The 72089-nt window shown below is 38.7% G+C and overlaps 1 long non-coding RNA gene across 2 annotated transcripts; it reads right to left on the bottom strand.

Annotated features, from left to right (window-relative positions):
* Positions 1-8337: 8337 nt before the first annotated feature.
* Positions 8338-56319, bottom strand: LOC135315301 (uncharacterized). Of its 2 annotated transcripts, XR_010374735.1 has the most exons (5): positions 56209-56319; positions 52476-52529; positions 22899-22924; positions 8726-8807; positions 8338-8422 (listed from the first exon to the last, which is right to left on the bottom strand). It is a non-coding gene; the product is annotated as an uncharacterized LOC135315301 (long non-coding RNA). The 2 variants fall into 2 exon arrangements; XR_010374734.1 differs by lacking the exons at positions 8338-8422; positions 8726-8807; positions 22899-22924 and adding an exon at positions 36486-37627.
* Positions 56320-72089: the final 15770 nt, after the last annotated feature.

Raw genomic sequence — 72089 nt, forward strand, 5'->3', positions numbered from 1 at the left:
ACATTCTGCACTACGGAAAGGACAATTATTTTTTCTCTGTCTGTTGAAAGCACAGAACAGAGGCCCCAGAAACTGTACTGAAAGCAAGAGAGTTTGACATCTAAAGTTCCAGCCTAAAGATACATCGTAGACACTGTATTTGTATGGTCCTTGTTGTATGATCAAAGCCTAAGTCTTCAGTTCAATACAAGGATATCTAGCACTAAGCAGCATGCCAGCTCTTATACTTCTGAGAGATCAGGTTCAAAGTCTGGTGGCAAGCTATCTGAAAGTTAGCTATCTAGCAGATCTATCTGAAATAAGGTAGAGGAATGCTGGCAAAATGGAAAAGAGGAGTCATCTACTTCTTTAAGCTTGTCCCTGGAAGTGCCTGCAGTGGCAAGAGGCTGGCGGAAGAAAAGGATAGACAGAAAAACACATGAGGGAAAGGCAGTCACAGGGCAAAAGATAAAGAAGCAGGAACATAACAGTGCAAAGTCTAGAAAGCAGAAATCAGGAATATGGTTTAAGGAGGAATGAAGAATTCCTGATAAATGGTTTAATCCAAAAGTCATTGAAGACAATGGGAAGACTTCCAAAATGGTTTGATACGAGGCTTGTTATCTTAAATGACTGCATTTAGAATCAATGCTTGACCAGCATATAAAGAAAACCTGAGCACTTCTTAAAAACTGACTTCATAAAGCCTCTTCTGAGATGAAGATGCCACTGCTTCTTTGAAGATACAGTCATCAAAGGATGAAGCATGTGAACAGTCAGTATGAGTCCTCTGAAGTTTAACTATAATCTCCTTATTATTTCTTACTGAGTTTCTGAAATCTTCTCTGGTGAAAACAAGAAGCAAAACTGAGGCAAAGAGCTTAATCTGGAAGTTACCTGTAGACTAACTTTATTCTCAGCTTTTTTTTCTGTGTGTGGGCATGTTCACGTGTATATGGCTGATTCTAACAGCATTTAAGCTTTTTACTGTTGCATTTACCTGAACAAACACCAAAATGCAGTGTAATTTCCTACCTTACATTAGCTGTTTGTTACAGCTGCTTGTCACCCTCTGCTAGACATACATTTACTTTTGAAATTTCACTGTTCAATTAAGGACAGTTAGGAGATGTTCCTGTAAGGGATGAATTTCTCTGTCACAGGCTAATTTCTTGTTAAAAAAAATCTTTATTGAAGCAAAGTGATGCCTTTGTGATTCAGAAAAGAAACCAATGATACTAACATAAAACAAGTTCAGTCTTTGTGAATCCTGAAGCAAACACAAATATGTACATAAGTACATTCAAATACAGTCATATACACAATGTCTTGAAGTAGATTTTAGACACTGAATAAGGCATTCTTGCCCCAATGCATAAAATTCATCCTTATTTGTATGGTAGTGTTCTGAACAGAAGCAGGGCTATAAAGTTGTATTTACAACTGACATTCAATTGTAGAAAGCTCTGCTCTCTTTATGTAAAAGGCTAAATAATATAGGCTGTGTGGTCTTAAGTATAACCAATTGATACCTGATTCCGACTTCAAAAAGAACATACGGTCCCCTCTAGTTGGAGTAACGTAGCTAAGTTTGAAATACTTGGAAAACTTTGTGAATAAGATAGCAGAATTTGTTATATGTGATTAGATAGAAGGGAGTTTGGAGGCACGATATCCTTGAGTACAATAAATAAGGAAGATGTGCTAGAATAAGCTAGTTTAGTGTCAGTAAGAATTGTGTAACCAAGCCAAAAATGAACTAAGCATGCCCATAGATTGAGTTCAACCAGCGGACACAGTGAGGAAGACTACTGATGATCAACAAAGGACCTCGGAAGACCACCAATGAACTTGAATGTGCATGCATTAAGGACATTTGCATATAGAAATGAGTTCCAAGAATATTATGAATATGATAATAATTTCCTAGAAGTCTAATGAATATATATATTTTGATTGCATATAACCCCTGTAGTAGAGCAACTCGATGTACAGACTAGGTGGAGCGATACCCTGTGCACCTGGTGCCACAATAAATTCATGGGGTTCCCCAGGGCTCAGTGTTGGGGCCAGTCTCATTTAGTACCTTTATCAACAGCCTGGAGGAGGGGATCGAGCGCACCCTCAGTAAGTTTGCAGATGACACCAAGTCAGGTGGGAATGTTGATCTGCTCAGGGGCAGGAAGGCTCTAAAGAGGGACCTGGACAGGCTGGATCAATGAGCCGAGGCCAATTGTATGAGGTGTAACAAGGCCAAGTGCCGGGTCCTGCACTTGGGTCACAACAACCCCAGGCAACGCTACAGGCCTGGGGCAGAGTGGCTGGAGAGCTGCCTGGAGGAGAAGGCCCTGGGGGCGCTGGCTGACAGCCGGCTGAGCATGAGGCAGCAGCGTGCCCAGGTGGCCAAGGAGGCCAACAGCACCCGGGCTTGTGTCAGGAATGGTGTGGCCAGCAGGAGCAGGGCAGTGATCGTGCCCCTGTGCTCTGCACTGGTGAGGCCCCACCTCAAATACGGTGTTCAGTTTTGGGCCCCTCAGTACAAGAAGGACATTGAGGTGCTGGAGGGTGTCCAGAGAAGGGCAATGAAGCTGGTGAAGGGTGTGGAGAGAAGGTCTTATGAGAAGCAGCTGAGGGAGCTGGGGTTGTTTAGCCTGGAGAAGAGGAGGCTGAGGGGAGACCTTATCACTTTCTACAACTACCTGAAAGGAGGTTGTAGTGAGGTGGGTGTTGGCCTTTTCTCCCAAGTCACTAGTGATAGGACAAGAGGAAATGTTTTCAAGCTGCACCAGGGGAGGTTTCAGTTGGATATTAGGAAAAATGTCTACTGAGAGAGTGGTCAGGCATTGGAAGAGGCTGCCCAGAGAGGTGGTAGAGTCACCATCCCGGGAGGTGTTCAAAATACGCGTAGATGTGGCACTTTGGGAGATGTTTTAGGAGACATGGTGGTGCTGCATTGATGGTTGGACCTGATGATCCTAGAGATCTTTTCCAACCTCAATGATTCTATGAATAAAGAATGCCCACTTTCTAAAACTACAGACTGAGTTTTAGAGGGTTCTTATATTAACCAAGTTACAATATCACAATATTTTGTAGGTTTTTGGGGTTTTTTTTGTCTTAATTTTGAATAATTGTGTAAAACAAGACATTGCTATATTAAAGAAAAGGCAAATAAAATATACAGTAAGAATATGAAGTACCAGTAGGAAAAGGATATTTATAGAACAGTTATCCAATTTGTATATATGGAAGACGAGCAAATATGGTACAGGTTTCAGAGGAGTTTTGCCTGACTACAGACTGAACAGTCAATACCAAATTCATTTCCAAGGAGACATATTTTATACTGTCTCATAGTGCTTTACCCTGCAAATGAGTACAATCAAATCACTGAGCAGTTCCAGGAGTGGTGCCAACCTTTTATGAAGAAGTGTATCAGTCAAACATTCAGTCTCACAGAACAGGCATTCAGTTTACGTATTTCACAGCCTAATAGGAGCCAGATTGTTCACATATTTACTAGTCAGAAAATAAGTCAATATATGGGAGTAAAAGAAAGAAAACGCCCCAAAGAGATTTCAGTGAAAAATTAATAAGGAGGGCAGGAAACTCCAAGCAGGGCCAAGTTAAAATTAAGTTTTAAGTTTTCAAATATTTGTTTGCAAAAATAACTGTGGTGTGTATTTTTTTTCTGTTGTGGTGTGTGTGGGTTGTTTTAGGTTTTGTTTCGGTTTTTTTAATGGTTTTTTTTTTTAACTGCAGATGCTTTTATCATAGAATATTGTTTGTGCTTTCTTTATATATAACAAGCTGCAAAAATCTACATTCTTTCTCCTAATGCCTCAGAGATTTCTCTGCTTTGAGATCACTTCCAACATTATGCCTTGGTAGTTAAAGAGGAATTGCCTGTGAAAGTACTAAACACACTCCTAAAACCAGTGAAATGTTCTGGTAACAGACTTGATGGAATAGCAGCCCTGATCATGTGGATCATAGCTTATGAACCTCAAAGGCAGCAAAACTCCATGTATATTTGTGAAACATCAAGACATAAACAGAGTTATCAGCACAAAATCTAATGGGAAGAAGCTGAATTAACACTACTCAAACTCAAGTTTTGGAAGAGATGTAGGAAAATACCTACAAGCCTTGCTCACAGTCTCATGTGGGAAAATGTTGAGTACATTAAAAAAATGAAGCCAAAACAAGTCATGCATCAGCACAGATTCAGCTGAAAATCAACAGGTATCCAATCAGTACTTCATTATTCTGCATTTAAGACACTTGTGATTCTCCCCTGATGGCCAAATGTTACAAGTCACCTATAGCACAGGCTGTTGTTCAACTTTCTGTCAGAAATCATTACTGAAATGAAGAAACAGGGACACCTAGGGTCGTGTTTAATGAAGGACAACAAACAGAAAGGGTTGTTCTGGCTGAACACTGAAACTGATGGGAAGCAAAACCATAAAACTAATGAAAGAATCGACTATAGCATATTCATGTGTATTGTCTGGGTATTAATTACTACCTCTCTCATCTAATAATAAAAGTAAAATGATTAATACTTGTTCTGATATATGGTCATAGAGAAGCCAAAGTAAACAGAGGAGAGAAGAGGTTTTTGTGCAAAACCAACAATCATCCTCCTACAAATGAAACAAAATATTCTAAATCTGAGAACAAACTTTAACACCTTGTACTCTTACATGTCAGGTAGCTGCATCTCTTGTTTCAGTAAACCCATTATGCAAATAAACAAAGCACTACTAAGGTAACAGAATTGAAGAATATAATCTTCCAAAAGTGAAAACTCCACAGAGGGAAACTATATATTCGTAACATCACTCGTGTTCTGAGGAGTGCAATCTACATTGATGTGCAACAATAATGTACTCTGAGTACAATGTCTCAGCATATAAACAGTTACTTGTCCAGATGATGGGTACAGTGGTTTCTTCTGAACCACTGATTTCAGGCACATGCAAGCAGGTAATAAAATAATGTTTGCCAAATTCTATATGGCAAGAGGGAAAAATACATTGATGCTTTTGAACTCATATTTTACTAGTCCAAACTATACATTGCTACATGGACCAAATAATGTCACCAAACAAACAAAAAAAAGCCACCAAAAACAAAAACCCAAACCAAACCAAAAAATCCACCCCAAACCCCACTCCCACAAAAAACCCCAAAACCAACCAAACCCCAACACCCCCCCCAAACCTGAACATGTAAATAGGTTAAAAATCTATCTGCTGTGACATTTATTTTGTGCATGAACTGCAACATCAGATTTGAAGGGTAGGTCCACAGGCAGAAAATTTAAAAGAAATAAAAACCAGCTTTAGAAGTTAATTTCAAATTCCTTAATTTTATCAGGAAAAGAGACACTTAAAATTAATATTTATTGTCTTCCAAACTACTAACAAGAATGTGAGAATTACCATATATCCATATTTTCCTTAAATTATCATCTTATTAGCAGAGAACTGTCATTATTTACATTGCAGGAGCAATAGCTTCCAGAAGTCCTTATTTGGGTCTGTGCTAGAATAATCCATCACTGGAGAATTCATACCCTGAAGAGAAATAAAAGGGGGACAGACCCCCATTTCTGAATTCCTAATCTTTTAAAAGACATCGATAGAGTCTAATTGCAACAGCCCTATTGAAAAAGAATAATTTTACACTTATGCATAAAATTAACCATTTCCCTAAATCTTTTCAGGACTGAGGAAAGCCACGTTCCTGTATTCACAATTTAATGGCTCACATTAAGGCATAAGGAGGGGGAGCATGGAACGCAACTTGAAAGTCTAATAACAGGCAGATCCAAACTTAGAGCAAACACAAAAGCTTAAATATTTAATCATCTTATTAGGACAAGGTAATATTGGCATAATTTACTGTAAGTCATCCCAGGAGACAAATGTTCCCTAGAGTCTCTATCAAAGCAAACTTCTAATGTCAGCTAATTATATGATTTAGGATACTGCAGAAGTTCTATATGTTCCTTTGTTATCCTTAGTTATATTTGGCAAGAAAATAAACTCCTGCAAATTCTGATTCCTTACTTAATATGTAGGGTTTGTTCCAGTCTCCCTTTAAATATTGACAAAAACACCATCACTTTCAAGGTTATGGCTCCTAAAATCAGGAGGGCCTGAAATTTTCCTTCTTTCAGGTCTGAGGTAAAATAAGTTGTTATCTGGAAAAGAAAACGTGATGTACATTGAGATTTCTTAATAGTTTTTCTGTGCATTTTTTCTCTTAAATTCTGCTGGCAGTCTGTTATCTTTCAAATTTGGGGGTTTTGATGTCTTCTGAAAATGTAGAAGAACTACCAGAAGATATGGTATGGTTATTTATGGCAGTGACATTCACAGGGATTTGATTGCTGAAGCTGTGGTATTAATATTTTGAAAGCACAGTACAGAACAAAATAGTTTTTTCTAAAATATTTTGCTGGAAACTGAAATTTCTCTCAATTTTTTTTAGCACAAAGGACAACATGACCTGGGGGAAAAGGCAACTTATGGAAACTTGAGAAAGTACAGGTAAAAATTATGACTAAGCCCTGTATTATCATCATGTAATGATAAAATATACAAAACTTTTCAAGAAAGCAGTCCTATTTATCATCTGTTAAGTTAATCAAGGTGAGTCTTAATACATTGTAATGATTTTGAACATTTATGTTCCACAAAAAGGCAATTGTGAGCCATAAGAGAGTCCCGTATTGAAAAGTTTGAATTGATTAGTAAATGGTTAGTAAAGTCATTTCATTCAACTTTCAAAACATGCCTCTGGAACTTTTAAAAATACTATTGTATTAATCTCTTATTTCTCCCATAAATTCATTCTAGATTGTCTAGGTTGCAAGAGATTAGACTACAAATCCCTTCATTCCATCAATATTCATATGAATAACTTGACCTTCATGGTATAATTGATCAAACTACCAATTACTACACATGGTCAAGTTCACACTCTCGTCCAGTTACTAATTCTCACCCAAATAACTTCACAAAAGATGCTCTTACCATCACAAGATGTTTTCCACAAGACATCTGATATTTCACACTAACTTTTCGCATCATAATGACAACTGACTGATTATGAAATACTAGCAAGAATGTCTGTTGTAATCCATTCACTTTTTAATGGTTAACTACTGTATTACTAATCAATGGAAAGAGAAAATACAACTTTTATAATATTGCCATTGAAGAATTAATTCTAACAGTCACAACTATTTAAATTCTAGATTCTTCATGCAGTTAGAATCAGAATCAGAATGGTTTAGGTTGAAAGTGACCGTTAGAGGTCATCTAGTCCAACCCCAGTTGCTCCATTCATGTGGATAAATCCTTAAAATCAATACCAGGAACAATTCATTACAAAGGTAAATTGCCTATTCTAAAAACAAAAACCATTATTCCCCACCTTCACCAAAAAGCACCTGTTGTGCCTCTAAATGAAATAGTCAGAGCTCTGTCTTCTGTAAGCATAAGTAAAAAATAGTTAAACTAGCTATGAAAAGTATTTCTATCAACACATGTCCCTTTAAGAGTGTTTAAGGTGCAGTAACAACATATTTTCCATTCTGAAAGCTGGACAGAATTCAGCTCTGCAGTGGAAATCATATAAATTAAGATAACACCTTATAGTGCCATCTACTGATAAAGCTATTAATTATTCTAATTTATATGCAATCAGCAATATTTTAGTACAAAAAGCCTTGGGAAATATAATTCAGAAGTGAAGAAATAGATGGTAAGCATGGCTAATTATGTGATGGAGCACAAATTATTGACAAATCAATAGCTACATGGATTAGGTGAAATTAATGCTAGAAGGTAATTATCAAACTTGAACAAAGTATGAACAGTTTAAACTTTTCTCTCTTCCCTCCACTGCCCCCCCCCCCCCCCCCCCCCCCCCCCCTTTCTCTTCCTGGAATTTAATTCTGAGGAATCACACATCTTATTGAGTGTATGTGCACACTAATCAAAGCCAACCCTTGGAGACTAGCCTCTTTGCAATAACAGTACTTGGGTGAAAGTGTTGTAGTAGACCTGGCAGAATATTTCACCATTCCAAAAAGAGATACTTATGCTCTAGGTTAAACAATATATTTCCTCTTCTGGGTCTCCGGTCTTATAAAGAGTTTTGCAAATATATAGGTGAACTTTCATAATGCACCACAAGTCTTGGGGCAATTATTAGGTTTGTAGTATGAAGTCCAGCATCTAGGAAACAAGAAAAATGAGTTTGTGTAACCCTCGCCAGAACCATGTTAGTCCCAAATGTAGCCACACATTTAAAATTTATTTTATTAATCTCAAAACACAGCACCAAGACCAGCATCCAGAAACCATGAAAAATAATGCACCTCCCAAGGGTAGAGCTGAACATTCTGTAGATGACACCACTCCTAAATCAACACAGAACCAGTCAAAGATGAGAGTTGCAAGGGACATTGAAACAACAAAGAAGCCATTTTCCAAAGCTGTTATAAAATTTCCATCTTTTGATACTCATGCTTTTTTTAAGGCTATCATCTGCTAATTCTAATGCCTTGTTTAGCACAAGCTATAACACAAGTGAAGGCATGTCTCTAGCACTGTTAATAGACTTCGTGCCAACAGAAAACCTCCACATCAAAATTTTTATCATGTCTGTGTAACATTTAGGTACATCATTTTAATTTGACCATTTAGAAAGAAACACAACTTACAGATGCAGTTCTGGACTCTCCTGCAGGCAATGTTGCATGTAACATCTTCTTAGTATCTTCATTCATATTGCTGTAAAAAGTTCTGAAATAAACAAGGTTGTCTGTAACAATACAGTAGGGAATCTGCAAATTCTTAATGTTCTGGGTATTCATCAAGAAAATATATGCAACAACAACAACAAAGTGTCATATACATCATTCAAGTAAAGTGGAAAACTGAAGTGAAGAAGAGCCTCAACTTTTTGAGGGTTTCAATGTCAAGATGTACTTCTCAAATTGAAGGAACCTTAAGATTTGTGTCACACATGTATACCCTATATTCACTGGAATTCAAGGTTTGACAAAAATTCAGCTACAAAACCTGAACTAATCTGTATTCAAAGTATATTAATTTTCATACTTATTCAATTGCCAGGCACTTGATCTGAGACTCATCATTCTCCCCATAAGTACATTTTATTACTTCATTTAAAGGTTACAAAGATAATTTCCAAAATATATTGATTTGCTATTCATCTGGTCTTCCTCAGCTACAAGAACTATTTCTCCCCTGGAGCTGACAATCAGAACTTCAAACACCTGATAACACCAGCATCATTTTTTCTGGCATGTTTTAGCGTTGCCATTCCTGACTATTTGTGAATTTCATAACTGCCAAAGTGTAAATTATTAAATGAATGATTACTGTGTCAGATTGCAACCCTTGGCACATTTATATATTTAATTTACACGTATCTTTTTATAGTTTTATAATTATATTTATTAATATCTGCAACAGTGTGGCAGAAAATATAAGACAAATTAAAAGAAAGAGGGGCTACGATTGCTACTTTGATAAAAAGGGAGATAATTTCACAGCTTTGCTATGGTTACAGAATGACAATTAATCCATCACTGGGCAGTCTTAGTAGGTTTGGTTTTGGTGGAGTTTTAAATGTGTTTAATGCTCTGATGATTCATGCACCAGATTGACAGTATTGTCAGCACTAACGATTGTTTTAGGCACAATAATCACTTATGCTAAATATAATCTTCTCTCTCATCAAAAGGAAATGTTCATAACACTTATCTTCAGAAAAAGGATATTGCAGAGCTGGATTGTGACTTTGCAGTTTTTCAGCTGCCCCCTTAGGATGAAATAACACTGAGTTTCATGTTCTTTGACACAATTCTCAAGTATATCATACTTAACAGAACAATCCCAGTGAAGATTTTGTGCATCTCCCTGAATAAATTCAATAAGCACTCGCATCTTCCCCGTTTCAACTATTCATCATGCATCAGTTTGGTGTCTTCCCAGGAAGCCTTATAAAACTTCATTGCTTTCAAGCGAAAAAAAAAGTTGGATTTTTTTTTAATGTAATGTTAGTAACTGGAAAGCACTAACGTGCCAGAAGTTAATTGCTTCTTATGAACAGAATATCTTTGTTAACATCTCCACTGAGAAACATTTCTGATCTTTACAGGTGGTCATCAAAAGTAGAGAGGCAGTAGCCCTCCAATAATCACTAAACTATTGATCAAAGGGCTCACCTAAAGACTAGAAAGGCCACTTTCAAAGCCCAGCCCTGCTTAGCCTTGCATTTGCCAGGCAGCTTTCACTCCATAAGCCATTGGCTGCTTCGGGAATAGTCCCTTTCAATCTCTTCTACTGGACTGATTTGACTTTATATGAATAAATATTAATTGCAGCAGAGACAAACAGAGGTTTTTCCATAGCCCACTTGAATACTATAACCACTGAGCTGTAAAACCAGCGATTCTCTGCTGCTCTTTAGCACAACAGATATTTAACTATTTAAAGAGTGAATGAAAGAAATTAAGACACAAAAGAGGAACAGTATTAGTATCCCAGTAATTAGGTCTCTAAAATCTGGAAGGCAATAGTTTCTTTCTGCCAACGAAAATTCTCCATTCTGATACAGAACCGTACAATATTTAAGTCCCAAACATTCTGTTAAAGATCCTTATTACCAAAGTGAATAAACAGGAACTTATACGTTCACGACAATTTAAGAGACAAGGAACATAGACTTCTGTACTTGACACTGCATACAGATAATATTACTCATTTTTGCATTGCTCCCAACATACATTAATCCTCCACCTGGTAAATAATTTATGGTTGTTTATTTTACTGTGGCCTCTAGAAAAGGGCTCTGGTGTCATCATCACGTTTCACAGGATATAACAGAGCAATCAACACCTAATGATGATGGAGATCTGCAGTTTGCTTGCTAAGAACAGTAGAACAAATCTTCCAAAATAACAGCTAAACTCTGGTCACATACATCATTTCATGAGTATCCAAACTGCAGGATACTCAATACCAAAGAAGGCGCCATTCTTCCTCTCCCTGATGACCTGTATTCAAACTCGGCCTTCAGCTCTTCCAACAAATACACTACAGAGGAACTATGACAATAATCTACTCTCAAACACGGCTTCTACAATTTAATTTCCCTGCAATGAATTTCATATATATGCAATTGGAAAATGGCTTTCAGAATGAACTATTGCCTTTCTCATCGATGAACTGATGTGCAATATATTTATATCTGTGGTGCTGGAATTTCCTTTTCTTTCAATCTGATAAAAATTTCATCACAGAATTAAAAAGGTCCAAGCTTTAAGCTTAGAATTACATAGTACTTAGTTGCAAAGTAATGCACAGAGAACGACACACTCATTTATGCTTCCATTTTTTTCTTATGGCAGAGGATTCTTCATTTAGATATGAAGATTAATTTCATTCATACTGCATGAAAAATAGGTCTTCTGCTCCTGGTAAAATTAAATGTTACTGATGCATGCATTTTTCCTGAAGTCTATTTTTGATAGACATCTATTACATCAAACCATTCTGGTTTTCATCAATCTTTGCACAACTAAATATTGACAACAGAAGGAACATTTTAGATAAACATTTTTAGCAGACTAGACTGTGGAGACAGAAATCACTCAGTTATTAAAATAATCCAGTTAACCTTGTACAGCTGCTTTAATTCTTTAAAAATACATCCTGCCTGATCTATTATACTAATCATAAGTGAATAAACCTATGTAACAAATTTTTACTGGTTTACTACTTCATGGTGACTGTCACATGCCAATACTCACAGACTGCACAGAATTCACATGAAAACGAAATCCACATTTAACCTTCATGAAGTTCACTGACCTAATCCTGCAGACAGCCACTGAGCTGGGGCAGGCTGCTCTTCCTGCTTTTAAATAGCTGGTCAAGCCTGATGTAAATTAAAGAGGAATTTGCATGGCACAAGAATTCTTTATTTACAATAAGGAATGTGAATGCTATACCAATGCTTTCACGTAAATAGCAACATCAATCCAGAAGAGCCAACTACAGATTGAAATAAGTGTATTTAATAGAAACAATGTTATTTCTCTGAAACACATGTATCTTGAATTAACCAGCACCTGTCTCTACATATAAATCACCACTAATTGTCTACACATGAACCAAAATCTGGAACTAAATATATAGTTACACATATTTACTAATACAATGGAAGAAGGTATTAGTCAAATAAGAGTAAAAACACTGTCTACTGCAGCTGCCAAAAGTGCAGTCAACTCATGTTGTTTAAGCAATTTAGCTTCTGTACAAAAAACTGAACAAGAAAACAATATATCTAGTAGCTGCCCCTTACTTCCCAGCCTGAATGTACAAGCTTTCAATTACAAGAAGGCTCAGCTTTCAGCAGAAAACTTGAATGGTGCAAAACGCAAAATTCTGTGGCCGTTAAAATGCTTTAAAAGCATTTATATGATACTAAAATATGTATTCACTATATAAATGTATGCAAAGATGGCAGATTATTTAATAAAAAGGGGATCAGCCAAAAAATTTTAAAGAGATGGGAATGGGGGAATAGACGTCTTTACAGAAGGGTTACAAAGCAAACCATTTCCAAAAAGCTCATATATTTACTCCAACAAATTAAGAGAATTCTCATGACTGCAGGGTAATATACTTTCAGAGATATGCCAAAATCAGACCCCACCCAACCTGCATATTTTACATGGTCTTATGAAATAAGATCTTGAGAACTGAGACAAACCCAGAAAATTTGCAAGTTTTTTCTGCCCCCTGAACCATAAAATTCCTCAGTCTTTTGTTATCACAGAACGCGTACATTGTTCCACTCCAATGAGACACTGACTAAGTGGAATCCAGACCATCACTACCAAAAAAAGTGATAGGCCACAAAACCACTCCAGTATTTAGAATTTCATTTGTGTCATTACTATTCACACATTCAATGAAGCAGTTAAAAAATGAAATTAAAACGTTAAGTGCCAGAGAACAGTAGCCCAAACAGCTTCAGCTTTCTGTGACTGGCAATTACAACGCAGACAATCCATGCAGGCACTGCCTTTGGCAGTGTTACAGAGAAACTCTTTAAAAGCATTAAACGGCTTAAGAGACAGGAGACAGCAAAGAGGCAGGAGGCACTAGAAAGCAAGAGTGTGTTCCTCATAACAATAGTGTCAGTTCCATCTGAAAAACAATATTGCATGAGCTCACCCACATGACAATTTGCACCTCAGCAAAAGACAGCTTGCATAAATAGAAATAACTATAGCTTATTTAGGCACCGATGCAATGCATATTTAACTATCAGCATTTAAAAATAATTTCATTTTTATTTTGTTCAGATCAACACTTAGCATGTCAAGAACCTTGTTTAAAGCTGTATTTCCAGGATGAAAAAGTATGGGCTCTTTCTTTGCTGCCTTCCACCTGAGAAGAGCTGTGCCCCATTCATGGCTCTACCCTTCACTATGTAGAGTATAGGGAGACATGATTTATCAGAAGGTAAATCCAGAACAAGTGCTCACATAAAAATAGAAAAGTAGTTGTAGAAAAACTACTTGAAACTAGACTCTCTGTTCCTATACAAGATTTTTTTTGGTGTGGGGTGGTAGGGTTTAGTAGGTGTAAGATTCACTCTAACCCAGGAAACCACTTCCCCCCCTCCCAGTTTCATTGCTATACAAACATGTTATTTTCTCTTTTTTATTACTGCTTTTTTTTTCATTGGATTTATCATATGAATTAATCATAAAGAATATTTATTTTCAGAAGAAAATATAAAAACTTACAAATTCTCTAAATTTTAAATTATTTTTAACCATCTTTATTTTACCCCTGCAAAGTTACTGAACAAGAAAGAAGTGATTATGCATTTTATTTTGAAAACAAAGACATGATAGAATTTTTTTTAAAAGTCAAAAAATAGTAGATTACTATTTTAACAATAAACATTGAATTTAACTGAATGAGTTTGTAGCTGCTGCAGCCTTAATCACCTACCACACCACAATGATTTATGGGCAAGAGGAAAGGGACAGTGTGGAAAGCCAGCAGTCAACTTGCTTTTTGAAGTGATAAGTTGATGTGCTGTGGAGGACAACCAAAACCATTGATAGGAAGAAAGTGTATAACTAAAAGGAAATCAGACAGGACTGGTAGTCTGCTGTTTAAATTTTTAGGAATATGAAAACAGCCTAAGCTGACATGTTTGTCCTCTTTGTTGCACACCAGTCATGCATCTCCCCCAGATTACAACCACTTCCCAGTGGGGCCATTATCACTGATTGATGGAAGTATGCTGTGGTTATGGAAGGCAAATTGTAGATACATGAAGGAGCAGTAACTATTCAGGGTAAGAGAAAGCTGAGGATGTGATTTACATCTTTGTAATAAGAAATCCTAGGAAACCTCTTGTGGAATTGATTGCAAGGCAAAGTTACTTGCCAAGCATTGTCTCTGACCCTGCATGAAGCATATGGTCATTCTTTATTTTATAGATTAGATAAATCACTCCCTGCAGTTATCTCTTATCATTGTTTTGTAATTTTGCAGTGTAGACATCAGCTTGCACTGTAAACATGTTTATTGGGAAAGCCTATAAAAACACTAAGAAGGAGAAGAGGTTGAACATTTCAGAGAGATAAGTCCATCAATATGAGGCCCTGATAAAAGTAAATTCTAAGATATCTGCAGTCTTGTAACAGACTGTCATTAACTCCATGGCATCTAACAGCCTACACGCAGTTTTTGAAATTATAAAAAAGATTTTTTTTTTTTTTTGTAGATGGAAGTAAGTGGCTTGCTTTAATTGTGCTGGGTGTGGGAGCAGTGAGATGTATAATTCTTCTGGCTGGTAGTTGATATAAAATTGTTAAACAGTAACTAAGAAAGATCTGATTTGAGACAGGTATTAAGTATTTACTTTTGGCAACGGCAGACATATGAAAGTAAAAATACACTGGTCAAAAGTAATACTAAAAATACCAGAAGTCAGAAATAAGTGTTCCAGTAATACATACCCTCAGATAATCAGCGATATGGGAAGCCGCTGAAAGAGGTGAAGGAGGCTGAGAGTGTAAGGTTTGAACAGAAGCAGTGGAAGATCTGTAATTTTGTTTGTTTGTTTGTTTGCCTTGATAATTTTTAAAATTGTTTTTAATTTTTAGCATAATCCTCAGCTTACACATCTTTGTTGTTAGCCAGTCTACCCCATAAGGAAATTCTGTACTGTGCCTTCCCCTCCCCATCTCCTGCAAGTCAGGTAATTTCCATGTCTCAAGGAATGAGCTGCTCAGCTAGTTGGCGTGTATGCCACTGCTTGTCACTGTATGCAGCTAGTTGAAAACTGTCAATTGAAATTACTTTTCAGGGGAAAACTAGATTCTTCAAAAAACAAATTTTGCATGTAATTCACAGAATCCCAGGTTGGAAGGGACCTCAGGGACCATCTAGTCCAACCTCTCTAGGCAGAGCACAGTCTAGACAAGATGGCCTAGCACCCTGTCCAGACGACTCTTGAAAGTGTCCAACGTGGCCGAATCAACCCCTGCCCTGGGGAGATTATTCCAATGGTGACTGTCCTCACTGTGAAAAATTTCCCTCTCGTGTCCAATTGGAATCTCCCCAGGAGGAACTTGTGTCCATTCCCCCTTGTCCTCTCCATGGGACTCCTTGTAAAAAGGGAGTCTCCATCTTCTTTGTAGCTGCCCCTCAAGTACTGGTACCTGGTGATGAGATCCCCTCTGAGCCTCCTTTTCTCAAGGCTGAACAAACTCAGCTCTCCCAGCCTGTCCTCGTATGGCAGCTTCCCAGTCCTGTGATCATCTTGGTGGCCCTTCTCTGGACCCCTTCCAGCCTGTCCACATCCTTTTTTTATAGTGGGGACATTTTTTCCCCAATCAGCTTTAACTTTAACACCACCACCTTGAGCTGCCCACTATACTCAATAAGAAGCCAGGGCAAAATTACAACTTGCAGTTTTATAATTCCACCAACCTATGTTGTATCAGGATATCTAACTTTGTAACCACTATGTTTTTTCCCCACACATTATGATGTCTTTCCTGAATATAATGAATGGCAGTAACCAAGTGTGAGGGCAGTTAGTACCTGGATTACAATACACAGGTATGCCTCTGAAAGAAAAGGTAAAACTTTGGTCAAATGCTATTACAAGAGTATTTTGTGTGGCCATAGCTATTTAGACAAACAAAGATTGTGAAGGTTCAAAGCATCCTAGACCAGAAATATGCTTGGTTCTATTCATACCCTTAGTCACCTCCTTGAAATCCTTCTACCCATAAAAATGGAAAGGGCTCAGCCTCTGAGGACTGACACACTCCTGAGATTTTGCCAAGTCTGTAAAGAGGACAAAAGAAAGGGGTGTTCTCTGCACTTCAGCCTGTACTTCCTCACCAGCACCCCAGCAGTCTTGCAGAGCTTTTGAACAACAGAACCTTCGTCTTCATGGTTTGAAACCCACACTATGTGACTGAGTCAAAAGACGGACTGTTTTTACCTCTGCAGCACATTTACTCTGAGATAGAATTCACAATCTCTAAACAGTTTTGGGTATTTTATTTGTATAGGGGAAAGCTCAGACTGGCATATACTGCTGACTGGAAAATTGTGAACAGGTTGTGAGAGATCAAAACACATCCTGTACTGGCTTACAAGAGATGGACGTATCATGACTCTTTTTATTTTTTTTGCCAAGGACAGCAACATGTTAAGTAACAGCAAATAGGAGACAAACAGGCATCTTGATTCCTCTAGATCCTCAGTATTTCAATTCAGAATAGAAATGGCCTCTTGCATCCTCCCTCATGGTGGTGAAAAACGTTAAACTGGAATTTAACACCTGGTAAAAAGCATGGTCTCCACTGGCTGTTTCATGTGTGCTTAAGCACCAGAACAACTTTCACCCCCCAGCTACCTTAAACCTATTATTTGGAGTGAACCCAAAAGCTTAAATGATCCAAAGAGCCTCCAAAGAGATTTTACTGAGGAAGGAAACAATCATAAATCAAACACAGACATACTTTGTACAAAAAACTACAGAGGTTCTGAGATCAAACCTATTATCTAAAGCCTATTGTTCCTGACCAATGCTTCCTCCATGACAACTCAAGAATACTATTTTGGAAGTATCCCTATATCAGGAATTTTTAAAAAATACTGTGTTGCTAATCATTCCAGTATCTTTCTTTTCCTTTGGTTCAAAAATATGAAGAATCAACATGTTTAAATATATGTTTCAAAAGTCAAGTTCAGCTGGCTTTATTTGAAAGCATGAGGAAGGCTAATACTGGAAAAGTTAAGTGAAATGGCTATCACTTTTTCAGAAGAGAATGATTCAGGTTTTGGTACGGTAAAGTATAAAATGCTCCATGTCTGAAAAAAAAGGAACAATTACTGTACTGCTCATTTTGCAGCCTCAGAGCTACATCTTTAAAAAGGAAAATGGGTCTTGAAGCTAAATTTTGCTCCATGCTTTTATAAACATACCAAATCCTAGGCAGAATTAATACTTTGAAATTCACCAAGATGAAGCTTGTGTAACCTTCTTCTAAAATGCCAGGAATCAAGAGGCATCATTTATCCTGTCCATATGAAAACTTAGTTGTGATTTCTATTAGCTTGATATCATTATTCATTAAAGTTCATAACACTATCCCAATATATTCTAAAGTCAGAATTAAGAAGTGCCTCACACTTTCTCGTAGGCAGTTAAGTTAAGAAAAAAAAATTATTTAAAATGTGAACTTGATGCCTGAAGGAGTTACTTATCTTTCCCTGAATAATTGTTTAGTTACATGGATAGAAATAGTCCCAAATAAATCAAGCTCCAGACTTTGATAAACAAAGGAAATATTACTTATTTCAGATTCTTCCAAACCCACACAGAACTGAGTTGTTTGGTCACATTTCTGTTGCACTCAACGCAACCATCAGGGGGGCAGGGGTATGGGGGGGGCAGGGGTATGGGGGGGGCGGGCCCCGATAGAATAGCCTTGGATCTTTAAGTATTCTTGTCTCAAACTGGTTTTGTCTAATATGAGCTTGATTAATGTCCACTCCCCAAAATATAAATAGATATATTTATAATTCTGACAGATACCTATATAAATCTGGCTTTTAAAAGGCACTATCCAATTGTACCTCCATCTCACTTCCACAAAAGAAAAGGCTTCCTCTTTTCTTACATGGTTCAATATGTCCCGGTAAGGGTTGTGGTGGGGAGGGCAGGGAAGTTCAGCAGGATGCTTGTTAACTAAGTAAAATACACCAGTAAATGAAATTGAAGCAATGAATGTTTAATACATTGTGAAATACATGATTAGCCAGAGTGCTTGTATGAAATAATTTGAGCTATTTCATTCTTCCGATACTTTGTTATCACAAAACTGTCATTAAGGGAATGACAGATCCAACCTATAAGATCTTGAAGACTACAGCCAGCACTATGGGTGCTGATGCAAAGCAACTAGACCTTTGTAGGTAATTTTCATCCATTTAACACTCTGGTATCAGGGCTTAACTGGCAAACTAGTCAATGAAAGGAACTGAGCCCCTACTGAATCCAAAATAACCAAAAATGGGGCCAGGACTCCTCCCCCTTGGTTATTACATGCTGGCAAGGTACCATGGAGGGGCTTGCAGGCTAGCATCGTGTTGTGTTTGTTCTGTGGATAAGACTTATTTTCAAAGACGTGACCTGAACCCTTAATTCGTTATAAGAATTCATAGAAGAGAGGAAAGAAAATAGAAAGAAAAAGAAAGCCTATTAGATTTCTTCCAGTCTTTGAACTAAGCATCAACAGGGACTCAATTATCCCATTATTGTAAGATAAGGACACAATTAATTCTGCATCCACAAGAAGACAGGAAGGTGCTAATACACAGAAGCAACTGAATCCCAAACATCTTTGATCAGTTATGCCTGTTTCAGTAAACGTTTGCAGATGGGGAAACAGGAAAAATGCTAGAGCAAAAAACAAAAAGAGAATAATGTACGAGTGACTTGAGATGTGCGTGACAAAAAAATGCAATAAGGTTGCCACCTTTTCTAAAATATTTTAAAGAAGGGCACTGGATGAGCAGAGGTATTTTTAAAAATATCCCTTCTGGCTGCTCACCCCACACTGCATACAGAGAATCCTCCCTTGCAAGCTATTTTGTAAACTATTCAGAAAGCGGAAAACAAAAGCCCTAAAATAAGGAATTAGGTCTCTTTAAAATGCGTTAACACCCAGTCACTGTTGTGGTTTGTATTTCAGACACATCTATTTCATTAAGCTACAGTCCCATGCTGAAGGACACGCAGGCCATCAGAAGCTGTGGGCAGCTGGCTATTCAGCGACACCGGTACTTCATACCTCCAGAGATCCACAGTACTGATTACACACCTATAGAAGCCTACACTTTATGTTGGTATCGGTTTCTTTTTACTTCAGTAAATGATGCAACGATATATAGGACATAAATTCACAGGCTGACTGCAATGCTACTTGAGGACATAAGTAATTATTATGAGCCTGTGCAAAATATGAAACCATTGTTTACCCAAGTCTCAAAGCACTGTTCTTGGTATTGACTGATAACTATTACAGAAGTAGCAAACTGCTATCCAAGAGGGAAGCAAACACTAGAGAATCACATGACGTACTTCTACATCACAGAATTAAAATAATTTACACATCCAAAATGCAGACACATACTACATGGCATGGCTTTACCCTTCTAGAATAAAAGGAGAAATACTGTCACAGCAATGTTTTGTGTTAGGCCTCCAGAGATTCTCTGAGCCAATATGCACCTTAAATATGGTTCCTGGTTTAAAATCATACATACATAACACTTATTTTTTTTATTGGCAGGATAGCAATAGATAAAATTTGTAATCATAAACTACACAGGGACCAAATGTTCAGTCTATCAGAAAACACCCTTATTAAATTGTCATTTTAAACTAAATTATATACTGCGTTATATTCACTACACTTGAGAAGAATATGTTAGTAACCTTAATCACAGTTAAACTCAGCTCTGTTTAGGAATAAAATTACACTTACAGTAGTACATTAGGATCAAAGCTATGTTATGGTAGTCAGACTTAAGATGAAATACCTCTTGACATTCCATTCGCAAAATAATGCTTCATTCTTCTCAAAAGTTACTAAAAGGAATCAGTGTTGAAAGTAAGAAAACCCTGTAAAATGTATTGATTCACAAAAAAACTAAATAAGTTTAGAAATACAGATATTTCCCCCAAAACCTGCATGCAAGCCCTTATTCCTTGAAATAAAAAGTATGTTTTTGGAAAAAAAAAAACACATAGAAAATAATTAGAATTAGTTCTCAGCTAAAATACAGTTAACCCCCTTCAGCATAGTTTCATGGAAGGTAATTCTTGCTGAACAAACCCATTTTCTTTCCTGGACATGTTTACAGGTATAATCGATATTATTCACATTTACATTAAACTAGTTGCATCAAGTGGAATAAATCCAAGTAAAAAACCAGGCTGACTAGCACATCAGACTTGTTACTGAAGAATCATGAATGAGAAGGTTTATTTCTATTTGAAGCTCTCGCTCTGAATACTTTAACGATATCTGACTGCAAAAACCAAATGTAAATTCAACCTACAACCTTTAGAAAATGCTATTTTCTAACAAGAGTATTCTACAAACATTTTAAATTAAGCAGTAATTTTTAGAGAAAATCTCTTCCCAATTAGAATGAAAATTTTGCAATCCCAAAAGTAAAACCAGGATCAAGTTTAAAACCTGAGTGTATAATTTAAGTTTGGATCAGCCTCTCTCAGGCAAATGACGGTTCATAAGACAGATATTTGCTGGACTGGCATCCTGCCAGAGGACATTACCAAAGAGCAAGCAGACTAAACCAAAGCCACAATTTTGAAGAGCTGGAATATTTTGATATAATGGAAGGTTTTTCCTAGTTTGTGCATTTATAATCCGTAAGCTTCAATTAGGTCTAAGGTATTTTTTACACACTGAAAATTTTATTATATTTCTTCAGAAATGCCTAGCACAAATTTGTGAAACTATAATATACCCCAGGCGTTAGTAACATCTACAGGAGGCAAAGTGAAACAGCAGGACTTCTAGCAACACACAGTTAAGCTACTTGTTTCTTATGCTGCCAACTATCCCCTCTCTGCTTCCTCTGTGAGGATTAGCAGATATGAGTAATAAAATGGAGAAGTGTCCAGCACATAAAATCCTATGGGTCTTATTACACAGAGATAAAATGTGAGAGTTTTAACTTAAATGGTTGTAAAGCAGAACCCACAGTCTATACCCAGACTATAAGCCAGTTTTTCCAAGTGAGCTAAAAGTCAGGTCCTTTCACATTCAGACTCCAGGATTCCTTTAAGAATTTGGCACTTCACACCCCTGTGCTTCTGTACTAAGGTACCATACACCATAAAATGAGTATCACAGATTACTAGTATTAGAAAGCCTATTTGATGGACATGGGAACGTTAGAAAGGCCAAATAATTCTGTTGAAAAGAGATGAAAAATTAGCAATTGCACTCTACACCACCATATCTATATTGCATAAACATGATGCTAGAAAGAGGTGTTTAAAATCTTCATAATAAAACAGCATATGAGTTCACATTAATAAAGTGTCAATGCTGTATAACAGGTCTGAAATGAGCAGTTACTTATGCATAATACACCAACTGTTCTGGATATAATAGTAACAAAAGCCAAAATCCAAACTTGAGAAAGGTTTAATGCTGTAACTTTTGGTCCACTCAATTTCATTTTAGAGAGAGTTGAAAAAATAGCCTAGAGCGACCCATCACCCTTACTTGGCTTGGCACATAAGAGCAGGTACAAGTCAGATTTCAGATTTTACTTATACATTAGTCAAATGAGATTGGTTTCCTCCACTATTTTTTTTGCCTTTTAAATGAGAAAGGGATTACACTTAGAGAATAAACAGCATAATAACAACAACTTAAACACTGAAATGTCACAAAGACTCATACAATTTCAGATGGTAACTGTAGAGAGTTGCTTAGTTCAAGGACATTTCACCAGAAATAATAATTCTGACAACCATTATATCTCTTAATACTACTGGCAACTGAAATCATGATTTAGCAGCAAGTTAGAGGTATGCAAAGTCTATTACTTGAAACTGCCTTTTAAAAATAAATTTGAAGTGGAAAGTATTTTTCATGTTTTGATTTACATTTAATAATTACACTTACCACCATTATCCATTTCAAATAACATTTTATGGTCAAAATGCATGTTTTATTCACTGCTGCATCCATTTTCACTGCTTTTGAATTATTTTATTTTGCAGAGTTGTTAAAGTTTACTCTTCTGAAACATGGCAAATACAGTGGAACTTCAATAAATTATTTACATTTTTGAAGACCAAAAGCTTATTAACATTTGCCTGGAAGAGCACATTTGTGTTTTGCTCTGAAGCTGAAAATATAAATTAACGTCTTCTGGCCTGATTCTTTTTTCACACTGTCAGTGTTATTGTCAGTTAAGATAGTGTAAATGAGATAAGTCAAGCCCAGGACATATAAAGAGCTCCAAGGATAATCCCCTTAACACCTTCAGAACTCTCCACTGAACTTTAATTTTTAGTTGCTGCAAAAGAAAAACACTACAGACACTTGCAACGATATCAATATTGAGAAAAAGATCTCAACAACAGAAGTTCCTACTTCAGGATTTCAAAGTGTAGAGCTAGCATGTACACAGACGACATCTTCAGCTTTATTGGTAACAGAGAGGGGCACGTGAGGCAGATGGAAGATAAAGGTGTACCTGTTGATCCTGATACTCTTCCGACCCTGAAGAAAGCAAAGAAAAAAAAATAGAAAATAAAATAAGACAGATAACTGAGTACTCCTGTATAAATACACAAACAATTTTGGAGAGAAAAAAGGTAGGTCAGAAGATCTTTAATGCTTAGTAGCAGAGATTTGTAGTAATGCCAGAAGCAGAAAGAAAAGGTCGGGGGTGGGGAAGCGGGTGTGAGGGTGGGGAGTGGGAAGGGGAATGTAGCAGGATGCTAGTGAGGGAATCAAGGCAAAAGACATGAAGAAGAGCTTACCTACATGGAAACAGCCTCTAGATTTAACACATAAATTGTAAAATTGTGGAAAAAACAAGAAGTGTAATGCAGAAGAAACAACTGAAATGAACGTACAGACTGAAAAAAGGGAAAAAATGGTAAGAATAAAATCTGCAAGAAAAACAAATCAGAGCTGACCTGACTGATCTGACTTCTTGGTTAGGATTCTGATAAGACACAGAGACATCTTTAAACAGTGAGAGTTATACTGAGGTCAGATATCAGGATGAACACATTAAAGCCATGTCCTTTCTTGCCCCGTACACCCCTACCCTCCCTTTAAAATATTTCTGTGCAGACAACTGCAGTCTAGAATCAGCATAACTGATGTGGTCTAGTGCAATGCAGATCAATGTGCTAGAAGGATACAGTGTATTCAAGGTAGAACTGCCTTTAAGTGCTTTGGACTGACAGAAGAGAAAGTTCCAATTCTGTATTTCCCTTCAAATACGTATTGGGCTGTACCTGCTGCCCCATTCAGACTACTGAAATCATAGAAAAAAAATTTAACACACAAGTGTTCCTACCACTGTTAATAACTGACCAGATATGTAAAATCTGAGTGTCAGTAGGTCTGACCAACACAAAGTGTAAGGTGATAATAAGAGACTGGAGCGTCCGACATTCAAGCAGAGACTGAGAGAACAGGGACCTTTCAGTCTGAAGAGGTCACTCAGAGGGATCCTAACTGTGTGAGAAAGTATCTGATTGGGGAAGTATGGCGAGGTCACTGTCTCTGAGCACTGCAATAAAAACACCAATACACACCCCTCCAAAAACAAAAAATGAAAACAAAACACCAAAACCACAGCCCAACAGAGGATTTTCTGCTTCAGAGACCAGGTAGGCAGAATTTAGCCTGAAGACTGTTCAGCTTTTAGTAGCATAAGATTGCCTTTTATCTGTTTAAATTACTCATAATTAAAGCTAACTGAAGAACAATTTGTTACACAAGTTCAATAAGACTACAACAGCATTCATGAGGCAGCTCTTCCAAAGGAAGCTTGTCATTCTTAGGCAAATCCAGTTCACAAGAATTTACTAAAATGGCACAAACTTACTGGGCACAAGTCATACTTGATATCCACCTCTTTAAATTTGTGAAGCTATACAGCAAATAAAAAAGTCCCTACATTTTTAGGAAGACTTTAGAAATGCAGTTCTAAAGGGAATGGGGAAAAGAACAAAGTATCTAGACTATCTAGGAAACAGCATTGTGCATACAAGTTAAAACTCATTGCAAGAATCCATCAGGTCCACTTGAGTCACATTACTATTCATGATGATTTTTCACATTAGTAATATCTCACTGGAAAACTGGACCAGAAGTTGAGTATTTCTGGGTCCCTTCCCATGGGTATTACAAACTACAGTTTTAGTAAGGGTATTTAACCAATGGGAAAACTACTTCTATCAGCTTAGAATCTGATATCTGTTATCTGCTCACTTAACCCGTCCATTAGCTGGGTAAAGAAAGCAATAAATTGTCTAATTATCATGTATTGTTATTGTTGTTGTTGTTATTATTATCATCTGATATCATTGCATAAGAAATGATGCATAAGAATAGGGGTAGAATGACTTCCAAATTATCCAGACCAGATACCTAGCACCACCCAAGCAGAACATGTCTGACCTTCCTTTTATACACCACAAGTCTCTGAAGATATTCAAGTCAAACTCCTTCAACGTCTGTAAAGATTATACTCATAACAAGTAAGCTCAACATAAGAGAAAGTCAAAGATATGAAGATAATCAACAAAAGACTGAAGCTGGAAGCTGACATCTGAATATTTTTTGGATGATATGGGCAGCTACTGATCTAATTCATGAGGCTTGAAACTAAAGGCAAGTCCCGTATGCTTAGTACAACAAAAAAACCCCATACTGTGGAACAGCAGAGTAAACGGCAACACAGTGAAAATCCATCACAGAACAGACTGTGTCACACGCATACAAGAAGAACATCAAGCCTAGAAACAAGGATGTTGCATGAAAGGAAAAAGCAAGAACCTGTGAGAATTTTAGCTGGACAGAACTATGATTTGTAAGCAGCTTGGAAGTTTGCAGTTTAATTTGGGTTGGCAGAAGAGACTACCTTGAGAGTATCTGTAGAGGATGAGCAAAGGAATTGAAGACAAAGCTTATAGACGAAATCCCAAATCCTAGAAAGAAAACTTTTGTTTAGTTCCATCCTAGAAAGTGACAAGTGCCGGAAAAGCACAGCAAAATAAAAGTTTCAAGATGCATGGAATATTTACTGCAGCTTCCTGACAGGTCAAAGTTGGTGAAAACAGGATGTGTTGCAACTTCAACTACAACACAACTGAAACTCATTTAAGAACAACACTTGGAGATATCTAGGACAGAATTTAAAAAATAAAATTAAATAATGTATGTAAGCACAGATTTTTTTTTGTTTTGTTCCAAGATTAAAGAAGTAGTAAAGCAGATTTGCAGTTGTGAATGAAGACAGCCAAGGAAAAGGAGGCTGAGGGAAAGGTAAAGGAAGAAACAGAGGGAAAAAAGGCAAGTAGAGGAAAAAGATAAAATTATGGAAGCTATTGTAAGCAGCGAGTCATGCTGAATTCTGCCAACTTTCTCATAAAAGACAAGCAAGATTCTGTATGGAGAGTATGTATGAGACAGTGGTTTAGGCAGGTGAAGAGGGGTAGAGTAGGAAAGACCAAAAAAGGGAAGAAATACAAGAATACAAATAACAGTGTGAAAAACCAGAATCGTTTATATGGTTTACAGCTCCGTAACCATTCAGTGTGTACATTTCATCACCCCATAGTTGAAAAGCTGTTACTGGAAGGATATGGAATAGGACTAAGCTGGGACTACTGCTGCAGAACTTGTAATGATAACCTGAGATGAAAAAAAAACAGACAAAAACCAACACCAAATAATCACACAGCAATACTGTGAAGCTGATTTATTTTCTTTGCATCAAATACTATTATGCTGCACAAAGTTCAATGAGCTATAGAACATCCCAGATGAACACAGTATTACATGAATATGACAAAGTAATCTCATCTTCTCTCTACACAAAAGAAGGAATAATTTCCTGTTGACAGCAAAATATTTTACTAAACCAGAGGCAGCAGACAGTGGCCTTTCATGCAGAATAGGACTGCAGAAAAGAGTTTAATAATCAGCAGTTTATATGTCCTGACATGTGCTGTGTATAGTGAGCACTGAAGATAATTTATAGTCAAGAGTTACAAAGAGAATGAAGGCTGGAAATGACAGTGAAAACCAGCAGAGCTGCTGGTCATTGTCATCATGACAAAGTGGAGTTTTTTATTACAGCAGAGAGATGGTGATTTTTACGTAAAAGCACTTGCTACCCTGTCATACTGTTCAGCCTGACCAAGATTCCTCAAAAGAGGGCGTACAATGCAGATCAAATCAGCTCAGCAAAGGAAAACTGTTAGTTTGCATGACCTGTCTGGAGCAGGGAGCTGAAGTCATTCTTTTTACTGCAGCACTGTTAGCAAAAAGCTGACAGAAGAATACATAGCTTTCTCTTCCAAAGTATCATTACCTATGTTTCTGCATAAATAGCAGAGAGCCAGCCTAGGATAAATCAGTCTGTTAATATATAACAGGTGCAAAAGAGGCAGTTCAGCATTGGTAGACAAAAATAGAGATACGTTATCTCATGTTTTTTCTGAGGAGGGGATCTTTGAGAAGATAGTCTTTGCAACGCCAAACTGCATGATCAGATTGTTCTCTCTGCTTCAGGGAGTGACTCATCAGTGTGTCACCTGTTCATTCATCAGTCTTCAAAGGCTCAGGGGTAGCAGCATCCTTACTTTCTAGAGACAAAGTAAGATATGAGCACAAAGTGGCAGAGTGACTTTATTTTTAATTAATGATCACCTCAAGAAAACAGCTAGTCTAGCAAATGAACCTGAATCTTCCCTAGTTGAGCTTCACTACCAGTAGGTTTCCCTGCTCTCCAGAGATTAGGCAACATACACTTGGATTGCCTGTACTTCCTCCCTCTTCCCCTGATATCCTGAAGAAAATGGAATTTTTGGAATTTTCGACTAAGCTGTAATAATGAACCATGTGAGCTGTTTCCCTGGAAAAAAATCCCTTGTTTTGTATTTCTAATTCCTAATGTAGGGAGAAAATCCCTCATTTCACATGAGGAATTTTGGAATTTATTGTGTATGAAACATTCATTTGGTTTTCAGTACCAAAATTGGTTCCACTGCTTCCGGGGACACTCCTCCTTGTTCCCCCTTAGGGTGCATCCTAAAGAATTGGAGTAAATTCGGAGGGGACCCTGTGACTAAGGATAAATTAAAATGATATTACAATCAATTGTGGCCACAATATAAATTAGAAGAGGGTGAGAAATGGCCTGAAAATGGGCCTTTGAAATACAATACTATGCTGCAGTTAATGTTGTTTTGTCAGAAAAATGAGAAGTAGGATGAAAAGCTATACATTGATTTGTTCTTTATGTTAAGAAGTGACTGGAATAATAGATAGAAATGTGGTTTGGTGGATTCAAAATACCAGAATGGAATATATTTTTCAACTGAGAAAAAGGGAAAAAAGGAAAAAGAGTGTTTGTGCTGTACTAACTGTAAGAAAACAAGCAAGTCAAAGGATACAGAGGAAGATGCTCAGCTATTGGTAGCCCCCCTGAAACAAGTAGGATCAAGCTCCTTCAGTGAGGAGGGAGATGAGATTACTAGTGCAATAGCCGGTAGGACAAGGGGACAGAGACCTGTGATCCAGGATCCTCTTGGGCAGGCTGTGGGACGTGAAGGAGGACCGGTGTGTGTACATATACTATTTACTTCTTCCGACTTATTAAATTGCAAACAGGAGGGCCACTGGAAGGAAAAATGCCCACATCTTTTTATTTATCAGGAGAGAGAAGCAGAGGAAGCTGTTGGGGTAATGGCAGAAACTGGGTTAGACTGAAGGGGACCAGAGGAGTCTATTAAAGCTTCCCCAGCCGATCCTCTGGTTCCAATTAAGCTGGGGAATGAAACAATTGATTTTTTGACTGATAGTGGGGCCACCTATTCTGTGACAACTAGTTGCAAGGGAGTTTTAAGTAAGATTAAAGTAAGTGTTGTTGGTGCTACAGGAAAAAAAACCACTTTAGGCTGTTTTTACTGCCTATGGAGCTCACTACTGGTGATACTAAATTAACACATGAATTCCTCTATATGACAACATGTCCCTTACCATCACCTGGATAGGATTTACTCTGTAAATTAAATGCACGCTTAACCTTCTCCCAAGGTTCTGGGGGAATATGTAACTGGACAGAAAATTCATGGAGAGCCCAGATATACCTGCTGACTGAGAAGGACCCTGCAGAAGGAAATATTCCAGATGAGGTATTAGATGTAATCATACCCACGGTGTGGTCATCAGGAATGTCGGGATGAGCCAAGAATGTGACTCTGACAAACATTGAACTAAAACCGGGAGCCCAGCCAGTAAGAAAGAAACAGTACCCTATTAAATTGGAAGCCCAGAGGGATTAGAATGGGTGATAAATTCTTTTTAGAGCATGGACAATTAAAGGAATGTCAGTCAGAATATAAGAGAAAATTAATGGAAGCTCTTGCCTTGGGACTCCCAAATTTGAGAAAACCCTTTCAATTACATGTACAAGAAAGACAACAAGTGGTGTTGGGAGTGCTGACACAAAAACTGGGGAGCTGGAAGAGACCAGTGGGATACTCTTCCAAACAATTGATTGAGGTTAGTAAAGGCTGGCCCGCCTGCCTGAGGGCAGTAGCAGTGACTGTAGCCTTGAGGAACCTTGGAAACTGACACTGGGTCAACCGATTACTGTGTTTGTACCTCATACTGTATCGTCTCTCCTTGAAAACAAGGGACACCACTAGATTTCCCTAAATAGGTTAGCGAGATATCAAGCCGTATTAGTAGAACAAGATGATGTCATGCTTTCCCTAATCTCCACCTTATATCTTGCCACTTTACTCCCAATTTCTGAGTCCGATGAATTACAACATGATTGTCTAACCACCCTTGAACACATGTATTCCAGCAGACCAGATATATGGGATAAGCCTCTGCCTGATGTGGAAGTGAAGCTCTTCACCGATGGTAGGAGCTACCTCTTGGAAGGAAAATGCAGAGCTGGATACACGGTGGTAACAAATACCTAAACACTGGAAACCAGAGCACTGCCTGGTAATATATCTGCGCAAAAGATGGAGTTGATAGCACTGACTCGAGCCTTAGAACTTAGTCAGGGGAAAGGAGTTAATATATATACTCATTCCAAATATGCATTTGGAGTGGTACCTGCACACGGGGCAATTTGGAAAGAAAGATGATTATTAAACTCACAAGGGGCTCCAATAATATATGGAACAGAAATTATGAGACTTCTGCAAGCAGTTCTCCAACCGAAGGAGGTTGCAATAATACATTGTAAAGCTCACCAAAAGGGAAATAGCAAAATTACAAAAGGCAATCAAAAAGCAGATTGGTTAGCTAAAGAGGTATCCCTGAAGGAGCCAAAATCTGAAGGAGCCTGAATTCCAGGATCTCATTTAGAACTATTGCCACCAAAATGTGTTGAGAAAGAAAACCAGTTAGCAGAACAATTGGATTGCTCCAGAAATGATCAAGATTGGTGGGTGATGACACTGGAACAATTACTGGTTCCTGAGAAAATTATATTACTTATGAGGCTGCGCGAAGAAACGCACACAGGAGCAGATGTGCTGGTATTAACTGCTAAGAGAAGCGTTTCTGGGCCCAAGATGCAAACTATAGCGGGTATTGTGATGAAAGAAAGATGCGCTGTCTGTTGTGCTAATAATCCTAAAACTGGGAAGATTATGGAAGGACTTATAAACCAAGGAATAACTCCTGGGTAATACTGGCAGCTAGACTTTTCAGAGTTACCTAAATTTAATCAGTATAATTATTTATTGGTACTTTATAGACACTTCCTCTGGTTGGCCAGAGGCTTTCTCTTGTTGCACCAACAAAACTAGAGAAGTGATTAGGATTTTATTGAAAGAAATTATTCCTAGATTTGGTATTCCAGAGGAAATCTCCTCTCAAAATGGGCCTCATTTTATTGCAGAAGTAGTACAGGGAATTTCCAAGTTTTTACAGAGTAAATGGGAATTACACACCCCCTGGAGGCCTCAATCTAGTGGAAAAGTAGAAAGGCTGAATCAGACCCTCAAGAGGCAAGTTTCTAAACTTTGCCAGGAAGCACACCTTAAATGGAGAGAAGCCTTACCTTTAGCTCTTTTGTGAATCCAAATAACCACTAGGACTAAGGAAGGAGTAAGCTGCTTTGAGATCGTGTATCTCACAAACCTCTTAAACGTCAAGGGAGACCAAATGCGTATAAAAGGACAGGCTGCCATCAAGAAATATTTGATTTCTCTCTTGCAGACTTTGTCTTCACTATACAGGTACCTAAATCAAAGGGCTTCTCTTCCCTTGAACGCACCAGTCCACCCATTCCAGCCAGGAGAAGCTGTCTATGTACAAACTTGGAGAGACAAATTGCTGAAGGAAAAGTGGAAAGGACCCTCTACTATATTATTGAAGACTTATACTGCAGTTAAGGTAGAAGGAATTGATTCCTGGATTCATTATACATGGGTAAAAAGGGCACCAAGGCCCAGTCAAGATAAGCGGACCTCCATGCCAATGGAGAACTTAAGACACTGATTGACCAGAGGCCCCTGACAAACTGTGCTTGCGAAACAGGACTTGTCTACGCAGAGATTAAGTGCCTATTATCCCAGAAGGATAGTTGTAGAACCCTCTCAGAAAATGTTGTTAATCTAATTATGCCAAGATGGTAGTTATATATTTAGTAGTTGTCTGTAAAGGAAATTTAATCTTAAAATTTATGCAGTCATTCAGGAGAGTCCACAATAGCAGCAGTTTAACTGTATGACCGCATGTTTTCTACTACTCAAATTAACTACAAACCCCAGATTGGGGAATCTTAGTTCTAGGTTTAAAACTAACCTTTGAAAATGTAATAGCTAATAATACAATAACAGTGGGTAAAGTAATTTCATTTGAATGTTACTACATGGTCATGGGGTTTATGCGTATACAAATTTAAGTGATAAGGATCATTGTGTTCACATCCCAAATGTTACTGGAAATTTAGATTATTAATTGGACTGAATAAAACAAGTGGCAAGTCAAGCCAGAACCTGAGGAATTCAAGGAAAATAGGGTAGTTAAACAAAATATTACATAAACATGTTTTCTGCATTACTGGATGGTTGCAAAGCTTGTTAAATTTATGATTGTGTGTTAGTTGGAAGTATTACGAGTATGATAGTAAGGTATTATATACTGCTTATGAAAAGGAGCAAGACTTATGAGACTCATGAAAAAAAGGTCTCAAAGGAGGGAAAACTGATATCCTGAAGAAAATGGCATTTTTGGATTTTTCCACTAAGCCGTAATAATGAACCATGTGGTCTTGGCAAACCAGAATCTGACGACCAGAGAAGGGAACTGAGAGATAGGGAAGCACTTCTTTTACTGCTAAATCCTTGAGGAGCGACTGATCAAAGGAAATATCACACCTCAGAAAATGCTGACAACCGGGTGATAAGTGTATAGTCAAGGAGAACAACTAATTGGGATGTTGATAAGAACTAAAACAATGTGTCCTTTAGGTGAACTGTCCTCATTATAATACTAAAAATCGCACCCATAAGCCAGGAATGCCCCCTGCCCTGCCAAGCCCCTTACTCTCTGAGCATGCATGGTAAATTAAAAGTGAGCTGTACCTTTAAGTTGAAGCGAGAAAGAAGTTAACACATTATTACCTGAGGTGTGTGAATATTAGCTGTGACTGACATATTTAACTGTATAAATGCCTTGTAGTTTCTTGGTGTGGTGTGCTAGCTTTGTGGGTTACCACCTAGCACCAATCTTTGTGCAAAAATGAATTAAATAAGATACCTCCGCTCTGTGCGTAGTTTGGCGTTTTGCACACCCACCGAAGGAACCTGCTTTTTGGGCTAACACCCTCACCCCCCGCAATCTTTCAGCAGTGAAATACAAAAAGCCTTTAAATCTCTCATCACTCATCAGCTAAATATCTGAACACGAGCACATTGATATTATATCTCAGCTCTTTGCCCTAGGGCCACCTTCAGCTCACTGTTCAAGCAGGGACTGCTGGGAACATATTTCAAATTCTACTGTTCAGAAACTAATATGTCATAGTAGAGTATACACAAATGCAGTGATGCCATACATTACGCTCTAAAAAATATACAATATTGAAATATACATCATGCACATGGTACACTATATACTAAGGAGATTATTTGGTGATGCAAACTGTAACAATACACCAGCAGAGGAATTTTGCAAATGTTCAGAACAGTACTCCTAGACTGAACACGTTACACCTAAGGTAATCTATAAGCAGTACCTTCAAAAACAGAGTAGGGCCTCAGCTCAGAGTACTTAAGCAGAAAGCTACTTTCTTCAGTTCAGTCTTGAAATAATTGAGCAGTGAAACAAGTGCTTTAATCTCAAGTGCTAAAAGTAAGTGGGACTTCAGCTTCCTGAGTCGGAAGTGTCTCTATAGCATGCCACATAGTGATCTCTGAACTAACGCTAGAAAAGCGGACTCCAGGGCAGAAACAGTATTTGCTTCATTAGCTCTGTTCTGTGCTGTGCTGAGTACAACTGCATCATCTTGAACGTGACTGTCTCTCAAAAATACAGTATCCTGGTTCACACGAATTTACGGACATTAGCAGGTTTTGGGATTAGGATCTAAATGTAGAACGGTGCCCGGCAACAATAAAAAGATGGAATTTTTTGACCATTTGGGTGAAAGCCAGTCCCAGAACGGCATACGGTAGTTTTACAAATAACAACAGAATGGTTTATTTCTTGCGTGTGCACATTCCGTTATATGATTACTAAGATTTAATATTTTATCACCTAAAATATTAGTAACAATATTACTTAAAGGAACAAAATTAAACCCAAAATTCCCTGAAGAACTCTGACTGTTATTTTGCATTACCCAGTGTGTTACGTTATGCCTTCAGTTTCAGGAACAGAGAAAGATTAGAAAGGTCTTGTCACATTTTATTTCATTACTAATAGTAGTTTATTTACCTCATTACTATACCTCAGCTACAACATGGCAGGCCATTCTTCTACACAGAATTTTCACATCAGGTCTTAGCATGTACAAAGGTAGCTTCTCCCTTTAGCACAGTCCTAAAGCCAGTCACATCCCCAGTCCCAGTTCACCGTTTAGTTTGGAGAAGCCTTGTGACCGAGCAGTCTTAAGGATTTGACAACCAGTACCAAGATGTAGTAGAGTGGCTGGACTCCCTTGTAGAAACAAGTTCAAGGCTGTGTTTAAGAATAAACTCACCAACCTTGCATATTACTTTCCTGCTAGAAAAACTTTGAGACCACCACTGTGATAGCATAGCACCTCCTTCCTGATGAGTGCGCACGGACTTTCCTTGTATGCCCTCTGTCCTCACAGCACTGCCACACAACTAATGATATTTAGCCAAATCATCCTGAGATCCTTTCTACAAGAGGACCCATCCACAAGTACAGATGGAATTTGCAGTAGCCCAAATTCAAACTAAATTCAAGGTTACCTCAAGGATAAGGCAGATAGCTTAAGCTAAATCTAAAGATCCCTCACATTTTAGGCCTATACCAGCATATCTTTACCAAATTCTGATTTTAGGTCTCCCCAAAATCAATGGAGCTGATAGTCAGCCCAACAGTACCACTATCATAAACACAGATGTACTTATACCATTGCCTCCCAGCCTCTGCCAAATCTTACCATATAACAAGAGCCTGCATAACACTAAGACGTCCCCACACAGTCACACTTCACACACATGCCGTGCTCTCCTGAGTTGTAGTCACCAGGTAATGGTCTTTTCCACATTAAAAAACATTGCTATGCAGTACAGAAGTCAGATGCAGTCAGTGTCTGGTTATCTCTGCCATAACTCCTTGGCTTTAGAGTGATACTTATTCCCAAGAGCTTAGCTTGAAGGGATAGACTGCACACATTTGTCTGTCGTTCCCAGAAGCACAAGCAAATCCCTGAAAGGCAACATCCCAGCAATTTCCACATTGAATCTGACTCTGCCTCTCCCTTGCCATTTTTTCTAGCTGTAAGCCTCCCCTTTCCCACCAATATCCACTATGAACAATTGTCAACAATCACAAAAAGCAACATTCTTTTGAAAAAAATAAACCAAATTATTCCCCATTTAATTGTGTAGGAGTCACTGGACTTACACCATGAATAAGATCCCAAAATGTGTTTCTAGGCTAGTCTACACAATTCTACAATATCACAGAGGAGAAAATAATTATAATTCCAGGGAATCATCACATTTAGATACTTGATCTTACTCTTACCTTAAGCTACCTAATGTTTTGTTTTTTCTTCTCAGTTTACAACAGTAGCTTTTCCTTTTTTCTTTTATTTCTCAAAGGCTGACCTATTGCCTCCATCTCAATAAAAGGAGAAAGATGTCTTTGGCAGGTAGATTAAGCAAAGTCTATAGACAGCAATTCAGGGAAGAAGAATAGAGCAGAACCAGGTGATCTGAGGACTGCAAGGGAAACAACCTTAGCTGAGGAAATATAATTCTGGTAAGGGAAAAGGAAAGCATTTTAAGAAGTCGATGGATAACATACAAAAAGGTGTTGGCAGGTATATGAAGAAAACTATGGATATCAACAGTACTCTAAAGAACAAGAGAGAAATCTTGTATATCTTGTAATTTTTCTTTGGAATGGGCCTTTGTCACTGGTGTATCTACTAAGACATTTGGAGCAATATTCAAAGCAATACTGCTTTTATTTTTACAGTGATAACTTATTCAGGAAAACCAACTGTTAAATTTTACCTAAGTTGAAGGCTGACCTTTGCTCCAAATGGAGTGTTTGCACAGCGTCTGGTCTCAATCAAGAGCCAAAGCTAAGCAACACAAGATAGAATTTTTTAGGTGCCTGTATCACGACATTTTTTAGTGAAGAAACTAGTACAAAGCATGACATTCAGCGAAATATGATACCCTCACAAATTCATCTTAGCTGCCAAAAGACAGATTTAAGTACAAGACAAGATATCTTTGTAATACAGTAATATTTATTTATGTAACCTTAGTGTAAGTAGTGAAGATAGGCGGGATTTATTAGTATTTTTACTTTCTATTTTTTAGTTAGAAAAATATGTAGGCAGTCTGTTTTGAATATTAACAATAAAAGCTTGTATTTTATCTCTATTTTAAATCAAAATATTTTTTCCTGAGTAAAAAAAAAGAAATCTTGCTTAAAGGCATTTCAATACTAGAAGCATATTCCATAGCCATTAAAAAATTGTTGAGTTACAAAAAAGGGTAATGAGAGTAACAGCAAAACACTCTCTAAAGAGTGATCTAAGTCATTATATCCCCAAGTCTGCAATAAGCTCACAAAGCTGAGTCAAATCATTCAATGCTTCTCTACAACCATTCAGCAAAAGGTGTGTTACAGAAAATAAGAAATGGTAATGGTATAAAGAACAAACTATTGAAGGATGATTTTTCAAGCTTTCTTTGGATTAAGGGTTCATTTATAAATGGCTAGTAGATGATTAACAGATGTTCTAAGTCTTCTTGTTATTATCATAAATAGTATGCTGCATATACATTTAAAAGAATGGCTGTAGGAGTTAGTGATTTATGAGAATAAGCTATAGCCATGACTTATCTAACTAATGACCTGTGCACCCTATTGGGAAATATTTTTTATTATTAATACCACCTAATCACAAATTAACCACTTAAAATATCACCTTATTATAAAGTATGACAGATATATGCCTGTTTAAAAGTCTAATGGTGGAGCTGTAATATCATCAAACACTCTATCTATTGAGATTTGTCAACCCACAGTTTAACAGCAGAACAGCTATAAACAATACACTCAAACGTACCTAGTGCTTTACATGATCATGTGTGTGCAGCCACCTGGCATGGAGTAACAGGACAATACCTTCAAGGAGGCTTGCACTTCATGGAAGTGTGTGGTGGACATACCATCAGCTGGTTTGAGATAAGAGCCTACACTATTGTTCAAAAAGCAGATTAGTCACCTGGTGTGCAATGAGTCAATAATCACACACTCAGGGGAGACATTGGTAATTTACTTCAGGGTTGCGCAAGCCTGGGTGTTCAGTAGTTTTCCACAAATCAAGCACACAGAAGCCAGCTTCTTCATTATATTTATACAATAAATTAGTATATATTCTGCCTATCTAATACATATTCATTCTAATCTACATAGGTTGTGTAATGTCATTAGGTCACTCTTGGCTCCACTTCAGATTCTTCTGCGCATGTCTTCCTCTCTTCGGGGAACCTTGGTGGTCTTTACAGATGAAGTACCCTAATTCTTTTTATTAATATACGGTCATGTGTCAGCTAAGGACCATTCAAGGCTATTGCTCGTGCCAGCTTTCCTTTATTTTTTTCCAAAAGGAACATCTGTCTTTGATTAAATGGATGACGCTGATGGCCAAGATATCCAAGCTTAGGTAAAATATAAAAATATCAAACAATGGTTGATTTTTTAAAAAAAAGTCTAGATTCACGTTAATTAAACATAGACAATACTTATTCTTTCCAAGGGGAGGTTGTTCTTTTATGGCATATTGTTTTACACTATGACACATAAAGTTTTGCAGGAAAACATGCATGTCAAAATCCCTCAGACACATGGTGTGAATTTGGGGTTGTCCTATGCAGGGACAGGAGATGGACTCAATGATCCTTGTGGGATCCTGCTGACGCAGAAGTCACGGACAGTGCACATGACCAATATGACCAAGCAAATGCCAGTTTATTACAGACACAGCGCAGTTAATATAGCTCTGCAACCACCTTATCACACACAAGCCTCTACTGTTTATTATATACAAGCCTATTATTAGTTGGTCAGCACGGCCTTGGGCTTTATCCCAAGGATAGCTACTAGCAGCATCGGCAACTCCCGCCTGGTTTTGCTAGGCTGTAACGAGACACTCCCGCCGGTGGTACGGGATGCGGCCCCTGTTGACAGAGTAGCACCTGTGGCCAATCTTGGAATGCAACTTATCAGGAAGGCGTAATGCCATCCCACACGTTCCCACAGTAAGTTCGTACCGTGCCGCTTTGTAAGCCTTGGGAACTACAAAATCACAGCTGTTATTAATAGCTACATACATCGGTGTTAACTCGCAACATCCTTGAGGCCCTCTTGTTCCCAGGCAGATTAAGTCCGCGCAGTCCGAGCCTGGATTGTTCACTACGTGTCCTTTGCTTTCCAGATATTCCACAGGATCCTTCCAACTCAGGACATTCTATGATTCTATGAAAATAGACAACTGAGTTAGAATTAGGTGGCGTTGTCTAGGATTATGTACTAGCAATAAAACCACGATGGGTAAGTGCTTATTTTCTTTAAAACAAGTACTAATTTAGCAAATGAGTCAAAAACATCTACAAATAGAAAAAAGTCTGAATATGTCCAAAAGTAGTGCTGCTATAGCTGTGATCATCTAATAAAATATTAATTCTAGTCTATAATCTTGTTTCTGCCTTATCTGCTTAGACTAACTGGTTTATTTGGAAAAAATATAACTGAGTCTCACCTGGCTACTCCTTCAGATAAAAATATAAACTTGAAAGTTAAATTAAGCTCAGAATGTGTGTGCTGAGTTTAATCACATTGTAACCCATTAAACTATCTCTTTTTCACAGTAACGTTTTCATGTTCCACAAGCAATAAATTACCTTTCCTTCAATTTCTCATCAGAGAAGGAAGGTGCCTTGAAATATCTTTCCACACCAAGGTGGCCCTTCTGCTCCTTGGGTAGCAATAGTTTCTCCTCTCGGGTGGTTTAACTAGATATATTAACCAGTAAGACCAAAACCAGTTTTCTCATTTTTCATTTAGCTTTGAAGTTTGCAGCTTTTATTTCAAAGCAGAAGAGTGCTTAAGGAACCACAACACTCAACTATGTCCTGTCAACCGCTTTGATTGGTCTAACAAATGGTATTACTGCTACTGTACATATACATGCTTAATAAATAGTCTTGACACTCTGAAGGCCTAAACCAAAAACTTGGTGTAAGTCTAACTGATCAATTTTCACATGTCTTTACTACAGCGTTGTGTCTGAATGCTGCATGAATCCAGTTAGCATGGAGTGGCTCTGAAGAATTCAGGCCAAGTCTCCCTAACCATCAAATCTTTTGCTATTGCAATCTGTAAATAATGTGCATTGAGTACATAAAAGATGGCTTTAAAGAAAAAATAAATAATCTTTATTTCTTGCCCATTATAGAAAAGAAGAGAAGCAAGAGACTTTAGATTTCAGCAAGAAAGTTTTATGTAAGTAGGAAAAAACTTTCTTATGGTAAAAATAGCAAAGCAATGGAATCAATTTCCTTCAAGCAGTGTGACACCTCCATTGCTAGCATATTTAGGAACAAGTTAGGCAATCATATCACATTAATACAGGCTTTTCCTGTATTGCACAGGTGAGTGGACTAATCAACCCTGTCAGATGCCTCAGAGTTCCTGTTTGTTTCTATAATAACACTTATTACAACTTCAGATCTACTTGCTCTGACTCTCTCTGGCCTGGTGTGTTTAATTTGGGGCAGAAGCCAGATACAGCCCAAAAAATTATTCAGACTGTCCACAAGCTAAATAAAAAAAATCCAAACAGAACTACTCAACAGTGGGAGGGGAGGGGAAAAACCCAAATCACAAGATGGCAAGCATTAATATTTTCAGAAAAGAACGGAAATAAATACAAAGGACCATGTTAAAACCATAAAAATTCTGAAAAAAAAAAAAAAAAGGTTTAAAAATAATCTGCCAATCACTTAATAGGGAAAAAGGGTGTGGGATTTTTTTTAAAGTAATTGTTCCCCCAAACTGCTTTTACATCATGCAGAATATGCCATCTGTCACACCCAAGCAATCCTTCACATGAATGAATATTACGCTAAGTAAACATTTAGAATTTAAAAACTCCAAGCAAAAGTTGGCTACACGAGGAGTGAGGCCTGGAAACACTAAAATGTGGCAGTAATAACAAGCTTCACCACAGCTGTTTAACTACATTTTGTATGAATATAATTAAACTGATCTCCTTGGGATATTTTAGACAGTATGCAGTAGATCCAAGGCCTTACCCGTATTAATGAAAACCACTATGACAGTATAGAAGGTAGAGTTAAATCATAGCAGGGTTGTCATAAAAGTGCTTAAAGTGGGAACCAAATGGAAAGAAAGATATCATTAACTCAGGAAACAATTCACCCTTCTGAAACAAGGGTCAGGTGTGGATCAGGGTGCTGTGCCAGATCATATTCTTTTTTCAGTTTAGAGATTATTACATTGGTAGAAATTCATCAGGGCTTGGGTGAAGCAAGATACCATCAGTTATCTTTGCCATGTCTCTAAGGCAGAGGCAGGCTCCAGACTTCCACTTAGTCTAGAACGTGGCAGGAACCAGCACATGGCTGCTGCTGTTTCTCACAGCTCACAAAACAAGAATGCACAGGGGTATGACATGATTTGCACTCACAGTACAGATAAGGGAGAAATGTGTATGGTGATCTATATTCCTCTTAAAATACAAATCCATATATTTTTGCCATATGTGCTGGATGCTGATGATCCTAGCCTTATACTATCTTCCTACATATCACAAGTAAAACTAAAATGTTTTAAAAAGCCTTGTAACTCAAGGGGGAGCTGACACCTTCAAACTGAGAACATCTTCCAAATGCATCCCTCAAACCCAGCTTTTCCCAAGTTAACAAGATGAGATCCGACAAAGAAATTCCACAGTATAGAGCTCTCCCCCTAAAAACAAATATGTCAGATGGCAGACATGCATCCTAGTTTTTTTAACCATTTTTACTATGTGGCTCGTAATGGGCGATACCTACTTCCAAATGTTCAGTGTGGCATCTGGCACACAAATAACCAATTTCAATTAATTCCATTTAACTGCAATATGAATTTGGTTTCTGCTTGTATCATTTAACATTAATTTGGACACAAACACAGTGCTGTCTATTCTGCACTGCCCTTCAAATGTCCTCCAAGTGGTAGATCCTAAAGGTATCATTCTGTAAAAACTGAGTGGCTGTCCCATCTTAGTAAGTGTGGAAGGTTAGGCAGAAAATTAAAATTATAACATTATCCAATATTTTAAACTACTATGTTTAACTTGAAGATTAATACGAGGGGGGGAAAATTACATTATCATTTGGTGAATATCCTGCAACAGGTAGGTTGATTTGTTTCTGTCTGAGAGCATCATGTTACACATGTCTGTAAAATTAATCTCTGAATCCATTCTTTTTCTAGTCAAAACTGCAAATGCTCTACTATAATCGGTCTGAAGCAGTATGCACTAGAGCGTTTGATTGTATGCAATATAATTCCTGGATCTTCACACAACATGAACACAAAAGTGTTTACTAACTACCTAAAAATAATATTTTAAGGAAGAGAGTTTTAATCTGTTCCACTAGAACATGACTGTAGAATGACTAAAAGATTCTAGGCCATAGAGATTTTAGTGGGAGCATTTTATCAAAATACTGCTATTAAGGCCTTTGATGAGGCTGCCCAGGCCATTGTTTTAAACAGAAACATGAACACTCCAGCCTTTACTTGTGTTCTAGCTCCTCTGTCTTTTAAGGTGTTGGACCTTATTCAAACATTCTTATGCACAAGATTTATTCAGTGGAAGTATGATATGTTATATTTAATGCTTTAAATTAAGGCTTCAGAAATTAAACAAATTCTGTTATCAAGACCAGGACTCAAGTCTCATGTGGGTATAAGTGATATGTCATTAGTCAACCTAATAAAAGCTTTAAATCAAAATCCTGAAAGAAATGGAACAATAATCCAAAGCAAACCTTTCCACACAGCATTTAAAGCTAGAGAACAGCTTGAAGTTACACCCTTAAACAAAATCTGCTCTAAAATACATGGGTGCTTGAAGAAAACTATGTATTAGCTAGCCACTATATGCAATTTCCCCATGTCATTACAGGGCCAATTTATAAAACCAGTAAGAGTAATAGCACAGCACTAACAATTAGCAAGTCAAAATAGAAAGGTGTGTTTGGGGCATTATTTTAATTATTTTAATTATTTTAATTTAGATATATCTAAATAAATTAAGACTATCATAACTATTCATTATATTAGAGATTAAGTAATGATGAATGAGAGCCCATCTCATGAAAAAAGAGAAACACAGTACTATTTCAAATTCCAAATTTATAACAGGCTTGTCTCCTCCTAAATTCTGTAGTATTAAGCAGATAAGAACCACAGGTCAAAAAGGTCACTATTACTGATTTCTCTAATACTCCAGAGTGTTCACCAGAGAACAAGATAGTGCAGACACATTACAGGCTGTATAAAATGTCATTTTTGAAGTCAAAATGGGCTAAAAATCTTTTCTCAGGTCAGCTTCTCATTAATAAATGAGAGCACACCACAATCTAACGTCTGGATCAATGTAATTGCACCGAGCGAGATGAAAGAAAACTGCATGCATTAAGAATCTCACTATAAATTACATGCGTCCCCTTATCTTACTCCCACTGAAGTCAACAGCAAATATTCATCAGCTTCAACAAGCTTGCTGATGGGCACTAAATTATCCTTGGGTGTACATCATAGGGCCTGTAATTTCTGCCTTTCACTGTTTGATGCAAGGTAACCTCACAGACATGTCATTGGAGCTAGCATACCCTTATTTAAATATAGACTCTAGAATGAAGACATTTCCCTTTATTGCCAACCTTTTCTGAAGAAAATTAACAGCACCTCAGAGTTATTGTTAGACAACTGCTCAGCTTCGTTGAAGCTTGATATATGATGGGATAGATATTGAGTGAATTTTGACAGTTGATGGAGATATTTAATAGCACACACTTAAGCAAACCAAATAATTTTGAGAGGGGTAGGGGTAGTGTGGAAGTAGACTGCTGCTCCTGGGCAACACATTTTAATAGCAGAATAAGCATGGAGTCCCATTAACAGAAAAACTTACACCTTCACTATAGTCTTTTCCATTTTCAATTGCTAGATGTAACTAACCATAGAATTTGTCAAATATTTCTGGCACACGAAACCATGATCAGGTGAGATCATCATGTAATTAATGCACATTCTATGCAGATGCAGCATCTATGAACATGAAAGACAGGCTTCAAGTAAGTGAGACTTAAGGTCAGCCCATGAGACTGGGCAAATCCTGCTCTTCCTTTAAAATACTTCTTCCCCTGCAGAGACTATATGTACTAAGCAAAACATTATTAGACAAATTGCTCTGATACACATATATATGTATACATTCCCTATGAAATACTGCGGGAAACAAAATTCACTACCGCTATTCCATTGTAAATGGCTTGTTTGATATATACATGCATAATTTACTTATACAAAGTAGATACACAAATATGCTAGGAGAATGTTTTTCAGGACCACAGTGTGGCAAAAATCACAATGACTGAGAAATATACTCTATCTTTTCTCACTCTCTGGTTTTTTCAGCTAATCGCCTCCAGGATCATCAGCTTTTTAACTGCTTTTGTAATTTATGCTACTTCACCATTTCCAAGAAAAATTCTGCTGAGGCAATTCTTCTAGATTGAGATATCCTATGTTTATGCTGACACCTGCACAGTGTCTACTAAGTTATACTGAATTAAGGATCCCCACATTCAACAAGCACAAAAAGGTGGATATTGGGTGATTAAGGAAGTCTTATTATATTAGACTGCCCAGGAGGATTGGATTCAGCATTCCCAGTAATGCTTGAACCACATCACTTAAATAACATCTCGTCTTTAAGCCCAACACCCAACAGGAAAATCCATGTATTAGTTCAAAATCCCCTAAGAAATATAATTCCTGCCTAATTCACAGCCTTCCTATCACAGCCATTTGAAATCTGTATCATATTTGTGCTACAAAGGGACTATAGGATATTTTGTAGAGCAAGGAAAGAATCTGTGATAAAAACATGTTTTACACTTTGAGACAATTAGTACTAAATGTCAGCCTTCTACTTGTGCAGTGTTAGCCTGTTGACAGCTACAGAAGTCATCCACATGAATGAAGAGTTTTAAAACACAAGGATGAGCAAACAGAAAATTCTTGCTTGTCTAGTTCAGACAGACCCTTTTGCTAATGTCTAAATGCTGGTACCTTTACACATCCAGCACACAAAGATTTATAAACAAACTTAATTTATTTTCTTCAGAAATTCCCTATTCTGTCAGCTCATCTCTTCCAAAAGCTTCATCAAGCTCCATCATTAGAAATGCATAGTCACTTTTTAAAGAATAATAGAATTTGTAGAAGTGTTAGAAGAAGCCTCCTAATTTCTAGTCCTCCTACAAAAAGTAGTTGTGAACATCTATCTGAACTCGTTCTCAAATCATCCTTCATATTAACTAGTTTATGTTGTCACAGAACCACAGAATGGTAGGGGTTGGAAGGTACCTCTGGAGATCATCCCGTCCAACCCCCTGCTTGAGCAGGCACACCCAGAGCAGGGGCACAGGAACGCGTCCAGTCGGGGTGTGAATGTCTCCAGGGAAGGGACCCCACAGCCTCTCTGGGCAGCCTGTGCCCCTGCTCTGGCACCCGCACGGGAAAGGAGTTTTTTCTCATATTGAGGTGGAACTTTCTGTGTTCCAACCTGTGCTTGTTGCCCCTTGGGCTGTCATTGGGCACCACTAAAAAGAGTCCAGTCCCATCATCCTCATACCCACCCTTTAGATATTTATAAGTACTGATGAGATGAATGTCATTAAGGTTTGTGCCCTCTTCCCCCCCTGAATATTCATGGGCAGTTACCAATACTGTTTCCTTTAAAGAGTCGTGCTCACAGATCACAAATTCATGCTAACTTTTCCACCATTACACTATATTGGTGGCTTAGCTACCCCACCAGCCATATCCATTACCCTGTGTCATCTGAGGATTGCACTGGACACTTCAACAAGTGAAGGTCAGTCCCCTTGAGTTTCATTTATTGATTTTTGGTTTTAAGGCAAATCCTTTCAGATAAGACACCTAGGAAGGATCAGAACATATTTCTAATAAAGATCAACTCAGCTAGAGAAACATTAATCTGTGCACAGCTTGCACTCCATCATTTTGGTACATCAGTATAAAAGGGGAGGAAAAAACCAGTTAGAAGCAACCCATTCCCTTATGTATTTTCCACTATATTTTTTTGTACACAGACAATGAATAATCCATTATACCCATTATCCACCCATCAACAATAGAAGAGTACAACAGCAACTTAGATTTACACTATGCTTTAAATCCGAACTGCTTGGAGCAGAATCTAACAGGATGATATAGCAAGAGATAGCAGAAATTTCACATTTAAAAAATCACCCTGCAGGTGAGACTAACAGTAAGTAGGGGAGGGAAGGAAAAAAGAAAAAAGTTTCAATGTTTTCAGTCTTCTACTCTTGGGCAGGGTGGGAGAGAAAGAAGGGAAGAATAGCATAAATAGTGAAAAAGCATCTTTTGAAGCCTTCCAGCAGCAATCATTTAAGCTCCTATTGAAAGAGTTAGTAAACATAGAATGTACATATTCTTTAATTTCTCAGTTCCCTTTCAAGGAAGCATTTAGTGGAGACATGAATACGGAACCAATCTGTAATACTGAATACCTGTTTATGCAATAACCTTTAAATGCCTAAACATTACATAATCTTTATCACTCTTTGCCAGTGCCACTTTTTATCGCTCTGCATTGCAAAGACGACATTGCAACAAGTTCAGAGTGAAGCTTACACAAGTGAGGATTCAGGGAGGGGGGATGGGGAGGAAGATATTAATTTATACTTGGGGATTTTTTTGAAAGGATACAAAAGCTCCCAATAAGATAAAGCTATGATCTGGTGAAAACAGAAAGGTGGATTAAATGAGACTTGGAAAAAGCTACATTCGGGGGGGGGGGGGGAGAGTTACTACTGCCATGAAGTGTGCCTTGCACATTAGAAGCTCAAGAGTACCTTTAAAATCCTAAATTGAGTCAGTTTGACTATAGATTTTCTGTGTGCTGAGAATAAACTTCCACAGGCCTTGCTGCATTCATGTTTGCACTGGTCCTGTACTGTAAAGTCCACAAGCTCCAACAGGCAATGTCCTTGAACCACTGCTTTTCTACCTAAAGCAATACTGTGAGTGGCTGAGGGTTACAAACAGATGGGAAACCTCAGTACTTCTCCAAAAGTATTATCTCCAGAGATCAGTTACAGAATATTTGTTATCTGTACCTATCTATATTTATCTGCACCCAGAGAATGAAAACAGCTGAAATGTCTTTTCCCAGAACACAAGGGCAGCATGAGATGAGCTGTTTAGCTGGGGTGGTAGGCAGCCAGGTACATCTGCACAGTGAAATTTTAGCTTGTGCAGATTACCAAAAAACTTCTTTTGGGGTGTGGTGGTGGAAACAACACCCCTAACACTGTTTTGGAACTACTGAAAATATTTTTTTATTCGAATAAGAATAAAATAATATTTTTCACTCCTAAGATACAGAAAGGCAAAATTAGGGTTAGTTTTCTTTTGGGTGTTTTTTTTGCCCATTCTGGGGAAAATACACTAAAATACCATATAGACCAAATGCCTCTAAGACTACATCCTCAATGGATTTTTATGCAATATTAACAATTCTCTCACATAAGTGTACAAAACCTGCTCAAAATAGATTTTTCCCTTTATCCACTTGCATGTTTAGATAGCTGATTGATAGAGTACAAAGGAGAAAAGTTGTAATTTCATTGGCTGCTTTTTGTGAACAGATGGTTCTTCAGATTCTTCTGATTTACCTTTAAAATGAATATAAATTTAACCTGCAAACAGCATCATTTTAAAGTATAATTACAATGCAAAAGCCCATTTTCAAAAAATATACATACATGGAACAATAGATTCTATCTACAGAAGTGTTGAGTCTGGCTGTCTGAATAACTAATACAAAGCAGGAAGAAAACACAAGGGAACATTAGATTCATAGCACAGTCATCACCGAAGCGTTGTTACAGTATTTCCCTTTTAATAAAGCTGGCAGCTGTGTGGGGTAAGCTGCCTTTCCTCTTTCCTTCCATAGCTGCCGTGTAGAGGCTAGGAAGTCTGATTAACAGTAGCTGGTTTGCAGCTCATTGACAGTGAGCTAGAGAGAAAGGACTAGTTCAAAGCAGCCTGGAAAGGAAACGTGTTCGTTCAGTGGAGAACAGGACCACTTTTTGTTAAAGAGGTCTATGGCACTTCCAGCACCATTATATGTGAACAGATGCACATCCTGTACAAGAAATCTTTTGCAAGTGAGCTATTTTTAGAAAACTCTGATCTAAAGTTTTTAAAGGACACTAATTTACTGTACCCAGTGCAAATGAGAGAGAGAACTGACTAGGAAACAAAGTCAGGTTTGATAACGAAAACAAGTTAAAAGTTGCTTCTACATATTTCTTACACACAACAACTTGGAAAGCCTCATGGCCCACAGTTAAAAGCCATAAAATTAAAACAAATTTACGCCATCTGAAAATAGTCCTATCCTTCACACAGTTCCAGCATCACAGTCAGCACATTCACAACAATCCTCCTGCTGAAGTTCAGCAGCTAGGTTCTAAACCAGTCCTGGGTCATAATTCCAAATGAATCATCTAACTCCACCACAAAACAGCTACTCCCTCCCTCCTTCCAGTGTATACCTTCAAGTGTATTTATGCCAGCTCCCATTATCTTACCCAGAGAAATGTAGCTGGCATTGTACTCTAACTTTTGTCCAGTATGTTCAACTAATTCCAAGCCCAGTTATTCTAAATCTGTTCAAAAACTACCAGACAAATAAGACTAACTTGCAGAAAATAAACTGAAACAACATTTCCCATTTTTTAAGGTTACCAAAAAGTATTTTTAAACAGATTAGAAGAAATTCAAAAGGTGGACAATTATTGGTGTCAGGGCTACTTATAGGGAAAAATTATTAAAGCTGCAAACACATTCAGTTTCTCATCTATCCCTTTCTCTTCTATTGCAAATTTACTACATATCTGCAATACCACTTCAAATTCTAGAAAACAGGAGACAAAGGGCAGTTCTTGTACTGGAAAGTATCACTGAGTCAATGAAAAATAACATTCTTTCACGTCGGAAGAAGGTGTACTTACTAGCTTCCTGGTGGGGAATAGTGTCACTTTTTGTTCAGAAACAAATCTTGTAGAAGTTAACTTGTTCTGGCAAAACTTTCATCCATACAAATTTCTCTGGCCCAGGTAAAATTTTAAAGCAGAGAAAATAAAATTAAAATCCTTTCAATAAGCAGCCTCTACAGAACAATCCATTCATTCCCTCAATCCATATTTATATGAGCTCAGTAAAGTAATTTGCTTATATAAACTGTGATTATAGAAATAACCTGAAGAAATTCTTTGGCCTAAATTATATTTTTTAACCTTTCGGTCTCTAAACCATTTATTTCATTACTACTATCCACAATTCGACTGCTATAAGCTCTTCAGAAAAGATAGACAAGGTGGGGTGGCTCTATATGTTAGGGAGTGCTTCAACTGCATAGAGCTTAGCTATTTTGATTATAAGGTCGAGTGCTTATGGGTAAGGATGATGGGAAGGCCAACAAGGCAGATATCCTGCTGGGAGTCTGTTATAGACCACCCAACCAGGATGAAGATGTAGATGAAGCATTCTACAAGCAGCTGGCAGAACTCCCACAATCTGTTGCCCTTGTTGTTGTGGGGGATTTCAACTTACCAGATGTCTGCTGGAAATATAACACAGGAGAGGAGAAACAGTCTAGGAGGTTCCTGGAGTGTGTGGAAGACAGCATCCTGATGCAGCTGGTGAGTGAGCCTAATGGGGAAATTGCCTTGCTTGACCTCCTGTTCACAAACAGAGAAGGATTGGTGGGAGATGTGGTGGTTGGAAGCCGTCTTGGTTGTCAATCCTTGGTGAAGTAAGAACGGGGGGACAGCAGAACCACTGCCATGGACTTCCAGAGGGCAGACTTTGGCCTGTTCAGGGCAACCTGTTCTCCTCATTGGGAAAGTCCCTTGGGAGGCAGTCCTGAAGGGCAAAAGAGTCCAGGAACTCTGGGCATTCTTCAAGAAGGAAATCTTACAGGTGCAGGAGCAGGCTGTCCCCAGGTGCCACAAGATGAACCGTCAGGGAAGGTGACCAGCCTGGCTGAACAGGGAGCTTCTGTTGGGATTCAGGAAAAAAAGTAGAGTGTACCACTTTTGGAAGAAGGGGCTGGTAAGAAAAGAAGAGCGCAGAGACCTGGTTGGGCCATGCAGAGAGAAAATTAGGCAAGCAAAAACGCAGCTAGAACTCAGTCTGGCCACTGCTTTAAGGGATAACAAAAAAAGTGCTTTTACAAATACATTCACAACAAAAAGAGAGCCAAGGAGAATCTCCATCCTCTATTGGATGTGGAGGGAAACATTGCCACTGAGGATGAGGAAAAGGCTGAGGTACTAAACACCTTCTTTGCTTCAGTCTTTAACCATCAGACCAGTTATCACCAGGGTATTCAGCCCCCTGAGCTGGAAGGCAGGGACAGGAAGCAGAATAACCTCCCCTCATATGCAGGAGGAAGATATTTATGACCTGCTGTGCCACCTGGACACTCACAAGTCCATGGGGCCGGATGGGATCCACCCAAGAGTGCTGAGAGAGCTGGTGGAGGAGCTCGGCAAGCCACTCTCCATCATTTATCAGCAGTCCTGGTTAACAGGGGAGGTCCCAGATGACTGGACACTTGCTGATGTACTGCCTATCTACAGGAAGGCCCAGAAGGAGCATCTGTGGAACTACAGACCTGTCAGCCTGACCTCGGTACCAGGGAAGATTATGGAGCGATATATCTTAGGTGAACTCACCAGGCAAGTGCAGGACAACCAGCGGGTCAGGCCCAGCCAGCATAGCTTCATGAAAGGCAGGTCCTGCCTGACCAACCTGATCTCCTTCTATGACCAGGTGACCCACCTAGTGGATGAGGGAAAGGCTGTGGATGTTGTCTACCTGGACTTTAGCAAAGCCTTTGACACTGTCTCCCACATCATCCTCTTAGAGAAGCTGGAGGCTCATGCCTTGGATAGGTGTACTCTTTGCTGGGTGAAAAACTGGCTGGTTGGCTGAGCCCAGAGAGTTGTGGTAAATGGAGTTAAATCCAGTTGGTGGCCAGTCGCAAGTGAGGCTCCCCAGGGCTCAGTTTTGGGGCTACTCTTGTTTATTATCTTTATCAATGGTCTGGATGAGGGGATTGAGTGTACCCTCAACAGGTGTGCAGATGACACCAGATTGGGTGGGAGTGCTGATCTGCTCGAGGGTAGGAAGGCCCTACAGAGGGATCTGGACAGGCTGGATTGATGGGCCGAGGCCAATTTTATGAGGTGTAACAAGGCCAAGTGCCGGGTCCTGCACTTGGGTCACAACAACCCCAGGCAATGCTAAAGGCTTGGGGAAGAGTGGCTGGAAAGCTGCATGGTGGAAAAGGACCTGGGGGTGTTGGTTGTTGGTTGACAGCCAGTTGAACATGAGCCAGCACCATGCCCAGGTGGCCAAGAAGGCCAACAGCATCCTGGCTTGTGTCAGGAATGGTGTGGCCAGCAGGAGCAGGGCAGGGATCGTGCCCCTGTGCTCAGCACTGGTGAGGTGACACCTTAAATCCTGTGTTCAGTTTTGGCCCGCTCAGCACAAGAGGGACATTGAGGTGCTGGAGGGTGTCCAGAGAAGGGCAATGAAGCTGGTGAAGGGTATGGAGAACAAGTCTTCTGAGAAGCGGCTGAGGGAGCTGGGGTTGTTTAGCCTGGAGAAGAGGAGGCTGAGGGGAGACCTTATCACTCTCTACAACTACCTGAAAGGAGGTTGTATTGAGGTGGGTGTTGGCCTCTTCTCCCAAGTCACTAGTGATAGGACAGGAGGAAATGTTTTCAAGCTGCACCAGGGGAGGTTTCAGTTGGATATTAGGAAAAATGTCTTTACTGAGAGAGTGGTCAGGCATTGGAAGAGGCTGCCCAGAGAGGTGGTAGAGTCACCGTCCCTGGAGGTGTGCAAAAAACACATAGACGTGGCACTTCAGGGCATGGTTTATGAAGTATGCTAGTGCTCAGTTTGCAGTTAGACTTGATGATCCTAGAGATCTTTTCCAACCTTAATGATTCTATAATTCTATGAGTTTTCATGGACTCTACTTCCCCTCTCCTTATATTAACAGTCCTCTTATGAGATAAATTTCTGTCTGTTCCTGGGAATCTTACTACATTATTGTACAAATGAAATAATATCTCATTTAAATAGTCCAAGCACAAGAACTCATTCCTGGAGCATTCTAAAATAATTATGGCAAGAATGCAAAATATAAGCCAATGCCACTAATTTATTTAGAGATTAGAGGAAGGTACTTGATCAAGACTTATAAGGTTCCATAGTTACAAAGTAGGGATGATGCCTCTTTTACAAAGATCTTTCCATTACGAAGCACTTAAGACACAAGTCTTTTTTTTTTAATTGAAGAAGTTTTAAACAGCAAAGAGGTATTTATTAATCACAATTTTTCTTCTTAAAAAATAAAGCAAAACTATAACACAGTAAACAAATTCATTTATTGGAAATTATTACTTACTTACTCCAAATCAAAAAATAATGGAAAATCATGTAGAATAAAGGCTAAACCATATTAAAGCCATTTATTAAAAATAGTAGTCAGGCATAACAGTAGTTACTTCTTCAGACATAAAGGAAGCATGATTCAATTACTGAAGTTTAAAAAACATGACACATTAATTTGCAGCAGCAACAGCATTAGAATGTAGTGTGAAATCATCAACAAGAACATCTCCAACACACTCAACAGCTGCACATAACAGAAATGAACATTCACCACAGAAGTCGTCTCTGTTTTCACAGCTATATTAATAACCTGCTTAAGCTACGTAAGTTTGCTTCTGAAGTTTTAAGGGTAAGTATTCAGCTTCAGAGGAAATTGTAGAGAAAAAACTGTATGCACCAGTCATCAGCAATTTTGTACCCACCTTTATGTGCATGCCTGGACGTATGTATCAAATACTCTAACCCTTGTTTCCTTCTGGACATTTAGTTACTTCTTAAAACAACATTCCAGCATATTTAGGAAAATTGTAACATGGAAAAATATCAATAATAAGAATCTCAACCCCAATTTTAGCTAAGGCCTAATAACAATAAAAACACCTTTAAAAAAAACACAACACAAGCAAAAAAAGCCCACAAACCCACAAAAAAACAGTAAAAAACACCCTCCATGAAGCCTACAAGTATAAAGTACAAAACCAGAGGAATTCAATACAGTAATATTTTTACCTTGTAAAACAATCATAAAACATGCACAACACACATACTTGATTAGCAATGAAGTGTAACATATATAAGATTAAATCTTCTCTTAAAAAAAGTATTTTGTTTCAGAGGACTTTTTTTAAACAAATAATCATTCAAAAGCAGTCAGAAGCAAAGAATTACATAGATTCAGGCCCCTTCTGTTTGTGACACAACATCAGGGAACTACTTCACTTTATAAATAAGCCTTAGAGATTAGGTACTAACCTTAACTGCTCACTAAGCCTCAGGAAGAATGAAAACAAAAAAACTCATTGCATTTAGCTCTGAGACTGATAAAACTGCCTTGTATACCTGGGTAATACACTTCAGCTGAGCATATTGGAGTCCAGTGAGGAGCAAGGGGTAAAAAGGGTTATCAGGTGCAGCAAATGATGGAAACAAGGATGTTCAGGGTTCCTATTGCAGCAGGACAGACCCTCTGTTTCTGTTATACTGTGTCTGTCTTGTTTCCATGGTCAGGAAGAACTTTGTGTACTGTCCCTGGGGTTGGTGAGGGACAGTGGGAATGTTCTTCCTCATGCTGGGGAATGCTGCCTAATACTTGCATCTCTCCCTAACTTCCTTTAACAAAGGAACATAATGATGCCCATGAAAGGGTATAGGTTAAATTGATAGAATCTGATAACCTTTCCCAGGTGGAGTTTCCACAGTAAACCTTATAACCTCCAACTCCCTACAGGAACTAGTCCATCATATCAGACATACTTACTGTAGTACAAAACCTTACTTTGTAGAAGTGGATGTCTCTTCCTTTTCAAATGTACGCAGTCATGTCAAGCATCTGAAAAGCAAACTCCATTTAGTGTTTCGAATTACATTTTTAAGTAGAATGAGGTATTCATAAAACACCTCCACAGTTTTGCATCTCTACTATTCAGAAAAAAAATCATTTTGCCTTACAAGATTTAATGCCTTAAATATTTTTATAAGTCATCTCCCACTACAACCATATTAATAGAGATTTTGCAGTTAAGCAAACCAAAACTCAAGCTGTGAGCTTGAGAAACTGACTGTTCCACACATTTTGCAGTGTACTATAAACAAGGAGGACAAAGAAAAGCAAGAAAGGCTTTATTTTAGCTGAACATTTCACAAAGATGACATGGGGCAATTTCTCATCTCCTGTAGGAACTTCTGCCAAGTTGTCACAGTTCAAACACAGAAATCTTTCATTCTCCAAAGCCTTGACCCCGTCCACTAGTCTTCGTCTTCATACAGAGTTTATCATATCAAAGATAAAGTTACTGTCATGCTTTATTTTATTTTAAGAAAAAATATGTCATGCACATCTCAGTGACTACCACCAGCACTGTATTCAAAATGTGCATTAAAAAGGACAGAGACCAGGTGTGGAAAGTGTCAACTCAAAATTGAAGTTGTGAGCATGTAACAGGAGATATAACAGAAAGTTTTACAACATCGACTGTAATGGTTATTGCCAGGGACAGCTATAACAAAGCCAAGGCTAACAGGTGACATCACAGCTCTGTATGAGGGGGCTGCTTGCTTCTAGGCAGATGAACCAGTCTGTGAAAAAACCTGGAAGTTCTATCTGAAAAAAAACCCAAACCTTACACATGTATTTTTAAAGGGCCTTTGCAGTCTTCATTCCCTCATTTTCATTTAGCTTGCCTGCAGCTGCTAATTCTGAAGCCTCTTTATTTAATTGAAAACTGTCTGTCAGTGACAGCTTCCAGGACAGCTGAGATTCACAGAGGTATGGCACCTGTGACGTCAGTTAACCCCTCTGGAACTTCAGGTTGTTTGCTGAAAAATTTGCACCAGGAATAAAGTGGCTGATCATGCTAAACTGATTAGACTAGTGGTCAAATTGCACATGCTAATTAAGCACAAGCTGACACTAAGAAAAAGCCAATTCTATTTAGATATCAGAGAGAATTTCTGACTACTAAGACTTGGTATGGAAACAATTTTCACAGACATTACTACTGACTATGCCAGTCCATACTACAAAATATTTTTATAATAGTTCTTCTTACCTGTTGCTTTAGCCATGCCACCTGATCTCCTCACAGAATCACAGAGTACTTCACTCTAACTATCCACTAAGCTAAATACTTTAAGCATACCATTTAAACACAGCGAGTAAAAACTGCAAATATACAGGTGCACAGATTTAATTTGTTCTGATTAGTGCCTATCTTTTTTTCCTAAAATCTAATCCTACATCATTAAGCCTTTACCTATATTTCTGACTAGTTTTACTTCCTATACACCTGCCCTTCCCAAGCCCTACATCTCAGCTTTGATACAGCTCCTTCTGTCACATATCACCATTGCAAAAGTACTAATCAAGCTTTCACCTTCATTATTCCTCCTGATGACTCACATCTACCACAAAGCTACAGGCACATAAAGAGGAAAATGATAATCAGCTTCAAATGAAAGAACATCCTCAACATGTGTTTATTTATTCCCATACTTTACTAAAGAAATGCTTTATAAGCCTTTCTGGCTTAGATAGTCAGTTGTAATATCAGCCAGAAGTTAAATGTTCCGTGGGATAAAGCCCATGCTTTCATTCATTAAGGAAGTACAGAGCTTGCGTTCATTCAAACATTAAGAGAGTCAACGAAGTAATTTACTAATAAATTAGCTGTCAGACAGCTCTGGACTAATGCTAGTCTGTGCTAAACTAGCAGTACAGCTGTACCTCAGAATTACTTGTTAAACCATTAGTTGAAAAATTAATCCTTCTCCTGAGTGGACATTAGGGTAAATGACTGACAAAGTATTAATCGTGGCTTCTCACCCATTATTTTACCCTTCACAAAAAATAATAATAAAAAAACCCAAACACGATAAACCTAACCAATCAGGAGAGCGAGCATCAGGAAGAATGGAAAGGACAGACAAGACTCAAAGAGAATAACACAGCTGAACAAATGCACAATGAAAAGTACTTTCATTCTACATAAATTTTCCATTTTAATGTTACACATATTCACCTTAATTTGATATCATATCATGCAATTTCTGGGATGGGTTAACAACTATCAAGAAAACTAGCTAAAATACTGTAATGATGACAGGAAAATATATGTATAACTATAATATTAATACAGTTGAGTTTCTAAGTAAGGGGGGGAAGGAAAAATAAATGATCTTTCTGAATGGGAATAAGTGGTCTTAAATGGAAGCAAGAGACAAGAAATCAAGACTAACGTTTGAAATGTGGCTACCAATGTAAGTAAAACCAAGGCACAACCTTACCTGTGCTTATCACTGCATGAAATAGGGGGTGGGGGAGGCCAGGTAGATATTATTTTTACAAATGTCAGACATACAAGATAGCAGTCTAAGAGATAATGAACAGAGGGACCATGAGAATTTTCTACTAGAAAATGTCATTTGATTGATGGCCATATAGTTAATTAAATGCTGTTAATTAAATTTGAGCTTCTCTTACCTGGTAATGGCTGCGTTTTGCTATATGTGGTATATATTTTGTATAAATGTGCAGTTATTAATTTTTGGAATGAAAAGGAATACAATAAATTTTGATGAATCTGAGAAATTGCAGGGGTTTTTACTTTTAACATATCAAGTAAAGAAGAAACTATGCTGATCAATATTTTTGTTGTTACCAGGCAATTCTGATTTAGAAAAGATGTAAAAAATATTTAGAATTAGGAATTCATGGAACAAGGTTAGTGAAGGCTTTTCTTTTTCTTAGTTTAAAAACAATCTTTTTAAATTTAATTTTTAAGACTTTAAAATAAAATATTTGTCAGAACAAAAAAGATAAGACTCCTTTCAAATTCAAAGATTTTCCTAATAGTTTTTTCAGTTTCCAGTATTTTTAGGGGGTTATTTGTTTCATACAAACCCTTCAAACTAGTAAAGAGTAAAATCCATTGTCTGTGAGAAATGATTGACATGTGCAACTAGTTTAAAAATACTGCAAATTAGACACAATTATGAACAAAAGGGCAATTGTGTATTGCCAAGCAACACTGTACAGTTAGCTTTACAACTGCTCAGATTTAGCAGCACAATTACATATCTGAGCAATCCAAATCAGTGTGATTAATGTCCTGCAAGCAGGAAGTGAACTAACATTGCTATTTACCAAACGTTGTGAAATTACCCTCTGTCTTCCCTATTTTTAATATTCAGGACCAAACCTGAAGAGTATCTTCTACCACTATTGAAGTCAACAGTACATGCAGATAGCTTATGTCTCCAAAACAGGGAGTGTGCAGTACAGACCATCTTTTTGACATTTTTTGTTTCTCTGGATTACATAATTCATTTATGCTTTCTGCTGTGTTTATTCTATTTCTAATGATTATTACTTCAGTTACTTTTCCTGTGGAGAAAGGAAAATGAATCAGAGAAAGACCCCAAACAAACCAAAACATAAAAACATCACTATGAGAAGTTTAATCTACTCTTCTAGAAAATAGAGGTATATTTGTATGGACATTCCCCTTTACCTGTCACCCTGAGGCCAAGAACTCAAGGCACCTCTGCCCAGCACAGGTAATGCATTTGTCATCTGAAACAGCACAGCTGGCACTTGGCCCCTGGATCCTGTTCAACATGCAGTAAAACACTGCCTGGTCGGCACTTTTACAGATATGGACTTTTCCCATTTGATGTTATTTTCCAAGTTTTTCTTAAGCGTTCAAAGTTCAGGGAGCCAGCAGTGACTGGTAATAGCAGAATATTTTTGTATGTGACCAAAATAAAGGATAATAACTGGTGAGGCATCCTACATTGCATTTTATTTCATGCACAGTTCTGACAATTACAAGAAAATATAATTTAGAATCCCCAGTGCTCTCAAGAAACACATATAAAAATGCTTCCACAGCTTTCAGCAGGAAATAATTGTTTTAAAGCCAAGAAACAAAACAAATTTTTAGATCATGCAAGAAAACGCCACATATGAAGGAACAACATTACATTTTAAATCATCTTATATCGTCACAGAAGGGAATTTGTACTGCTACTAGTCATTAAGTATTACTTCTCCTGGCTAAGTAATGACTTTTACGTTGAACAAATTCTAGTTGCAGTAAAGCTTGATAGCGAGGTGTCATACATTATATCAATGATGTTTATACTTCACATTATCAGCCTTGAATGAAAGGAATTCTCCACACAAAGTAGAATCAAGGAGATGGTAAGGATGGAATGCTTTCCTGCTTTCCTCTCAAAAACCTGTTGGGCAAGTCACAGACTTTTAAACATAGATTTGAAAAGAGTGTATGTGTGTTTAATTTTTCAGGTATTTCTCTCTCCAATGTATGACAACCAGTGTTTGGGTCTTGACAGGAAGATAGCCACAATCATCCCAAACTGTGTGTGTCACACCTCTACGGGACTGAGAGGACCCTTTCTGGAATGCATGGAGCATATGGCAAAGTCCTAAAAACATGTCAATTTGGTTAAATGTTATGAATTACACCTTGATGTAAGTGGTTCCTATTTTCTCCACAGAGTCTGTCAACTGACTACACATACTTCAGCAGTTTTTCCTTGACATTAAGATTAAACTTTTCAAAATTGATCAGAATTTAAAATTGAACTGAATGGTTCTGAGGCCTGTCTATCCAACCTGCTGAGCAACTCTTAACAGCTGCAAAACAGCAGCACAAAAAGTGTTTTGGCATGATGAAAGGAGTAGCCTTCCACTCCGTATTAGCTAAGGATTTGGGAGATCGTATGCTTATTGGGGCCTGTGTGGTCCCAATAAAAGAAATTATGCACAGAGTTATTTTGCACAAGTATGTCTTTTGCACGTGTCTGTTGCATCCCAATACCATGTATGATTTATTGCATGTGACTACTAGACATTTTATGGACACCTGACAATCTAGGCTTCCAAGTACCAGGAAAAGCCACCAAAAGCTATAAAAATAAAAGCATAAACTACATCTTGCATGCTTTTTTTATGGGAGACAGGATTTAATGATCAAATATGTGAAATAAATCCAGAGTGTCTGGATGCATTAACAATCAATGCTGGATCAAACTGAACTTGGACCGTTTACCTTCATGAGTTAGGAGTGCAATGTTTCCACCCACTGGCTAGGATGCTTCTAGTTTGTAACTAGTTTGTAACACCAGCATGTTGTGGAAGCAGTTTAAACATGTTTTCATTGCTGCGTGACTTGTTCCTCAGAGACAGAGAGGATTTCAGCCAATGTGGTACCATTTAGAAAATGTACTGTACTGATTCCCCCTAAACCTGTCCTTGAAAAGTAACTGCAATTTGCTGGAAACACTTCCTAGAATCAGTTAAAGGGCTAGCATTCATCTTCAAATTAAAGTGAAATGAAATCAAGCCACATTCTAACCAGCTCTGCCTGCCAAGAAATTTCAGAGGACTGGCATCTCTAGAAGAATTCAAATGGGTTAAATGATGACACAGCTCTAACTGGAACCCAAATAAGCTTTATAGCAATGAGGGTGTCTAGATAAGAAAGCCAGAACTCAGGAATAACTCCGGAATGTCACTCTTCAGGTCACAGACAGTGGTCTCATACTATGACACAAACTAAAATTACATACTTTCCACAGAGAATATTCACAGATGTCAGGAAAAGGATTGCACAAAGATCAAGGGCAAAATGCAGTCTTTTTTTATTGTCAACCTTGAGATAGAAAATTGACTTGTCTTAAGCCCTGTTTATTCCTCCTTTTTTTGCACGTCTTCCAATCATCATATTAATTTTTCCCCCAAATTCTATTTATTGTTTTGTTTTGTTTTTCCATTGACTTTCACTCCCTTAATTCTCAGTCCAAGTGGTTGATCTCATTAAAAAATATCACTATGTAAATAGTTAACACAGAGACAGGTGCACCATTACTGGGATTTCACTATTCTCTCATTATTAATGTAGGACAGGATAATTTCCATTCAGGCTATTCCTTTACCTGATTGAATACTAAGGATGTAATGGCTTCATTTTGTAGGATTTTCTAACCATACCTTTCATATGTTTTTTATGTTAAAGGGAAGTTTAAGTTATGCCTGATTAACTAAATATGCAGAACACATGTACTTTGTAATGGTTCTGCTTTTGACACTCCTAAAATATTACAAGTATTAAAATACAAGTGTAGATTATTATGGCTATGGATTTCAGAACTGGCTAGTAAAATTATTCCTCTAATGTCACCCTAAGGTACTACCGAAAGTGGTTTTATAGCATTTAATTTCTCCAGGAACTATAGCATCAGCCATATAACTTATGAAAACAGTACTCATAGAAATATGATGAAGCAGATTCTTCCAACTCCAGTAGCTTCAAATATTCCTGTAGTATGATTATAGCGATTGCATGCAACAAGCAGAAAGCAGGGTTAACTTTTCAGCTTGATAATGTAAGCCATAGCAAGTAGCAAAAAACCATGCTGGCTACTGAGCATGTCCATTTCTTTTTACAATTGGAACTGGTGGTGGATGTTGGCGTCTTGAAAAATAACAAGGCCAGACAACTAGATTCACAGCTCTCCAGCAGAGGTAGTTTATTATCTGCCTCTGACATAAAGAAAAGGAATTTCAGACTAAGCAGACTACTACGTATTTTAAAACCTGTAGTAGAGTATATGCTTTTACTCTGGCCCCACATTAGGCTGGAATAGGGTCAGGATGTTCATTAGATTTCCTCCTCATTCCCACTGTCCAATAACTGATACATTAACTACGTTCCATTAGAGATACTCCTCATATGGATTCAGTCATATACTCACAGATAAAGAAGAATAGGTAGACTCATGTGTCTGATCCACATGAAGTGGACAAACATTAAGAGGCTTAATGTACTAATGCACATTTACCTAAGATTCAGTACACCATGGTTTATATCAACTGGAGTTTTATTTGAAGGCATTAAAGTCAATGCAGTGCTCTCTCACAGAGGTGTCTCTGTACCTCAGCTCTGCAACCTTCTCTTTCTTAGGCAAGCTTTAAAAAAAATAATCCAAAACCTCAGGTCTTCTTGTATTATGACCAATATGACAGACTTCTTTTTTTTCCGCACTGAACTACTCTGAACCCACAAGCAAAGCTCAATTCACTGGAAATAGAGCCAAGTTCTTTATGGTACATGTTTCTCTTCACTTTCTCCTCCCTCCCCAAATTAATAATTTTTCACAAAAATACATATACATATATTATGGTATTCAGAAATTGCAAAAAGGAATGCTTGTCACTTGCTTTGGCTGGATGTACCAGAGGAGGCATCTTCTGTGCATTTATCACTTGATGGAAATCCATAAACAACTCAGGGAGAAGGAAAGGTTACTAACAAAAAGGAAAATCACTTTGTTTGGGGTTTTTTTTGGCATAAATTTTCTGTTGTCTTTTCAAAACCTTAATTTTCTAAAATCTAAATCACTGAAAAATCATTTTTTCTTCTCAAATGGATATAAATTTGTATAGAAAAACCATAAATATTAATTAATGTATATGCTCTACAATATTTATTTACTTATAAGTTAAATTAACACATATTTTAAGTTGCCAAAACAAAGTTTTGAAAAGAACCACTTTACTAGAAAAATGTGAGGTCTTAGTTAATTACAACTGGCAGTAGTTGCTAAGATTTGTGGGATGTATAGAAAAAAAGTACTCAAATAAAACTTGTAACAAAATAATCTATGAATACATATCTATGTACATGGGTAAGGTGAAAACATTTTACATTTATCATTCAAGGAAGACACTCGAGTACAGTGTAACTTCTTAGAAAGAGAGTTTGAATGTCTCTGATTCTAACGTTTCTTATTCTTGCTCAGCAAAAGCTACTGGGATGACTTTGATGTGAAAGCATTATTTGTCACTTACCAGATATATCTTATTCACTGCTGTCACAAACTGTAAATTTCCCATTTATTCCTGTAACATGCTCTGATGTAAGGCAGACACTCACAGCTTTCACAGAGGCTTCTTTGCATGCAAAGGAAGCTCTTCTATACACATCTGATTCAAATCCCTAGTCGTGGAGAAACTAAGCAAAACGGTCTCCAAAGCTTCCATCTCACAGTGGCCTGTGTGGTAGGAATGCCAATCTCACAACTTTGTCATTGTGCCCAGAATCACCTGCAGATTTTGTCCCGGACTGGTTAAAGGTAAAACTACAATGAAATTCTGTGAAACACAAGGGTTCTCTGGCTGCTACAAATCAACCGTTCCACTGATTCTTCAAAATTCATTGTCCAAATGTATAACAACATTTTATCTAACCCACAGTTTTGTGGTTTTTTTTTTTTTTCTATTTAACTGCTGAGTCACTGGAAATTTAGGAAAAAGGACATTTTTAATGAATTTTACTTTACAAAAGTTAAATTTGCCTAATACCACACGTATTGGAAATACTTCAGAATGCCACACACTATGCCAATGAAGAACAGAAAATCTGTTGCTTCCACTATGCAGTGCTCTTATGCAGTTGCATCATTCTGCATTCTGGTGGGGAGAAGGCAATTCTTATGCATCATGTTGATTCTGACAGTGGCCAGCTTAAACTTTGAAGCAAGAGTTTGAAAATCTGCATTTTAGAAAACCAGCATCACAAATTTAATTTTTCAACTACTGTGAACCCAAAGTCTGTTTGAAGCTAAGCAATTGAGTGTTATGTGGAGTTTTTATCTTACTTTCTTCCTAAAGAATAAAATACTCCTTCCATAATTACTTGTGGCTAAATATTCTTATTTAAATATAAAACAACTGTGGAAAATTAGGAATTTAATTTCACAGGAAACTGGCTTTATAAAACTGTTCTGCTGAGAGGGTTTGTTTTGAGTGATCATATAAAGTTCATAGAAACATAGAATGTCTCTAGGGATGGGGCGTCTGCAACCTCTCTGGGCAACCTGTGCCAGTGTTTCACCACCCTCATCGTAAAAAAATTTCCTCCCTTACATCCAGTCTAAATCTACCCTCCTTTAGTTTAAAACCATTGCCCCTTGTCCCGCCACAACAGGCCTTGCTAAAGAGGTTGCCCCCTCCTCCCTCCTTCCTCCCTTTAAGTACTGAAAGGCCACAGTAAGGCCTCCCCGCAGCCTTCTCTTCTCCAGGCTGAACAACCCCAACTCTCTCAGCCTGTCTTCAGAGGAGAGGGGCTCCGGCCCTCGGATCATTTTTGTGGCCTCCTCTGGACCCGCTCCAACAGCTCCATGTCCTTCCTGTGCTGAGGCTCCAGAGCTGGACTCAGTGCTCCAGGTGGGGTCTCACCAGAGCAGAGCAGAGGGGCAGAATCCCCTCCCTCGACCTTCTGGCCACGCTGCTCTTGATGCAGCCCAGGATACGGTTGGCCTTCTGGGCTGTGAGCGCACATTGTTGGCTCATGTCCAGCTTTTCATGCACCAGTACCCACAAGTCCTTCTCCGCAGGGCTGCTCTCAATGCCTTCATCCCCAGCCTGTATTGATATCTGGGATTGCCCCGAACCAGGTGCAGGACCTTGCACTTGGCCTTGCTGAACCTCATGAGGTTCTCACAGGCTCATGTCTCCAGCTTGTCTAGGTCTCTTTGGATGACATCCTGTCCTTCTGGCATGTCAAATGCACCGCTCAGCTGGGTGTCATCTGCAAACTTTTTGGGGGTGCACTGGATCCCACTGTCTATGTCATGGATGAAGATATTAAACAGTACTGGTCCCAGTGCAGAGCCCTGGGGGACACCACTTGTCACTGGTCTCCATCTGGACATTGAGCCATTGACCACTACCCTCTGGATGCGACCATCCAACCAGTTCCTTATCCACCAAACAGTACACCCATCAAATCCATATCTCTCCAGTTTAGAGAGAAGGATGTTGTGGGGGGCTGTGTCAAAGGCCTTACAGAGGTCCAGATAGATGGTATCCATAGCTCTTCCCCTGTTCACTGATGTAGTCATTCCATCATAGAAGGCCACGAGGTTGGTCAGGCATCACTTGCCCTTGGTGAAGCCATGCTGGCTGCTTCAAATCACCGCCCCGTCCTCCATGTGCCTTAGCATAGCTTCTAGGAGGATCTGTTCCATGATCTTCCCAGGCACAGAGGTGAGGCTGACAGGTTGGTAGTTCCCCGGTAGTTTCAAATATCATGGAGAGTGTGGCTTGGCAACTGTATCAGCCAATTCCCTCAGGGCTCTGGGATGCATCTCGTCAGGTCCCATAGAGTTATGTATGTTCAGGTTCCTCAGGAGGTCATGAACCTGATCTTCCCTTACACTGGGAGGGTCTTTACCCCCCTGGTCCCCATCCTGCAGTCCCTCATCTTGGGAGGGGTGAGGAGAGAGGTTGCCAGTGAAGGCTGAGGCAAAAATGTTGTTGAGTACCTCAGCCTTCTCCTCATCTGTTGGTACTAGGACACCACTCTTGCTCATCACAGGGCATACACTTTCTCTGACTTTCCTTTTCTTGTTGATGTACCTGTTGAAGCCCTTCTTGTTATTCTTTGCATCCGTTGCCAAATTCAGCTCCAGCCATGCCTTGGCCCTACTGACCCCATCCCTACACAAACGAGCAGTGTCCCTATACTCTTCCCAGGATACTTGCCCCTGCTTCCACTGCCTGTGCAGTTCCCTCTTGCTCTTTAGTTTGACCAGCAGGTCTTGACTCAGCCATGCTGGTTCTTCCCTTCCTTGCCTGATTTCTTACACCTGGGGACTGAGAGCTCTCACGCTCTCTGGAACTCATCCTTAAAGGTCTGCCAGCTCTGTTCTGTTCCTTTGTCCCTGTGGGCTGTTTCCCATGGGGTCCTTCTGATTAACTCCTTGAACATCTGGGAGTTTGCTTCCCTAAAATTTAGGGTCCTGACTTTACTCCGTGCTTTTCCCATAACCCTCAGGAGTGTGAACTCCACCAGTGCATGATCACTGCAGCTCAGGCTGCCTCCAATATTGACATCACCGATAAGCTCATTTGCGTTGGTGACCATCAGGTGCAGTATTGCATCCCCTCAGGTAGGGGTGTCTATTACCTGACGTAAGAAGTCATCCTCAGTTTATTCCAGGAATCTCCTGGATACAGCTCACTGTGCTACTTTTCCAGCAGATGTCAGGGCGGTTGAAATCCCCAAGTAGGGTGAGAGCCTATGGGTGCGAAGCCTCGTGGAGGAGTGCTCCATTAGGAAAAGGTTGTTCCCTTTTGCTAATTTTCTTTTTTAATGCAATGCTGCATGTCTACTACAACCAGTTAGAAGTGATTAGAAATCATTGCTTGAGCTGTGGTCTTTAAAATGGCTCCTTCAAGTTTTTATTCTGTGTTTATATGGTCTAGCATTTCTTTTTATTTACTTTAAATTGCAACACTTTCCTTCTTTTTTCTCTCAAACTCTGATGTTTTAGCTAAAAATAGAACTTTTTTTTAATATCCAAAAACCATAATTGTAATTAAAAGGTTAATCATCTTCCTAAATTACTATGCATTCATATAGCTACTTAGTCTTACACTTTTAGAAGCAGCTTCAGTTTATCTGCTTCATTTCCATATGGTTCTATACCACGTGGCCTACAGAGCAGTAGGTTATGGTTTCTCACTTCCCTGAAATGAACTATAGCTCATAATTAAGGCAAAGGCCTTGTATGAAAACTGTACTCCAATGTTCAAGGGATCCAAAGAGATAAATCTTACTGATTCACACAAATGGCTGCAGTGCCCTATTTATGACATTTTATGATTAAGGTCTTGAACTAGCAAAGTTCTTAAGTACATGCTTAACTTTTAATTCAGAAGAAGCATTCACTGTTTGAAATGTTTAAATGCTTTCTTGAATTGTGACCCAAATAAATTGATCAAGAAATTAGAAAAAGAAGCAATAAAATTTACTTATGCAGTAAATACTATTTCAAGTAAAGCCTATTTCAAGAAGCTGCCCCATCCACCAGCTCTGTGGCTGCAATCACCACACAGGCTGCAAGTGTACTCCAATTTGTTCATGCTAATAGTGAAATTGAAGCACTCAGATCTGTTTCTTCTTCTCTCTCTTCCCTTCCATAAGGACATACATATCAGTCTTTCACTCTGCATAGCCAGCTATCTTGAGACACACATGCTCAGTTCACCTGTTCTTCTGTGAAACTCTTGAGACAACACATGGTGAAGAATCAAAGGTGAGTTCTGGCTCCTTTACAATGCTTCAGTGAACATAATAATAATACAGGATAATGTTACTGTAATGGTCTAACTAGGATATCTGTCCAGTTAAAGAAAGTTCCCGGGTAGCTTTTCTACACAAATAGCCATATGCAAAAATATTCTGTAGAATTCCTGGACATAGTACCCTTTTCCCATGAATAAACTCTCAAACTGCAATTACCTCTGCCTTTATCTATGGTTTTCTCTCTTTTCTTTAGTTTTCTACAGCCATTTGAAACTCTTCCATTCTTCAAAACATTTTACTAGTGTTCGATATAAATAGACGTTATCTTAAACTCTTTAATCTTGATTTCAGTTTTAATTTTGAGCTACCTACTTTATTCTTGTGTGTCACTTTAGATTAATTTGTTATGCTAAGTACTTGGCAAATAAATAATGAGCTTTCAAATTAGTCCATATGTAATAAGGCAAGGATTCAATTATTCCTAACAGTGTTAATATTTTACTACTGTATCAGGGTGTGCTGGTTTTGGCTGAGAAGGGGTTAATTCTCACTGTGGGGGTCGGCTACCTTTCCAGCTTCCTGCGCTCTGCCGCGTGGCGGGGGGGGTCTGGGAGGGGCAGGGCCATGGTGGGGGAGGCTGACCCCGACTGGCCAATGGCAGGTTCATTCCGTACCACGTGACACCATGACCAATATATTGAGGGGGGGCAGTGGCAGCGCGGAGGTGGCGCGGTGTCGGGTCGGTGGGCGGTGAGCAGCTGCGGCGCGGGCGGTTCGTTCCGGCGGTTCGTTCCGGCGGTTCATTCCCCCTCTCCCCTCCCTTCCCCCCTCCCCCGGGGCTTTGCGCCTCTCGTTGTTCTCCTTTACATTGCATTTCTATTGTTGTTTCTTTTCATTTTCATTATTAAACTGTTCTTACCCCGACCCACGAGCGTTACCCTTCTGATTCCCTCCCCCATCTACCGGTGGGGCAGTGAGCGAGCGACTGTGTGGGGCTGGGCTGCCGGCTAAACCACGACACAGGGTCATGGCTGAAAATACAACAGACACCTTTAGGATTTCCAAGAGCCTCAGTCTCTTACTTGTGAACCATTGTTACTGCTAAGACATTGGCATCTAATGATCTGTAATAATGACAAAGAAGGGGCAATCTTTGCAGTGATGTCTACAACCAAACACTCTTTGATGTCACTTATTTCAGTACCAAACTTAAATTCTTGTAAAGTTCCTGCCTACTGCTGAAAACTATTATTTTGGAGAGGAGGAAGAGAATCAAGAGTCTAAGATTATGTAAAGAGATTTTTTTCCTTTCTTTTTTTTAAGCAGCAAATGTCTCTGAGTTAATGTTATTTCCTACCTGACTGTCCTTAAAACCAATACTTGCATGACTGCCACAGGTAAAGTTATTAGCTGCATTTGGGACCCCACTGTGTTGAAGACTCGTTGTGAATTAAAGGTAGCCTCCTGTACAACCTGCAGAGATCACAGAGCATGAGGGAAAGAGGAACAGAGGTACAAGCAAATGAGGTGACACCATATCACCCACCAGAGGTATGTGGGAAAAGGATCCATGCATCCTATTCCCAGCCCGTGAAGCTGCCTTTGCCACATTGTGAATGCCAACATCTAGACTAAGACAGTTTGAAGTATATTTTATACATTTTTCAAAATGTATCCTGTCTCCTGGGATTAGGTCAGATCCTAAAATAGTCTAAGATCACTCACAAATTCCTTTGAGAATTCTTTCAACACCACTGTAAAGAGGTGGAATGTTATTTTCTTGAACAAAAGTATGCAGTTCCAAGGATTTGACTTTTCCCAGTCTTTCTATATCCATTTTGCTGACAAAAATGAAACAGAGGGGTTTCAAAGTACAAGATCAAAGAGAAAAATCTGTCATTTGCATGTATTTCAGAATTTACATCTGTAATTATACATTCAGCTCTCCTCCCTGTCCTATCTACATCATTAGGAATGGACAAAAGGAAGCAGCCTTTTGGATTGCAAAATCTAGTCCTTTGTAATCCCTGAAAGCAAACAATAATCTAGCAGGATAAATATCTACGTGTCCTTGCATACTGCCAGGCAGAAAGCACTTTCAACACCTTGGACAAAACTAAAAATTGAATGTCCAAAGCACACAGGTATAAGGTGCTACAGCAGAGCAGGGAGGATGGAAGGAATCACCAACATCCCAGGTCCTGCCAGTAGGAAGGAATTTATGAAAGATTTTGAGGCCACATTGCATGATTAACCACTGTCAGGTACCCATCTTCTTCTGGAGATCTGGAATCTGAAAACTCGAAAAACATGTCCTGTAGAGTGGCATAGCTCTAGTCCTACTATGTGAACTAATCCCTGTACCTACAGAGACCCTGGGGCCTAAAAGAGGTGACAAGTCTCTCAAAGAGGCCTGTGTATGAATGCTGGCGCTGAACACTAATATCTGGCCAAGGCAGCAGTGAGGCAAAACCTTGCTCCAAGGTGTGTGCTCTATTCTCAGCTTGCATAGAGGGATGGAAGGGTACTGCCCAGTAGACCAGTATCACTGTTTACTCATCATGTAAAATGGTGATAATGATTCTAGTAGATAGAAGACAGATCCTTAAAGATCTCTGAGGGGTTGTGCATTTCAGATCTTTTATAAACTGTTTTTAACTGTGCCAAATAAACAAACAAAAGCCATATAAAAGTACCGGCTTACCACTGTTGATCTTGGTACTGTGGAATTTTGTCATAAATCATACCATTGACGAAACCTAGTGAAGAATGAGGTTTTGCAACACCATCTCAAGTTCAGTTCTTTCTTGTTTGTGTATTAAATGACTATTTTGCCAAAAAGTGACCTACAAAGAAGCCGTATGTGATTCATTAAATTTAGGCCCTAGATTTAAATGTTCAGCTCACACGTCTACACATTAGATGCTTTCACCTCTTTGCTCTTCTTCAAAAGTTCTTTTGTTTACTTAGCTGGATTGTTTTCAGTGATTTGAGTGGTGACAAAACAGAATTATACTTGCAAATTTCCCTTTACCAGTAGCTGCCTGCATGCAGCCCTAGCCAGAACACAGCCCTTGGCACTTAGAAGGGAATGACAGCAAGGGAATTATATTGCCATTTGCAGTAAAAGAGTTAATGGGAAGAATCCACTTTCAGGGCAGTCATCTGAGGTCAAAGACTGTGAAATGGTTTGGGGGCCAAATTGCATTTCTGTGTAGGAAACAAACACCATTTCTCACATAATTTGAGAAGATGATACTTGATATTTTCTAGAAAATCCTAAGAAGATGTAGTATAAGTGAATTTCAATGCATTCATTAATGAGCAAATGAAATCTTCAAGTTCGTTTGTTAAGTATAATTATGCTTCATTCAGTCATTTTATTAGCCATTTTATGTTGCTGTAGCAATTATAGTAAAGTATATTTGCATGTGGATTGGCAATGGAAGATGGGTTCTTTACAGAAGGTTTGTCACAGAAAAAGTGGACTTTACAGAAACTGCTAATAAGTGATTGTTACTGACTCCACTTGGAAAGGTTACAAGGAATAAACTAATTACTTTAACATTCATAGATTTGTCCAAGAAAAAAAATAGCTACACTGTGAAATGGGTGAGCTAATAAAATATAAAACATAGGAGAAGCCCTGGTAAATACAAGTAGGAGATTTTGATAACTCAGAACTAGACTAGAATACATTAAGGAAGATACAAGATTCATGTGGATTTGGTATGAGATTGCTTTGAAACTCCATCGGTTATGTGTGAGTGCTTAGCACTAAGATGAGAGTATTATTATGTCTGGGAAGAAATACAACAAAAACTAAGAGCTATATAAAGGTAGTCAAAAAGCTAAAGAACAGTTATTTCAATCTCAGTGAGGGTCCATCTCTCAAGCTCTTGCTCAATTATAGTCAGTCCTTACTTATGCAAATCTCCCACTAGCTTCAAGAAGTTTTACATGAACTGAAGCAAAACCAGTAACAATTGCTAGATGAAGATGATCTAGCACATCTGGCAAAAAAAAAAAAAAAAAAAAGTGATGCTTTGCTGTGTGGGAAACATCCACGGAAGTGAAGGTTTTATACTAAAAATTCAACAGTGCACAAAACACATTTCAGTCAAGGCAGTTGTTGTTTCAGAGATAGGGTCTGAAATGGTGGGCCGAGGCAGAAAAAAATGAGGCAGGAGCTTCCCTTCTGCAATAAACTCTCAAGCAGAAATTACCAGTAGAAACATAAAAGGCCTAGAAAGCTCATATTTTATTTATTACCATTAGCAATGTACCTATAATGGCAAAATAATCATCCCAAATGGAATTGTCCTCAGAAGGGAAGCTGTGAATATCATGCCATCAGAGGCACTTAGCATGACGTGGAAAAGTCACATTGAGAGATTGAGAAACACAGAAGAATGAACTTAACTGGTAGGGGTTAAAAAAAAAAAAGGAAGAAACAAAGAAAAGAGAAAAGTGTACTGCATTTCATAATTTTGTTTTCATACATCTCAGACACTGGGGTAAAGTCAGCTCATAAACCAACAGAGGTGAAAATCACACTTGCAGCCCCCTTGGCTAGGGGCACACTGCAGGGGCAGCGGCTCCATGCAGGCCCAGCCCCCGGGGAGCCAGAGCCAGGCCTGCGCTGCAGCTCAGGCACCTCTCACCCCCGGCCACCATGGCTGGCCCATGCGGAAAGGCTTGTAGCCTCAGAGTCCAAGGCCTTACCTGAGTACTACCAAGCTCTCCAGCAATATGCAGCCACTGGCCGGACAGGCACCACGAGTGGTCTCCTCCTCATGGGCACGGGGATCCGTGCACTCCCTCACCTCAGCAGCACAGTCTCCAACTCCTCACAAAAAAGCTAAGTAACACCTGCCTTCGTCCCTGGAAGACATCTTGGAGACATGGTAATAATTTTGAGAGCCCAGAGGCCGTTATAGCTTCAGAAAAACACCTCACGGGGGCAGGAAAGCGGTGCTGCAGCTGCTCCTCCTGCCCTGCTTTCATGGAGGAGCCGTGAGCGCTGCCTGAACCCCCTGCCTCGCCTGCTGAGGACTGTGAAGACAGGACCAACGGCAGAGGTAAAGCGAAGTGTGCACATACCAGCTTCTGGGGCCGCAGTTTTTAGATTCGTGTTTAAAAAAAAGAAAAGAAAAAAGGCTGTGAGCAGAAGTAAGTTTTGGGCAGAAAATGGAAATGAATGGTTCCAGTGAAAGAGAGACAAAAGCAAAAGAAAAGCCCTGTGTGGGGATTTCTATTACGCTAGAGCTTTCTAAAAAGAAAGCAAGAGAAAGAAATTTAACAAGAAAGCTGTGCTTTGTTTTGAAGGAATTATTTCTACAGCAACACTATCCAAGCATAACTCAACTGGCCAATTATGTTTTAAATGAAGATTCCTTCTCTCACACACTTTGTACACATACATATGTTTTATATATATCACATTATGAGTGACTGAAATATAACACATTTTCAAGTGTCTTTATGACTAGAAGCCCTAGTCAAGAAGACAAAATTATAAAATACTACAGAGTTTTGTAATGTGGTTCCAGTTAGTCTACAAACTATAGTTTTAATTATTCAGTTTTAATGAAAAACATTACTGAAACAAATGTAGAAATATGGAATTCAATATGTATATAATAAGTAAGGAGCAGGTCATTCTATTCAGTGCTTCTGCCAAGAAACAGTCCAGTAAACCTGGGCAGGATTTATCTTATCAAACTGCAACTTTAGGCTTCTAAAAGTTAGACATTAATCAAAAAATATCTGTCCCCTGTCACAGCCAAATGAGACAGGTAAATGCCTCCAGCATATTACTTATCCCAGGCATCTCAAAAGTAAAATTTTGCATTATGCCTATGCTAATTTAATAATGAGTTACCACTCCAGGGAGCACCACTTTTCACTCTCCATTTCTGTCAGGCTTTTATTTCCACTGCCTCCTCTCTCCTGTCTCTCACACTAGTCTGAAGGTGTGATAAGCTGATTGTATTGGGTTTGCATGGCCCGGTTTTGGTAGCAGGGGGGCTACAGGGTGGCTTCTGTGAGAAGCTACTAGAAGCTTTTCCTATGTCCAACAGAGCCAGTTCCAGCTGGCTCCAAGACGGACCGGCCACGGGCCAAAGCTGAGACCATCAGTGATGGTGGTAGCACCTCTGTATTTAAGAAGGGGAAAAAAACTTCTGCGCAACAGCAGCCAGAAAAGAGGGGTGAGAATATGTGAAAGGAACAACTCTGCAGACACCAAGATCAGTGAAGAAGGACAGGGAGGAGGTGCTCCAGGCACTGGAGCAGAGATTTCCCTGCAGCCCATGGTAAAGACTGTGGTGAGGCAGGCTGTCCCCCTGCAGCCCAGGGAGGTTAACGTTGGAGCAGATATCCACCTGCAACCCACGCCAGAGCAGGTGGATGTGCTCCAAGAAAGCTGGGACCCTTTGGAAAGCCCACACTGGAACAGGCTTCTGGCAGGACCAGTGGACCCATGCAGAGAAGACCTATGCTACACCAGGTTTGCTGGGTACACTCTATCCCTTTGTCCAGGTCATTGATGAATACGATGAACAGGACTGGACCCAGTACAGACCCCTGGGAAGCACCGCTAGTTACAGGCCTCCAAGCAGACTCAGTGCCATTGGTCACAACCCTCTGAGCTCTGCCATTCAGCCAGTTCTCAGTCCACCTCACTGTCCTCTCATCTAACCCACGCTTCCTAAGCTTGTCTGTGAGGATGTTATGTGAGTGTCAAACGCCTTGCCGAAGTCAAGGTAAACAACATCCACTGCTTTCCCTTCATCTACCAAGCCAAACTGATCACAACGCCCTTTCCCCATCCCCCTGTGCCACTTGGGGGAGGGAGGTAGAGAAATCAGGAGTGATTTTGAGCCTGGGAAGAAGGGAGGTGTTGGCAAAGGTGTTTTAAGATTTGGTTTTATTTCTCATTACCCTACTCTGATTTGACTGGCGATAAATGAAGTTCATTCCCTCAAGTCAAAACTGTTTTTTGCCTGTGATGATAACCGCTGAGTGATCCCCCTGCCCTTATCTTGACTCACAAACCTTTTGTCGTATTTTTCTCTCCCTGTCCAGTTGGGGAGGGGGAGTGATAGAGTGGCTTGGTGGGCACCTGGCATCCAGCCAAGGTCAACCCACCAAACTGATTCAGGGAGCTATGACAGCACAAAAATAATCCTCAACAGAAAGTAAAAATAATTTTCTCCCTGTCTGAAGATGAAATAAGGTTTGGAGTGATCCCTCTTTATTTTGACTTAAGC

This window comes from Phalacrocorax carbo, chromosome 11, assembly GCF_963921805.1.
Source record: "Phalacrocorax carbo chromosome 11, bPhaCar2.1, whole genome shotgun sequence".
NCBI classification, from domain to species: domain Eukaryota; kingdom Metazoa; phylum Chordata; class Aves; order Suliformes; family Phalacrocoracidae; genus Phalacrocorax; species Phalacrocorax carbo.